The 50,685-nt window shown below is 45.6% G+C and overlaps 5 protein-coding genes across 7 annotated transcripts; 1 reads left to right on the top strand and 4 right to left on the bottom strand.

Annotated features, from left to right (window-relative positions):
• Positions 1–2,321: 2,321 nt before the first annotated feature.
• On the bottom strand, positions 2,322–17,779 carry pip5k1ca (phosphatidylinositol-4-phosphate 5-kinase, type I, gamma a). The gene is made up of 18 exons (XM_068743500.1): positions 17,647–17,779; positions 12,500–12,531; positions 11,885–11,974; positions 11,623–11,753; positions 11,336–11,453; positions 10,270–10,422; positions 9,178–9,477; positions 8,425–8,633; positions 8,135–8,218; positions 7,926–7,974; positions 7,064–7,148; positions 6,549–6,710; positions 6,196–6,334; positions 5,977–6,009; positions 5,654–5,773; positions 4,595–4,856; positions 3,170–3,259; positions 2,322–2,396 (listed from the first exon to the last, which is right to left on the bottom strand). The coding sequence occupies exons 1-18, from the start codon at positions 17,777–17,779 to the stop codon at positions 2,322–2,324; spliced, it is 2,265 nt and encodes a 754-aa protein (XP_068599601.1).
• Positions 17,780–18,689: 910 nt separating this feature from the next.
• Positions 18,690–21,896, bottom strand: gpx4a (glutathione peroxidase 4a). Of its 3 annotated transcripts, none has more exons than XM_068743883.1 (7): positions 21,730–21,896; positions 20,293–20,387; positions 20,062–20,206; positions 19,586–19,737; positions 19,407–19,431; positions 19,198–19,257; positions 18,690–19,029 (listed from the first exon to the last, which is right to left on the bottom strand). In XM_068743883.1, the coding sequence occupies exons 1-7, from the start codon at positions 21,859–21,861 to the stop codon at positions 18,997–18,999; spliced, it is 642 nt and encodes a 213-aa protein (XP_068599984.1). In that variant the 5' UTR covers positions 21,862–21,896; the 3' UTR covers positions 18,690–18,996. The 3 variants fall into 3 exon arrangements, with proteins under 3 accessions (XP_068599984.1, XP_068599985.1, XP_068599986.1); XM_068743884.1 differs by having other exon boundaries at positions 21,757–21,822; XM_068743885.1 differs by lacking the exon at positions 21,730–21,896 and adding an exon at positions 20,657–20,799.
• Positions 21,897–21,927: 31 nt separating this feature from the next.
• On the top strand, positions 21,928–24,018 carry polr2eb (RNA polymerase II, I and III subunit E, b). Its single transcript, XM_068743886.1, has 8 exons — positions 21,928–22,096; positions 22,239–22,413; positions 22,530–22,645; positions 22,817–22,897; positions 23,027–23,085; positions 23,317–23,395; positions 23,468–23,540; positions 23,907–24,018. Exons 1-7 carry the CDS (start codon positions 22,040–22,042, stop codon positions 23,531–23,533), a joined length of 633 nt encoding a protein of 210 aa, XP_068599987.1. The 5' UTR covers positions 21,928–22,039; the 3' UTR covers positions 23,534–23,540; positions 23,907–24,018.
• Positions 24,019–24,287: 269 nt separating this feature from the next.
• arhgap45b (Rho GTPase activating protein 45b) lies at positions 24,288–33,735 on the bottom strand. The gene is made up of 24 exons (XM_068743501.1): positions 33,454–33,735; positions 32,397–32,649; positions 31,983–32,165; positions 31,300–31,440; positions 31,090–31,174; positions 29,930–30,002; positions 29,607–29,682; positions 29,205–29,330; positions 29,060–29,121; positions 28,832–28,942; positions 28,662–28,742; positions 28,420–28,587; positions 28,135–28,272; positions 27,844–28,040; positions 27,356–27,477; positions 27,075–27,161; positions 26,857–26,958; positions 26,562–26,725; positions 26,263–26,451; positions 26,049–26,186; positions 25,677–25,948; positions 25,352–25,592; positions 25,119–25,194; positions 24,288–25,040 (listed from the first exon to the last, which is right to left on the bottom strand). Exons 1-24 carry the CDS (start codon positions 33,733–33,735, stop codon positions 24,601–24,603), a joined length of 3,807 nt encoding a protein of 1,268 aa, XP_068599602.1. The 3' UTR covers positions 24,288–24,600.
• A 953-nt stretch (positions 33,736–34,688) lies between these two features.
• tjp3 (tight junction protein 3) lies at positions 34,689–44,097 on the bottom strand. Its single transcript, XM_068743933.1, has 29 exons — positions 44,041–44,097; positions 43,418–43,542; positions 43,239–43,341; positions 42,850–43,144; positions 42,656–42,759; positions 42,381–42,570; positions 42,219–42,294; positions 41,978–42,078; positions 41,797–41,896; positions 41,467–41,649; positions 41,266–41,369; positions 40,885–40,969; positions 40,100–40,176; positions 39,845–39,941; positions 39,252–39,343; positions 39,085–39,160; positions 38,577–38,650; positions 38,419–38,482; positions 38,179–38,335; positions 37,792–37,900; positions 37,483–37,702; positions 37,192–37,397; positions 37,020–37,115; positions 36,846–36,922; positions 36,544–36,754; positions 36,272–36,372; positions 35,593–36,171; positions 35,255–35,319; positions 34,689–35,166 (listed from the first exon to the last, which is right to left on the bottom strand). The coding sequence occupies exons 1-29, from the start codon at positions 44,086–44,088 to the stop codon at positions 35,037–35,039; spliced, it is 3,945 nt and encodes a 1,314-aa protein (XP_068600034.1). The 5' UTR covers positions 44,089–44,097; the 3' UTR covers positions 34,689–35,036.
• Between the last annotated feature and the right edge of the window lie 6,588 nt (positions 44,098–50,685).

Raw genomic sequence — 50,685 nt, forward strand, 5'->3', positions numbered from 1 at the left:
CTATATGAACAACAAACCTTTGTACATGCTACTTGCTTCAAAAAAATGCCACAGTAGATAATCAGTAAGAAGTGATAGCAGTAAATACTGATCCATCGCTGATACTCAATGATCAATAATTTGTTTCCTTTTCAGAGTAGATGTTGGATAACTTGAAGGAATCATTCAAGACATCATCTCATGGACAATTCATAGAACTGCTTTATTTTGTCTTCATTCAGATTGAGTCCAAACACACAAACATACAGCCATCTATTTATCCACGAGTATAAATAGATGTATATACACAGATATACATAAATACACATTTCTGATGTGCATATTCATATTGAAATCATGCTTTGTCTCTGTAAAGGAATCTCCCTATAGGACGAGGGAACACAGCGATTTGAAAACACGTACACAACACAGCTGAACAATTGGGAGAATCTCTACTCATTTGCATTTACGGCAAACCCCACCAATCTGTCAATTTTTAATATCATACAAAGAAACAGCTGTGATTTATGACCATATATCTATATATACACACACTGCATTTCAATAAACACACTAAAGAATAAGGGGTTGCAATCATTTCTTGCCTAGCAGCAAAAATAAAACCAAATAAAAATAATATTCTCCAATTCAAATGGAAAATATATTTGTATATCTTTATATATGTATTTATAAATTTATGTACACATTCTCAGGAACACGACAACGAGAAAGAAAAATAAATACAACAACATGAGTGGGAAAAATATAAACAAAAAAAGGCCTAGAGGTAAAATGTCTCAATAAGGCAATAAAAACTTAATAGCTTGACTGTACAAAAATATTGCTGCTATGGTCTCCATGGGATGAACAGCAAACCGATTACAACTGATTTCTATTTTACAAGGACTGACATCGATGTGTCCTCCCTCACACGCAACCACACACAGAAACACAGCATCCAACTGACATTAAAACCTCTTCAGATTGCTAAAAAATAAAATGCCAACCACAGAGAGGCTACAGTAAACACTACAATGACTGATTGACTTCATTCGATATTCGTTAACATGAACGGATAACCGGTGGGAGACTAAAAAGATGATAACATGTTATGTTTGTTTGGCCTCTGTCACAAATTCCTCTGCAGCTCGTATTGATAATTCACACCACATTCACTCCCATTCACAAACCGATGTGTCTCAGTAAAGCGAAACTGCAACAAATTGTGTTCATTCACAAAATATAGACAACAGGTACGATATTGACCTCAAATACTACAACCAATGTTCTACATCTAAAAAACATCTGAAATGCCCAGTCAGTAGATTTCTTATTGTGAAGAGGTGAGCTGATTGGCTGACTTTTTTTTTTTTTAGTTAAAGAAATTAAGATGTGAAATGTCATTGTCATAAATGAATGTGTCCAAAACAGGGTAACACCGGAAGACACTGTAATGATGTGACTCTTTAAGATTTTAAACTATAAATCAACAAACATTATGTATGTCGTGACAAAAAGTAGAAACACTGAATTTACGAAAATGATCACAGAATGTGAAAAGCTACTACAAAAGTTAGTGATGTGAAATAATTTAAACAAAATTAAAAATTATTTTGATGTAAAAAGAGTTTTGAAAAAAAGTGCAAATAAGAGCCAGTAAGTAGAATAGTGAATTACAAGAGACATTACAAAGAAAAGTTCACAGTAAAAGAGCAGCTGAAGAAAAGGATCAAAATAAAAAAAACACAGCTGCCATAATAAATAAATATGAATGAAACGAGTGCTGATGACTGTAAGTACTCACTAAAGGAATTGATTAATTGCTCTATGTCACACAGACACATTGGCTTTAAGTTGATGTATTTTCTCAGAGGTGAAAGACGGGTGTGGTCGTATCAGTGATGTCATCACTGCCTAGGTGATTTTGCCCCTCGGTGTGTTCAGTTTTCGTATGCGTGTTGAAAATCCCGCTTCACACAGCGATCCTGTCGCTACCGCCAAGGTCTGGCCTTCAGAAACGACGAGTCCTCTCCACTGAGATGTCTCCTCTCTGCCGCACAACTGGTTTTACTGTTGGAGACAGACATGCAGACAGACGGGCGTGAATGTGTGAAGAGGGTAAACAGAATCCACATTGACATCCCACCCCCACCCCCCCAGGTTAAGAAATGTGCTTCTGTCATACATTGATTGCCGCCAGTAGTAAAAGTGAGACAGAGAACCAAGCTAATAGAAATGGCTTCTAATAAAATACAGACAGAAGAAAACAGAGTAGAAAAGGCAAGCAGCAATCTCACGCCAATAATCATGTAACAGTAAAACAATGTAGATGTATTCACGCGTCACACACCAAAGTGCGAGGAAAGGGTGTAAACATTTGACACAACCAGTCTGACTGGTGTGAGTTTTGCCATCATCTGTGGATTTAGTGGAATATTGAATCAACGGAAAGCTTTCAACAACAAATTTCCTGATCCATTATGAAATATTGTCGTGAATCAGGATCAGGTCTAGTCAAATCCTGGTCGCTGGGGTGTTGAGGCTTCCTTTGTTGACTCTTCTGCAGCTGCCATGTGAACAGATGTCATTTACAACTTGTCACAGAGGGGGGGGGGCTTCTAAATGTCAGCAGTATAGAATTACTTTAACCCAGAAAACGAGGGAACAGACACTTTACTCCAGTCAGGGATCACGTGAACTTGCATCGAGTTAAAATACTTTTCTCTGACATCCTGCGAATCTATTAAAATACAAAAATCTTTAATGAACTTAAAAAATAATAATATCGGCATACAACCTGCTTCGGAACATCCTCGCTGTAAAATGCGCGGGCGAATTGAAATAACGAACCAGAAAAAATATTCAGACACAAGTGATATCGATATCGTTCACACAATTCTCTCTATCTTAACATTTTAACCTATAAACTCTTAAAGCAAATTCATATTGTTGCATTAGAGATACACATTGTTGGAGATAAATTAAAACTATGTCCCCTGCTCTGTGAACTGTGACGCCCCTGTGAGTCGTGGACCACTTTCACCCGTTTATCTAGGAGGAATGGATGCTGTAATGCTGGGATGGGCTTCTGGATGCAAAGCAACGATGACCTGTGGAAGCTGAGAAGCTTTGTTTTACAGACCCCCCCCCCCCCCCCCCCCTCATTCTTAATATGTTGCTTCTCACTTACTGTCTCTTTTTCCCAATCCCCTTCTGGCAGGGCCTTAGACTCTGAGCCATAGTGTAGCGGAGAGTACACCCAGGTCTTGTCCTCTGGAGGCTGTTTTTACACACCCACCACAGCAGAGGGAGACAGAGGAAAAGGCCAAAGAGACAAGCAGCAGGGGCAGGCAGGAGCAAGATACGGGAGGTCGCGGCAGAAGAAAAGACAAGACAGGAAATGAAAATTAGGGATGCATATAGGAGGAAATGTTGCTGAGAGACCAAGCAAAGTGGGAATTTGACAAGTGATTGCATAAATGTTAAAAAAGATGTGTTAATCTTGGAACACAGAGATGAGCATTCTGGTAAATAAGTTCAAACAGTGTGGAGGAGTGCAAACAAGCAGGTCAATATTACGATAAGTCTATTCTAAACTCCTGGGATGCAAATTGAAGATTACAGACTGAGGTATGAGTCGCTGCATCGGTGCAAACGGGAGGATGAGGCGTGGGATCGAGGAAGTGGGAATGGGAAGAAAGCCAGGATGCCAGGACAGTCAGACAGAGAATGCGTCCTCGGTCAAAGCAATGCACAAAAACAGGATGTTTTTGCCTAATGTGTGTGAACGCTTCAGTAGGTTCTTCTGTTTCAGACATGGAAACAGCCGCAGGACGAAGACGGAGGTGGCGTGGGTTGATGTTAAACAAACACACACACACACACACACAGCTCAGAATATTGGAGCAAACATGCCATTCAGACCGGTACAATGGGGGATGAGGCAGGCTGTCAGTGAGTGCGAGAAGAGACCACCCGGGTCCTCCCATCAGGAAACCGACAACAACAACAGGGGGAATGTAGAGCCGAGATCAACACACGGAGAAATGAAAAGTGACAGAAAGAAAGAAAGAAAGAATGACAGAAAGGTGGAGGGACAGAAGCAAAGATGAAAACACACACACACACACACACACACATCTAATCCATTTTGTTTCTCTCCTGCAAACCTCCAGGTAGCAGGCCTTCATTGTCTTGTAATTGTGTACAATAGTAAACAAGAATAATCAAGAACACAAAATGTTTTTATTTATTTTCTTTCTTCCAAATAAATAATAATTCAGGTTTTCGAAGCACTGATTCAATTTGAGTTTTTTTTTTTGCATCTTGCTTACGACCAGAATAGGCTTGAAGTCTCATGCAGATCCACAGACCCACTGCTGCTTGTGTGAAAGGTGAGCGTCCCCTCCGTTTGAAGCATCGGCCAGAGACTTATATAACGGAACCGACTCGTCAACAACCCATTCGGATTTCTCATGCCACATAGGAAGGTCATCCAGTTTGAATTGTGCCTAATTTTTTTGTTTGTAGCAGGGACATCAGCTAAAACTATTTAAAACAGATCTGCACATGTACGTGTGTGTGTGTGTGTGTGTGCGCGCAAGGCTCTACTTACAAAGCAGATATCTGTGATTGGTACGTCATCGTCATCGTCAACTGAAGCCTGGCTGACGCACCCTGAGCCTGACATCAGGCTGGCCCTGTCTGCCTCCACCACCACCACCCCCCTGGGACTAGACGGGCCTTCCTTGGCTGCCCCGGGGGAGGCGGGAGCAGCTGCGGCAGAAGAGGAGGCCACTTCGGGCGTCGATGAAGAGCCGCAAGGTGCGGCTGCATCGGCATCAGGAGTCTCGACGCCAGTTGCTTCCTGAAGCTCGCTGAGGGGAAGATGGAAATGGGTTTGAGAGCAGGACGGTGCAGAGTCGTTACCTGGTTTAGAAAGCCCCCTCCCTGACACACACACACACACACACACAGCAACCGCTATTGATTGAGCCACTCGCGATAAAGCCACCTGCCTGTCTCGAGGTGTTAGATAAAACAGGGTCCAGCTTAAACCCAGCAGCTGTTTGGGGTGTTATCTGTTTCAGCTCTAAGATTTGCCAGCTGGCAGCAAGCCTTTATTGCTCCCGCCCAGCTCGTAAACCCTCAAGGAGGATTTCAGCCCGGCCACGTTGCTTCCTCAGCTCCTGTGTTTGAGCTTTGCTCTGCCAGATGAAAAGCCCAGCGGAGCGTTGATCGGCTGAAATCAGGGCTGCCCTGCGAAAGGTCTCTCCATCACCCAATTTCATTATTATAATTAATTTAGCTGTATTTTTTTTTTTTTTTACAATACTGTACTCATGCCGCACTATATCTCGGTGCGAGTGTGAGAGATAAATTCATACGGGCAAAGCAGGATGTCAGATATGATGGTATATCAGACTCCCAGTTGTTTGCAAACGTAATTAACTTCACAGAACCGTGTGTGCATAATATATATTATGGTGCGTGTGTGTGTGTGTGTGTGTGTGTGTGCTCGCCTGTATGAATCAATTCATCTTTCATAGCATGCAAGTATTTGTTTGCAAATACATGACATCTGCATAAAGTGCAATCATCATCCCGACGCTTCATTTGATTTAATGGATTACATGACGTTTTAAAAGACGTTACTATGACAGCACTGCTGTACCTGGATTCAAGTAAAGGCGGTGGGACAGAGACGGTGGGCTCGCTGTCGTGCCTCTTCAGCTCCACCTCCACTCTGATGGTTTGCTGATCCTCCTCACACACACGCAGCTCCTCCTGGGTCCTGCACACAAACACATCACATGCGTGAAATAAGAAGAATGAGTCGACTCATTAAAGCACCAGCCTACAGGATTACCTCACATTTCCTCTTCTACAAAACCCACCACACCCAGAAAGCCCGGAGGCTGTGAAAACCCCTCGAAAATGCTATAAAAACAAGTCGGTGAGACCTGCTGGAAAGTAGCATTCATGTTCCAGACTCACCTCACATCATGGCTGAGGGACTGGGTGTGCCTCCTGGAGACAGAGGACACAGTGTCAGTACGAGCTGTGTAGGAGAGCTGAATAAAACACTGTGAATACTAAGGACTTCAGCCCAAACAAGGGAATAAAGTACTCTGATGGATACAAGACAGACACAATACGGCTCAGATTGCAGCAGATGGTGTGTGTGTGTGTGTGTGTGTGTGTGTGCTTTGGCACCTGTAGCGGGGATGCTCGGCGGTATCAGAGGGGGAGCGCTCGGGGATAGATAGAGAGGTGGTGGAAGAGAGCGTGGTGGCAATAGATGCTGTGGTGGCCTCCTCAAACGATGGAGGAGTGCATGGAAGGTCTGTTCTCCCTGGAGGACACGCACACACACACACACACACACACACAAAAGGAGACGGTGAAACTTTTTCACAGTACGTAGGCAGTGCCTGCATTTAAAGCAAAAAAAAAACAACAACCCATCCTCATAATCTGAAATGACCCAGCGATGTTTCATTTTGGATATATCTTGCTCTCTTCCTGTCATCCGTGTTTGCTGTGCCGCACACACGTATGCTACTTACCCTCATCCTCCAGCGTCGGGAAACTGCGAGCTCCTCTAAGGTCGTAGATGTTTTCATCTTTCTCAGAGGGCAGCTGGCTGGCTGACCAGGCTGAACAAGGACCGGCACACTTAGACACCGTCAATGACACGCGACCCTTCTTGGATGGAGACGACTTCAGGGCTGAAGGGAGATTAACATTAACATATCAAAGAGGACACGGGTGTGTAATATGGCATATAGCGGCGTCAAAGTAAAAGATTATGTACACTCAAATAAAAAAATACGTTTTTTAAATTATTTGTCCTCGTGCATTGCAAAACATTCTCCCTCCTGGAGAGGGACGATAAAGAAAGCGGCAAGTTGATGTTTAGAGCGACATGAAGCAGCACCTAATAAGGCAGTTAGATACTGTATCTGAGTTTCCTTTCAAGGCTTAGCAGTTAAAAGGGACAAAGGCCTGGCATTGGATATCCGTGCACGTGTCCGTTGTAGCGCGGCCCCGTCTGACTATGTAAGGCGTGAACTGAACTCACAAGAGCTCTTCTTGAAAACCGTGTTGCTCATGAACTTGAAGAACCTTTCAGCGTAGAAGCCCGGCCGGTGGACAGAGACAGTGTCCTGGGGGAGAGATGAGAAAGATTAAGAAAACAAAATGACCAATCCAGCTATTACTGCAGATGAAACTGTCCATTAGTGCCGCTATTGCACCCAATTCAATTAGTAGTTTATTCTGGGTCAAACCACCAGAGAGAAAATACACACACAAAAAAAAAAAACAAAAGTCAAAGCCACAGACACGTCTCTTCATTATTGATGTTGCAGCAGAGTCGCATCACTCTGCCAGAAGGCTGACAGATGACACTTAGTGTTTGGTGTAGACAGATCGGCGGAGGAAGAGGCTGAATAAGCAGCCGGGCCATTATTAGATTTTTAGGAGTCTTATCAGCGGATTTCACTATGACTGCACCGACTGTGTGTGTAAAGAGCGTCTACTATGATCAGCAACAGCGATGCACAGGAGGCTGTTGGAGAATTGTGAGCGAGTGAGTGAGTGTCCCCATCAGACAGTGGCCTGATGGGACTGATCTTATCTGTTGATGATGTTAAGAGCTGTGAGAGATGCTATCTCCATGTATTGTCTGACCAAAATAGCAAAAACATAAACGACACATTCGTTAGCATGTGAAATATACAAGAAGAAATAATTACAACGTATTTTATTATGACACGTTTCCTCAACACATCACATCACAGGGTCTTCTGAAATGTTTTGCAGGATTTAGTTCCATTTACGGGACAAAGACTACGATCTTAAATAATGATGTCAGATCTGATATCATACAATCTACGAGACAATCTTCAACAACAATAATAAATAAAAAATTAAAATCTCACCCCATCATGGACCAAAGCCTTCCATGTGTGCTCCAGTTTCTTGATAAGCCTTCAGAAACAAAGACAAGAACAGTTTAACACAGCGATACCAAACGTGTCTTACGTATTAGAGTTGTGTACAAATAAATGCAAACAACATCCGGACCTGATATAAGCCCTCTGGTGACTGCACTGGGTTAATAATAGTCTGTACAAAGAGTGGCGAGCACCTGTACGACTGAAGGATGTCAATGATTCCAATGTAGAGGAGGAGTCGCTCTCCTTTTCCATTCACAGCGGGGATACCGCCCATCCTGCAGACGAGAATGAAAAGCGTAAAGTAAAGAAAATTTACTCCAAAATCACAATCTGGATCTGATCTGGTCGCTCAGATCACCTGACATGACAGTTATGACTGTTTTATGGAGTAGGAATATTTTTTTTTTTGCACAATATATTTACAGACGTCCAGACTGTGTAAAGATTGAATGTTGGTTCTTCTCTCTGTGGCTGAACCCACGTTTCGTCAGCGTCGATGGACCCCCCGCAGGCAGCCCCTCCCTGGATGGACTCCATGGCTGTGGAGTACAGGGCCTTCTGCTGGGCTACAGGCCTTTTCTCGTCGCTGTCCCCCTGCGAGCCCTCCATCTGCTTCTCCCTCTCTGCCTGGTCCATGTTGTGAACACCAAGCAGCAGACTGTAGTCCATGATCTTAAAGCTTTCCAGCACCTGAGCAACAGGACGGCGTGCGTGACGAGCAGGCGGAGCATGCATGAATAAACATTGTATAAGTTGCCTAGTGTGTGCACATAAAGAGCGTGCATAATGAACGTAAACTGGAGGTGATTTACAAGAAGAGACACCTTGCTAAGCCTCCGGCTCACAGCGAAGCTCTCATTTATAGTGAGGGAAAGCCAGACACTCTCATGAATAGCCTTTTCTTTCACTGCCTCCACGACCCCCGTCTCCCTGTCCCTTAATAATCAGTGAACTGTAAGCATCATGGAGTTTTCATTTCTCCCCCCCCCCCACCCCCCCACCCCTAGAAACAACATAATTTTATCCTCCCTCACATCATCAACCTTAATCCTTCCTTCTCACTCTTCCTGCCTCTCTCTCTATTTCTCTGAGGGCTTTTGATGAGGGTGTTACCGCTGCACCCCGAGGTGATTTTCCTTTCTTGCCATCTCACATGCCTGTTTATCTCAACATAATATGTCAGTGGGCCTTTGCGTAGCGGCAGAAATGTGTCCCGTCGCTCCATCGAGCTCACCAGGCAGTCTCTCTGCAGAGTCTTGACCAGCGCATTGTAAGTGTCCTGGTCCAACATCAGTCCGTCCTGCAGGTCTTGCATGAAGTCCAGGTCTTTGAAAGTGGGCCTGGCCTTCTCCCTTTCCTTCTTGGATGCTCTTCTTTTGTAGGTGGAGCCCTTCATGTCGTATTTGAGGTGCATGCGAACTACACGGGGAAGGACGTTGTTCATCACAACCACGCGGATGTTCTTTCCGCCCGACTGCACGCAGTAGAGGCCAAAAAACTTGGGCAGCAATGTACGTGGATTCTGATTCAAGTTCTGGCAAGGAGAGAAAGCAAGCGACAAATGTCAGACACGAAAGCAACAACAGATTCACAGTATTTATATTATTAATCTGAGGTGGAGAGAGAAGAAGGATGGAGCGCAGATATGAGAATGAAAGGAAGGCAGAAGGATTCAAAGACGGGGCAGAACAAGACATAGAAGAAAATAAACTGCGTGTCCCCAGCAGCTGTGGCAGTGATATATGAGGCAGGATGGGAAGGCGAGGCGTTACTAGACAGAGAACACACAGAGGGAGAGAGGCGGCAGCAGTCGAGTTGGGGACATCATTGTAATTTGTATGCTGCCCAGAGGCAGACTCCTCATCCAGCCTCATTTTGCTTCAGAGCCTTGCTGATTATTGCTTATTTTCTTATAACGGGTAAACACTCAACATTTCACAAACGACTTGTTGTGTGATGAATCCCTCTGTTTATCGTCCTCAGTCCTCCTGCTCTCCCTCCGGCTGCAGACGTCTCTTAATGAGCCCGCATCTCTCCGCCGTACTTCCTTTGTAGACCAATTATACCCACGGAAATGTTCCAGCGCACAACCGAGGTCTTTAAAGCCCCTGAATGATTAAGCCAGATTCCTGCAGTGATCTTGGGCCTTGGCTGCCGACACAGTGAACCTTAAAGAAGCTGAAAGGGTAGCATGGACATACATGGAGCTGTTGCTGCTTGTGTTCATTCATCAGGAGCCTGCTGACTGAGAGGGGGGGGGGGGTGGGGGGGTACTGCTGAAATGCAGCCTCTAATGAAATGGCCCCAGCTTAAGGTTTTCACTTGCCATGTAGTATCCAGGCAGCAGCTTCTGCAGGAATTCAGCCTCCTTGTGCATCACGGTCTTGATGATGAACTCGTCGTCCCTTGTAAGGTAGAAGACAGAGCCGCTCGCTCCGGGATTGGACAGCTCGATCAGAGGCTCGTTACACAGGGAGTACTGTGGAGAAGGAAAACGCACAAACAGGCAAAGAAATGTGAACAAAGCACAACTTCTACTTGGCAGCGGATCTGAGAAAATGCTCGATTTAAACCAATTACATGCATGAATGGATAAATGCACTAAAATACCAAAAAGCCCATCTTGATTCCTCCATAGCTTTTGAAGACACAACAAATCTGTTGCCATGGTACTGATTCCATGGTGTTTGGGTACATTTAGATGTTTTTTGCGTGATTATACCTTAATTTGTTCCCTTGCAGTGACGAAAATTCAAAAGAAAATCTAATGGTTTCGGTGTTTTTTTTTTAAATGTTTCCAACATTCCTTTTCAAATATTTCCTGATCATTTCAAACTATTTTTTTTTTTGTAATTCTAGCGTGGATCATTCTCTGTAACCTTTAACCGGATTCTCATCCATTACAGATAATTCATGCTACTGCCCACTGAAAGGCTTTTAAAGCCGTTATTTTGGTTTTTGCCCACAAAAGGCTTAAAATGAGTCTCCTTGCATGTTTGTGGTGGGCTCAGGTGACCCGCGGGGACAATATAGTGATACGTGAGCAAAGGACAAAAAAGCAGAAACAAGGACAAATGGAGAGTTTGAATTTAGTCAGTGCCGTTGTGTTAAAGATTCATGCAGAAGGAATATGCAGCAGTGTGTGTGTGCTGTGTTAGACTACCCAGGGCAGGGTGGTGAATCATGCAGCCTCCAGGCCCCTCAACCCTGATGAGGAATGACAAGCTGCAGACCACCCTCCTCTTCCTCATCCTTCCCATCTCAGTTCCGCTTCTCATCCACATTTCTCAGCCTATTAAACCTTTCCGACTTTGGCCTCCATTTGTTTCTTGCACCTCTCAAACTCTTTTCATGCCATAAACAGATGCAGTTATCAGCGACTCAAATCTTACCAGGTAGTCATCCGGCCTGATGCCGAACAGTTCTCTGAAGTAGCGGAAGGCCACAGGAGCGTACGTCTTGAAGCGGAAGTCTGGGAAATGGTGTGCCGGGGTGAGATTACTGCCTTCACTAAGACGCAGAAACGATATGACAGGAAAAACAAAATTCAGATTAACTTTCTCAAACAGAAAAGGTTAATAAATATCACTAAAATGAAGATCCACTGCAGCAGCATATGTTCACTGGTAATATAATACATGTGTACAGAGCGGTTTATGTGTTTGGTTGGAGTAGAGACCTCGGGAAGAAGATGCTCTCCACCACGTAGAAGTCCTGCATCAACACATCTCTCTCGGGCTTGGAGCTCAGGTTGCCCACAGTGTAACCGATGCCCAGCTGGATGGCGCCTTTCAAGGCTGAGGATGTGGTCTGCGAGGGAGGAAGGGCGAGAGATGCAGGGAGAAACATAACTCTCAATGCCAGTGCAAGCTTTACTCTGGAGTCTGATAAATTCATCAGTGTTGAAATGCTTAGAACCAAAGGGGCGACGTCGACAGCACCTTCTTGTAAGTCGTCTCCCCTGATGCATCCACCCCTCTGTGGCCAATCTTCTTCCCCTGACCCGGCTGGCCTGAGGATGAGGACGGCATCTGACCGGGGTTAGAGCAAGAGAGACTTCAGAGCAGCATGGGAGCAGATGCATCTGCTCATTACTATTGATTATCTGAATGATAAAGACTCAGTGGCATCAGAACGGATGCCAAGCAGTGACATCCAGAGCGCAGCACAGCATGAGGTCTGGACAGATGGTCCTGTGATCTGACGCAGAATCCGTTTAAATGCTACTTGTGATCTAATGCACCGTTGCAAGCGATGTCCTTTGAGATTTCTAGTGTAAACCGGCATTTAAGAGGACTTGACGGTCATCAGTAGCCTGAAATTAAACACCTCGCAGTACTTTTGAATCTTTGCTAGATAGGAGGATCAACATAATGTGAGCCGAGTTTCCACACTGATAGGAAAGTGAGGTTTGAATATTTCTGTCTAATGTTCTCGTTCTCTGTAGTCTTCATGTGAGCAGCATTCAGTAGTAAAAACCAAAGCCAAGGTAGCGATTTATATGGAGAATCAAAAATGAGCAAACAGAAGTGTGAAAGCGACGGATGTTCACTCACCTCTGTGATGAAGGCTTTCTTAGCAGCCGCATCTGAAAGAGGAAGAGGAAGTCTCCATTACACTCTGAATTATTAGTTTCCTCAGTGGCAATGATGGAACACCAAAAGGCAGACACAGCAGTCCAACATCATGCGATAACAATGTCAAACAGCGGAGGGGCCTGTCAGAACTGCTACATGGACAACAAGTCCTTGTCAAAGTCCTACCCACTGATTGTGTAACCTCCTTCTGAGCCACGCTAGCAGCCGTCCATCACTCTGATCCAAACTGAAATGCCTCAGATTCTACTGGATTGACCGGCTGCGAACTTTTATCCAAACATTTGTGGATCCAAAAGGATGAATCCAGTGGACATTGTGGATTTCCAGTCTTTTCTTAGAGTTATTAAAACACAGAAAGATGGAAGTTCTTATCCATGCAGCTATTATTTGTGACTCATATCCGGCCTGGAATGTAACTCACCAAAAAATAAATAAGTTCATGTTATTACAAGGCAGCTTTCTGACGTGTTGCTGTGTCTAAGAACAGGCTGTAGGCAGAACAGAAAATACATTTAAGAGTGGAAAGACGCAGGGAGAAGGGACGAGGCAGTGTGAAGCTGATTGAGCTCGGCACGATAATCATCGTAAACCGCATCACACCCAAATCTACAGCGAGGCTGCAGACACGCTGCGTTTGTAACAACACAGTCCGACTGCTGTGAATTAGCACAATGCAAAATGTCAACGATTAAACAATTCAAAGCAATGTTCTTACGTCTGTAGCAATTGTTCTTTCCCTTTTCGGTGCATGCTCAGACAGATCAAACAGATTTACTGCTGTTGTGGAAATGTGAATAATTTTATGCAAACATTCTCCCAGTGCTCCTAATTACTTACTTCAATTCATTGTCAGTTTTTCCAAACTTGTATAACTACGTTTTCCTGCTATGACTGAAGGTTTACAGCGAAATGTGTCTGTTGGTGCTACATTCCCTTTTCAATGCAGACGTAGCGTCTTTTAACTCTTTACGCCAAGCCCATAGCGCGTTTGGCCAAATGGGTTTTTGAACTATTAAAGCACGATAAGGAAGACCGGGAGGATTTTTCCGGTTCCAACCTCTAACTGGCTTTAAATGACTCGGCCTGCAGCAGCAAGGACAGTCCGACATTGAGACACTACATCACCCCGTGCCACTCAGGAGTGGGATTGCATCTTCCCAGGCTGAGTCTGTGTGCAGCTGAATTAATAGCTCGGCTTTTGCTGCCTGCCTCTCGTGGGCATTCATGTGACTGAGCCACAGAATAGCAGTCCTGCACGCTCTCTCTCTCTCTCTCTCTCTCTCTCTCTCTCAATCCTTCTGTTCTTCTGCTACACATCAGCAGAAATTCACACCAGGATGAGAAATCCAAGGGGTGCCAATGCAATTCCAGCAATGTTCCATGCAAGCTGGAACAATACATGGAAGAAATGTTGCTGGTGAAGGAATGTTTGCGATGAAAATTAAAGAGGAGGCTCTTCTTGGTGGGGTTGCCGTTTAATCTGTATTTGTATTTACCAGCGTGTGAATGCATGCCATTTGTGCAGATCTTTCACATCCATTCTGTCCTTCTCAAATGCCGGTCTCCTATGTAGTACATATTTGTGTTTCTGTATGTCAAGCTCACTGCAGCGCGATCTCTTTTCTGCACGCCTGCACCGGTTAAGGCTGCGCTCAAGAGTGTGTATGCGTGTGTAGGTGCGTGCGAGTGCGTGAGGCCGCACATTTTAAGTCTGTGTGCATCGAAGTGAGCCCGACTCAGGCTGTGCATCCGATCATGTGCTCCGTCGCTCCCGCTCTGAGCGAACCGCCACAGAAACAACATCAGATCCGTGCAGTGCTATTAGATGCTGCAAAACCACAACGGAGTATTTTTTCCCAGCACATAAATCATTCTAATTGATCAGAAATTTCAACCTCAAATTCCGAGCTTCCCTTTGACCATTTGCATGACGCGTTTTAATATTAGCCGTTATCTCTGTCCTCCAGTACAACGTAAAGAGCAAACACCGTCGCATGTTAATCACGGGGAGCAGAGACGTCAGAAAGCTTTGACTGCATTAACATTTCTCGCCATTTATATTTATGTCAGCTGGAATAATATAAACAGGATTACACCGCAACAATAAGCAGCCACTTGCAAGCGCAAGGCAAGTAAGTATCTCCGACAGACACCTGGCTCATTCCATCAATAAGAATGCTAATGCTAATGCAAAGTGGCTTCAGAATAACGTGACATGGGGTGAAATGGGTCTTCCTGCGCCGTCACACCGCAGCAGCGGCGGTCTGCACACTTCTGAAGAGGCTGGAGCAACAAATAGACTCCAGTTTAGGCCGTTGCCAGGTCAGGCTGCTATGTGTGTGTGTGTGTGTGTGTGTGTCCTTACAACCCTTAAGCGAGTGATCCTTTATCGGCTAGTGACAGCCAGGGGAGCCGAGGCGAGACGGGCAGGCTTATTTGCATTATCACAGAAACCACTGAATTTATTTCAGGATATATGATTAGCACAGCCACACAGCCGAAGTGATGCAGCTCGCCTCACGCAGACGCCACATGTACATGCAACCAACACACATGAAGTCAAATCAACATAACTATTCACAATAGGAAAAACAAAGGGGCCCGTTGCACCCGAGACAAGTACAGACATGAACGTGCATAACGTAATAGCTCAGATTGAATTGAGAGGGCAGCAATAACGGGGAAGTCCGGGATCAATGCTGTCACTTCCTGAGGAAGAGATCAGGAAGGCAATCTTTGAGCTGCTGGTTTGTTATCTTGGTCTTGGATAAATCCAGCTATCGATTGGGTATTCATTTTTCATGCCATTGTAAAGCCTAAAGCAGAAATCCAAAAATCGGAGTCAACTCTCGAGTCGGTGACATTTTCTCTGACAACATTGTGAGGATGAGGTGAGCGTTAGAAAACTATTTATTCTCTCGTCAAGGATGCTGCACAGAGCAAAAATGAGAACGCCTTTTTTTAGTTTAAGTGTTAAATTGCGGTTCACCTCCACCCAGTTTGTTTCGCAGAGGAGCGCTAGGCAACAGCGATGGCTGCTGTTTAGACAGCGGGAAGGCAAACTGATCTTAAATCAGCGCCACCAGGTTATTCCACCTTTGAGCTCTTCATCGCAGCCGCTGTGTATTTTTCCATGAGCGAATTAGACAGTCAGTCCGGTCTTCATTCGCCGTTTGTCTCCAGGAAATAAGATGCTAAAATTAAAGCGCCAATCTTTATTATCTCTATGATATTTACTTGGGACAGACATGAATTATCTACCGCTCTCTCTGTTTTCAGACGTCTACTAATTGTAATCATGAGTAATAAACAAACAGCATTCATTTCACTCTTTAACCTTTAAATTGTTTATACCAAGTCTATCATACCTTTACACATTTTTGAGTCCTGTACAAAGTACATTTTTTCCTGTATACTATTTTCATTTTGCACACACAAAAATGTTGGATGTAGCAAAATATTTATGCAAATAAAACTTAAATGTATATATATTTTTTACACACTAGTTTCAAAAAAAATATTTGTGATTCATGCTTTACAGGTTTAAAACAAAATCACAATTTTGTCATCATCGTGAGACTGCTAGGCAACAGCCACCCGGTTAGCAATAACAAAACCATCAAAAACACGGCTAACGTGTTTACGCGTCTACTGAAAAACACAGTCCTGAAAGGGGATGGCGGCATCAAATTAAGGAGTCATCAACTTCCTGCTGCTCAGCTTTTCAAAGAGGCTTTCTGCATTCCTCCCTTACGGCAGAATAACACCCTTGTGGTTTGACCAAACGGCCCTCAGCATGAAAACACAAACGCGCAGTAGCAGACACAAGCAGAGACACATACGGACACCGCACACAGAGAGCTTGGCAAGTGGATGACTTTACTCGAACACATCTTAAACTAGCTTGATGTTGACCTTCCGTCCTTCAGATGCATTTCCCCTCTGCTTCCTCCGATTTACTCTGCAAAGCTGCACTCCGAGGAGGGAGAGCTGCTACATCTTCAGAAACATCACTTTGGGGGCATTTAGCTCTGAGCTCCATGATGAGAAGAAAGAGACCGTCTGCTTTTTGTTTTTCCTAATCTGTTTCTTAACACTCCTAGAGGATTTCAGCAGTCTAGCAGACTCCCCCAGCAGTTTTCCCACATTTCTCTGCTGATAAAGTGTCAAAACCTGTCCAATATTAAAACGCCACACCTGCCACGTCTCTACTTCACCATCCAAATGCGTCTCCTCGATGACTGCCTCTGCAGCCGAGGACTCCAGTCTAAAGACCCCTATTGTTGAGGAGCGCCTGTGACTGTCACTGCTTTATTTCACACTGTGGATGGAACAGCTGGATATGGAAGTGTCACCCCCCCCCCCTTCAAAGCTCAGCGGACTTCAAAATGGAAAATCCAAGTGAGAAGATGCATAAAGAGGAAGCATTCACCCTCTCGGCGGAGGCCCGAGAGAATATGAAGAGAGCAGTGATAATGGCTCTTGTGCAGGCACAGAGGCGCAGCTGACCCCGCCGACAGTATTGTGATGTCTTTAGGATGCTGAGAACCTTCACACAACTTCCCAACAGTATATTAAACTGAAAATGTGTTTTAGAGTGAATGTGACTGAAAATGTTCACTAATACGAGTCCCAAATAGTAAAACGTTCACATGTATTTTACCAGTTTTGAATAAATGATAAAATAAAAGGCAACCCCATTTTTGTATTGCTTAATTATAACATATATCTTACAAGCTTGTTAAAACAATGCTGCTTTTTTTTTTTTTTAATAAAAATAATACAATTAATATTATGCAGAATTGAGTTCACCCCTCCAGAATATTTATGTCAAACATCTGTTCATTTCCTAACCCTAAACTAAACCAATGTTAAACAATATCACACAAACTAGTCCCGTAACTTTACCTGTTTACCTCTTCCAGTCGGCCAAGTTAGCTACTAGCATAGCTTTACCAAATGCCTTGCTAGCTAAGATGAGTCGGGACTTTCTGGTAAACAGAACGAATACGCTATAAATGATTTTTTTTTTTTTATGTCGGGGTAATGAAACAAAACATTCCATACAGCAGTAAAAAAAAAAACGAAAAAAAACGACAAGGTACCCATGTCTGCGGCGTCCATTCCGTAGCTAACTCCAACGACCGTGTCCCCATCATCGGATGCTGCGGCCAGGGATAGCGGACTCCCGTCCCTGGCCTCCGACAGCCCGACCGCTCCCTCCGCTGCAGCCTCCATTCAGCCTCCTGGAGGGGGGGAAACAGCCAAGCTCCGAATGAAAGACCCTCCGGGGCGGTGGGAGGAAGCGGGGAGGCGTTCGATCTAAAAACAGTAATCAAACGGAGGAATGTGTGACTGCTTTCACCGACGGTCCCTTCATCTGTGCGGTATCTCCTCACTACTGCACCGCACTTGCTGCCGCTGCCAGGGTTTACTTTGTGTGGTGTAGCACCCCCTTCAGGACACTGGCGGCACTGCTGCCTGCTTAAGAGCGTACCGGATGCCCTGAAACAGGACTGCACTGAAGTTGGATGATTTTTAAGTTTGCTTCCAAATCCATAAACGGAAATGTAGACTAATCGTCACTCAGAGATAATTAACTATATCCAATTATGTAAAAATAAATAAAAATTCTCTTAAGTTCTCTCTGATCTAGCTGAACCTTTGACATCTATATTTCAGTCACTTTGTGCTGTATGTATATCTCATGCACATTCGCCTTGGTTAAAATATAGCTCCATTGTAATTGCTCTATTTTTATTGGGTTTATAATCTGATAGTGCTGTCCATATGACCCTATGACCTATGGACACAATTACAATTCATGCACGGGCTACTGCCGGATCAATAAATATTTATACACACTGATGTCACAGCTTCCCAAAACTGAGCGACAGTTCCTCTAAACCATAACCCGTTCAAAGTTTCATTTTGAAAAGTGGGGTCACTCATGCACACACTTGCACTGTGGCAAACTTGATTTTCTACCATTTTGACCAATTTCCATTACAGAATGAATGATTATTATTACATAACGACAGCCGGGAGAAACAACATCTACTCATATCTATTCTATTAGTCACGCCAATAGAATGATATATAACAATGTATTGACATACAATAAACATCTCAGTCATGAATATGATTCAAACAAAGTCGGTTTTATTGCGATGCCACAGATTGTTTTATCCATATTAAGAGTCACATTAAAATAATATTTCTCTTTCTCTCCAGAGAAAAAAAAAGGAATGCAAGCTTGGTTCACCCAGGAGGTTTGCACGCCAATTTCATCAGGTCTGCTCCAGCCGCCGTGCGGATTTATGAACAGGCCGTCACTGGTCTGGGGTAGAACCAAACTAAATCCTCTAAGGTCTGGAGCTCCAGAGAAAGGTTATTAACAGGCGACAAAGTGGACAAAGCATCGGTAAGTGAGTCATCAATCATCCATTGATCATTTACAAGTATAGAGGAAGATCCCTCTCCACCACCTGGGAAGAAGGCAAGAGAAAGATTTTTCATTAGTTGGCATAACAGTACCCATGTAGTATATTCTATTCTTTAAGGGAATAAAACCTGGACTGCTTTTGTAAATTATGAGCTGCAGCCAATTTTATTGATTTGAAAGTTCAATTCTATGTTAAAAGCAAAAAGCATACACTTGGATCATCCAGGATTCCATATCTCTTCACCACCTGACCTTCTCTGTTGATCAAAAACTACAGGAAGAAAAAAGAGAAAAAAGATTGTAATACAGCAAACACAAAATTCATGAACAAATTTTCCATTTCTGTTTGACTTTTATAATAAGAGTTTTCTGAAATGAATTATTCTATTCTACACACATAAACAATAAAAAAAACATTACCTTGGTGAAATTCCACTTGATGCGACTGCAGGAATGAGAATGAGAACAAACATGTTAGAAAATAATCACTGGGGGAAACACTGCAAAGATCAATTATTGATGCTGAGGTTGTACAGTATTTCTAATTCAACCACAAGGCCATCCTGTCATTATAGAATCAACATTTTTTCACCACTTACTTTCCCAGGAAGCCTGCTCCGTTGGGCTGCTCTTTCAACCACTTCCATAAAGGATGAGCATCTTCCCCATTCACGTCGATTTTACTGAACATGTCAAACTGAGCATTGTAGGAATGTGCAAACTGCTTGATTTGAGCTTCAGTGCCAGGTTCCTGCAGAGTAACACAAAATGAGAGAAATAATACAGGTGGTCAGTATTATTCGAGCCTTGAACCGGTTAAGAATAAGAAAACTATAAATCCGATGCTTATGAAACTAAATTTGGCATAATTTATAACAGCATGATGCTTTTATTTTTCCATAGAAAGAATAATACTGTGGTGATTTTTTTTATTATTATTAACCTTAAGGCCTCATCGACATCAATTTACAGTTTGATTTTGTCTCTCATTGTTCTGGATTAAAATGATTCAGATTACATTCTGGGCCTGTTCAGACCTTGTGTGTTAATAAAACATTTTTTTTTTTTTACTCACCTGGTTCCCAAATTGGTTGGAGGGGAAGGCAAGGATGCGTAAACCTCTCTCAAAGTAAGTGGCGTGCATTTCCGCAAACTGAGAGTAGTTTACTGGGGTTTTACCTCATTTGGAGGCAACGTTGGTGATGATGACAACATACCCCCTGAAAATGTTTAAGACACATCCATAATTCTGTAGTGAGGAGGTTTGCATAGAGATACTAAATGAAGGAATGTCAGATTGGTTTACCTGTATTTTTCTAGGGAGACCAAATTGCCATCAATATCTGTTGCTGAGAAATTATAAATAGACGTAGCTGCCTGCCAGTCCTCTCCCGGAGCAGACTGTAAGGAAGAAAGAAGGGTTAAAAGCAGGCTGGAGGAAGATGAGCGTAGTTTCAAAATGCTTCTTTATCCCACTTATATATGTTCCTGCTTGTTAAAGCACTGATATACTGTACTACCAAATACATAAATATGAAAATACATATTAATGACAATAAACATTAAATAAAAACAAAAACAAAGAGCACATAACTTTTCTTATTAAAAGCTCAATCCAACCAAACCTGCCACTAAAAAATACATAAACCAGTGTCTAATCTACTTCTCACCATAGCCTGCAGCAGGACGGAGAAAAGGACCGTGGACCCTATCAAGCGCATGACTGCCCTTCAGTAAGGTCCACTGAAGGCTGACAGTGATTCAATGTGTAAGCTAGCTGAGAGGCTTCAGCTACACCCCAACGCACACTGATTACCAAAGTACCCGGTCCTCCTTCATTATGTAAAAGGAAAAGGTAATAATTATCAAAAAATGAAAGGCTATTTTCCCCCGTAATAGAACTCTCTGTTAATAAATCCGCATCAGAGATGCCTGTATGCTGCAGTCCACAGTCCACAAACCCATAAAGAAAGAGGACTATTTAGGATTTAAGACTTGAGGGATTGAGCTCCACGCACTGGGGCAAAGAGCAACAGTCCAAACAAACACATTATTAACTCGTTATGCAATGATCTTAACATGAGAATGAACCCTTTCATCAGTGAGCCAGTCTGATTAGCAGCACATATGACCCCCCCAGAACCAGCATCATGACATTAAAAGCACTTTCAGGTTTATGCCTGAATGGTGTGTGTTAAATTAATTCATTTCTTTTCACAACAACACTCCTGCTAATCGGACCTAACAACCTTTAGAATGCCAACACCGCTCTCAGACAGATAACACAATCGCCCAGCTGACTGCGATGCTTGAATGAAGCCCCTGCGTCATTTCCGGTTTGAAGGGTGTAGGTTGGAGAAGGTTCATTTGCTGTAGCGACCTCTAGCGGAACAAGCCGAAAGTACAGTCGCAGTAGTAGGGTCCATAGGGGTTGTGTCCTGCTTATTTAATTACAATTTACACCGCAGGTAAACAGTACAACAACGGATCAGTCAGTAGAAAAATATAAAATCACTTTAAACGGCGCAGTTTGTCCCGATGTGTTATCTACACCCCCCAAGAGTAGAATATATTATTTTACTCGAATAGATCCTATCTTATAAGAGGGAGCATGAGGCCTATTACAACACTCATAATGTAAAAATATTTTCCGAATGATTAGTAAAACATCTTACTATCATCACAATAATACCAGGAACAAATACTACACACGTCAGACAGGGATGGTACAGAAATACGCTACCGTTGAGAACAAAGCAAAATACAGTGCTGACGTCACTAGTAGTCCACAGCTCGCCACTGCGCCAAATGTCAAAACGACATAAAGCGGCTTCATTCTACCAAGAGAACGCCATTTTCCTTTTGAATCCGCCATGCACTTTGTTATTAAACGACAGAAGAAGCGTAACGACGTCAGAATGACGCGGCGCAATGGTCACGTCATCACTCTGCGTCGGTAGTCTGGAGCGTGTGTTGTGCTCGCTCGCGGATGTTGTTTGAATTGGCGACGGTTTAGACTTTAATCCAGGGATATTGTCATAGTTCCCGCAGGCATGGATGATGAAGAAGAGACCTACAGATTGTGGAAGATTCGCAAAACCATCATGCAGGTGCGTTAGAGCGGAAAGTGATTAATCTCGCTAGTTTAGCATGTAAACTAGCGAGATTTGCTAAAACAGCGGTTCCTCCCTCTCAACCGAGTTGAGTTAATAGTTTTGTCCCGGGCACCGACTCTAACCTTTCCACCCTCAGCTGTGCCACGACAGAGGCTACCTGGTGACGCAGGATGAGTTGGACCAGACACTGGATGAATTCAAGAGTCAGTTCGGGGACAAGCCGAGTGAGGGTCGCCCCAGGCGCACAGACCTCACTGTACTGGTGGCGCATAATGATGATCCCACAGACCAAATGTTCGTTTTCTTTCCAGGTAGATTCTTTTACTGATTCTTTTACTTGGGAGCCAGCTTTATCCTTCAAATACACATGTCATAAATGGCCCATTGAGCTAAACGTGAGGTCAATATGGAATATAATACATTTCAGAGGAACCCAAGGTGGGAATCAAGACGATTAAGATGTACTGTCAGAGGATGCAGGAGGAGAACATCACACGGGCCATCATTGTTGTTCAGATGGGCATGACGCCATCAGCCAAACAGGTAAATAACTAACTTAGTTCTATTCTGGATGTTGACCAAACCAAAACAGAAGCTCATTATGAGGATAAGTCTTGTGATTTCTGAACAACTCTTGTGAATATGCTCTGATTGTCTTGTTGTTGTTGATCTTTCTGTCATATCACACTCATTCATTGATATGTCTCTTTACAGTCTCTAGTAGATATGGCACCCAAATACATATTGGAACATTTTCTACAACAGGAGCTGCTGATTAACATCACAGAACACGAGGTATACCCCAAATCGTTGTCCATTAGATTGAAATGCCTTTGTATATAATGCTATATTTCAAAGTTATCGCTGTATCTTAGCTATACAATGAAATCTGTGTTTTTAATACATTTAAATTTTGTCTTGTAGCTTGTTCCAGAGCACATTGTCATGACAAAAGAGGAAGTGACAGAACTTCTGGCAAGATAGTATCCTTTCACACTCTGAGAGATTTAGATTGAGCGACTACAAGTCTTTTTAAATCTGAATTGCCTGTTTAGCTTACACTCGGTTATCTTGAAACTTGAGTACAGTGTTGTAAAACATAAAATAGTTGCTTTAGCCCAAGACCAGCATCTTGTTTTATGAAATGTTTTAATGAAACACAATAGTGTGAAAATATGTATGCATAAATACTCCCTTAACATTTTCTATCTCAGTAAATTAAAGGAAAGTCAGTTGCCGCGGATACAGGCTGGGGACCCTGTGGCTCGCTATTTTGGGTTGAAACGAGGACAGGTAATGCTTAATTGAAGACTCATTACAGGAGAATTCATCCTAAAATGGGCCACTTTTCTTCAACCCTTCCAGGTAGTGAAGATCATCCGACCCAGTGAAACAGCTGGGAGGTACATCACTTACAGACTGGTGCAGTGAGACACAGGTCAGTGTGCTGTGGATAAATTTGTCCTTTTCAGGAAGAGTCTAGCCTGTCAGACATAAATAAATCAGCATATATATAGCAACATCCGTATTTTCCTCCAGAAGCTCTGTGGTTTCGCTGACACTGAGCTATTAAGGGGTTATCGGCGTGCCATGTGATGAAGCTCATTCTCCTCTATGAATTATGGATGTAAAATGCAGTTTGGATGTAGACATTTAAAGATACCAATTTCTTTATTTCAGCTACTTGGGTAGATAAGATCTGTTTCTAGAGGATGCTTGAGTGATCTTGTGATTTAGGTCTTTAGTAATCTACGCGTGCTGAGTCTGTTGTTGCTTTGAATAAACCTTTTGTTTTATTTTACAGGTGCCTTCCCTCCCAATGTTTAGGACCAGTGAAGGAAATGAAAATACTCAGTCTTTCATGTATGACCCCACATTTGTGTAATTAATGATTTAGTAAATAAACATTTGCAAAATGATTGTCAGACTTTTTCCAATCACGAGTAGACTTAACCTATCACTTTGTAATGGTTTAAGCTTTTGCATCTTCCCTAGTTATTTTCTTTAGTATTACTTACTCCCCCAGTATATCCACTGATAATTCTGTGACAGAACCAGGTACACGTATTTTATTCCTGCACATTAAGTTAGTCGTTACCTATTTTATCTGAAACAGAATTCGAGTCAAGACTAATTTTAAAATGTTTATTAAAAGTGAACAAACAACAATGCAATCGAAGCAACATAAAAATAAAAACGTTTTTAAATGTTAGTGCTGAAACAAGCAGCACATTCTAATGTGACTTACCTTTAAGCTTCAAAGAGCAAAAAGAGTCTTCTGAAAATCTGGCAGAAAGATATGTTTAATAATTTGAGTCAGAAATGTTGACATGAGTAAATGCATCAACCAGCAGGAATAGTGCAAAGGACGGAAGAATAAAAATGCACTGATTAAAAACTAAGATGTACACAATACAATAACCCTGGACTTCAATGAACACAGAACGGATCCCTGTTATCGAACTCTTAACCGTCATCACATAAAATGACGGATAATATCAGACAAATTCGGGCTCGCTGTCCCTGTTCCTGGTCAGGGGTAACTTCTTTCCACACAGGCATACCAGTGGAATCCCTGACAGTCTCAGTGTGGGGGAACAGGGGTAGTTATTATTGGATTGGTTCACGTTGAGCTCAGCCAGAGAGATGCTCAGGTCCGGTTCCGCCCCCACCTCATCTGGAGGCCCGCTGTCTGGCAGCTCTGGCGGCGGCGATCCATCTGGGTTCTCTTGGTCCTGATCTGCCTCTTGTTCTGGGTCAGTGTGGGTTTCAGACGGGCCCAGATTGTCCTTGTTGCCGAGCTGGTCATCATCCAGACTCGCTTCGCTCTCTTCCTTCTCCAGTTTGCTAGAGTGTGTGGTCCTCTGGCCACCGTCATCCAGCTCTGAGTCGGAGTCGGGGAGCTGCTCACTGGACGCAAGTGACCCTAATGAACTCTCTGATCGGAGTGGAAAAATGATTAAAGTCATGTCTGTATTTTACTTACGCAACAAAACATGTTTGTTTTTAATCTTACCACATCCCTCCTCCATCTTTTGCTCCTCCTTGCCTCCTCCAGCAGAATTCACCACCTCATCATCTCCAACGTTGCTCTGAACCAAGAGGGTGCGGAATTGACGGCAATGTTTAAAGCAAAACTTGCATTTATTTTGATCGTTACGCTCAACATTTCAAAACAGGAAATTCAGGAGGAAAGAGTTGATTTCAATAAATCAGGATATGGAGAAAAGGCTGGACGGCCCGTCTTACCTGCTGTGTGGAGGTGGAAGCAGTGCGGGAGGTTTTGCGGGACTGAGACTGAACTTTGGACTGGAAGATGGATGAATAGAATACTATGAGGGCCTCCAAAATGCGTGCCTGGTGGGGGTAATCAACCAGGGAGGAGAGGGATATTGTGGCCCCCGTAGGACGGGGACGCATCAGCGAGGGCCCAAACACAATACCCAAGTTACTGGGACTCATCTTGTTATCTTCCTCCAGCTCGGCGATCCTGGTGAGGAACAGCGGAGGGATGAAGCATCAGTGGTGTGAGCGGACCCAGCACAATTACACAGGGTCTTATTATCCAACTGACCTCCGCAGATGGCGCATAATGTAGCGCAGCGTAGCAATGTTCGCCTTGGGCAGGTCATTCAGAAGCTCCTTCAGCTTGTCCACCAGGGTCAGCACCTCCGGGTCCGTGTCGGGACCCAGATCCGCCAGTTCTTGGCCCTTACCCATCACCGGGTGAACACGGTTTGGCTCGGCCGCCTCTCCCTCGGGCGTTTCTGCTTCGCTTTGCAAACTCTCCTTGGCCAAGCCCATTAGACTGTTGTACAAGCGGAATGGTATAATGGGCTCTGGCAGCTGGTGGCGTCGGAGAAAGACATCGGGATCAGGTAAATGCTGGCGAGCCTCACAGCACGGGGCAGCAGAGGAGGAGGCGCCGTATGTCGCCCGCATGTACCTGTCTGAGGTAAAGCTTGAGGACGTTGCTAATATCATGGGGAGAACATTGGGACAGCTCCACCAGCTCCTTGCCGTTCTCAAATGCCTGACACAGCTTCTCCACCCGGGTCTTCACCCCATTCACTCTATAGATGCCCTGCAAGGAGGAAGTGGACCGTTTCCCGACATCCTGCACTCACTGCAGCACACGCAGCGTGAATCCACCGCCTTACCTTCATCTTCAGCGCCCGTCTCTCGATCTCGGAGATGCACTTGGTGATGATGAAGGGGATGCCGTCGCTAGCGCAGCTCGCAACCTGAGAGAACTCCCGGCCAAACAGCTGCAGGCGGCCCTGCAGCTTTTTATGACCACACTGGATGGCCAGGGTCTCCAGACAGCGCTTGTGACAAGCCAGGGAACACTGAGGACAGAGAATTAAAAAAAGGCACCGGCCTCATCAACTTGAAGTCGTATCTGCAGGGACTCGTAGTCGGAGTCTATCCTCCGCAGGCTGGACGGGTTAGGACTCACCTCTTCACACTCGGCCCCTTGGAAGTACACGTAGCTGTCGCACTCGCGGCATTTAGCCGGAGTCCGCAGCTTCCTCATCCGATGCGTCTGGGCCGCTTTGGACAGGCCGATATTACGGAAAGGCCTGGCGGACACCGCAGCATCAGGATCCATGCCGTTGATGTCTGAAGACAAAGATTTAGAAAAAGCAAACAATAATAATACATGTGTTCATTTTTGTGTGTGCAATATGCCGTTCTGTCCATATTATATATAGACATGTCAACGGTTGACAAACATAAAAAAAAAATCTTACTTGGTGTCTCAAAGGAGGCTACATTCCCGTCTTTTTCATCTGCGTCCTCATTGGACGACATTGTTCCAGTGGACGACGTCCGAGCACTTTTACTGATGTCCCCTAGGATTACACACAAATACCGCATGTTCACCGTCGGCCTTCTACATTACACAAGGAGAAACAGTGACATTCTCCTTTACGGTAATTCTTAAATGGAAGCGGCAGTTTTGACTCACCTGTGCTGGCAGTCGGAGACTCGAGGGCTCCCTCTCCTCCAACACTGTCATCACTCACTGTTGAACCCCAGGACTTGTGGCCCTGCCCTAAGTAAAACGGCACAAGTATAAAGGAATGAATCAGTACAGTGTGCTTTAAAACCTGCTAAGACGTATCCAGTTGAAAAATGGCTTTTAAATATACAATGAAATGAACTCAGGACCGACGGGATGGAAGGAAACCCTGCACGTTTGACCCGATGATCATTAGAGGGGGACATTCAGCAGCAAGTGTCACTCACTCTTGCGCTGGATCTCAGCCTCTCGGTTGTCTCCACACGCTGCGTCCACAATGATGGATGGACTGTCGGCGTGGCTCATGTGTTCCGTGTTGAAACTGTCATTCCTTGGTCTGTGGCCAAAGCTGCAACACGTGGAAATGGGTTTTTCTTGTGTCTCCTCTGGAAATGTCCAAACCATCAAAGTCTGTCCTCTCTGACCTTGTCTCCAAAACAGCTAACCTTCACTGTCCCCTCTCATTAGTCCTCTACCTTCTTTACATCTATTCCTTGTAACCTCACTGTTCCCCCTGAGACCTCCTCATTTACACACACACAGACTCGGTTTTACTCCTGCTCACCTTCATTCCTCTCTTTTCTAGAGCAGACCTCAACTTCTCCAAATTCCCCTCTAACTGCTCCCATTTAACTTTCAGCAATAAAGCAACTTAAAACGCCGTTTGCCATCAACATTTCAACGGAATCCCAGGTCATTTCATTGAAGCTCTTACTGTGAAGATGAACTGGAGGGACAGTAGTTCTCATAAGCGTAATAAGCGGTCGGCTGCTCCGGCAGCTGCAGGTCTCGCACATGGGCCGCGTACTGCTGTCCTGGGTCGTACAGCTTACTGCTCTCACACAGAGTCTGGTAGTGGACCGGCAAGGCCACCGTCTGCATGTGCATGAGCTGGTAGTACGAGATGGTCGCCTGGTGGGGGTGGGGGACAGAGGATTAGGGGACAGCTTTTATTTAGCGCCACCTGGAGTACATGGATTGTTGTAGTTAGTTTGCGTCCTCTGACCGAGCGGAGGGTCTGGTCGCTCTGTTTGATGATGTCCTGCAGCTGTCGCAGCACCGTGACCTTCGTGTGCTCCAGCTCCAGCTGCTGAGTGGTGGCGTCTGCTATGCACGTCCGGTAAGTGGCCTCCGCCTCATCTGCCTGAGCAAAAAAAAAAAAAAAAAGAAGGTTTCATTTTCAATTTACTTTATGTAGTTTCTTCTGGATTAGAACATAGAAGTGTTCAGCCAGAGGAATGCATATTCACATCCACGTTACTGCGAAGTGATGAAGAAAAAGAACCCGAACCTTGTAACGAGCCTCTTCCTCCAACCGTTTTTTCTTCTCAACCTGCTTCGCCGTAGATCCTCCTCCTTCTTCCTCGGCTCGGCAGGCCGCCGTTTTGGCCTTATCGTATTCCTCGCAGCGGCCCATATAGGCTTGCTTTGCTTTTCGCAGGTTCACCTCACACTCCATCTTAAGATCAATAATTTCTCGTTACGAACAGACAAATTAAATGGGCACCCACGTGGATCAGTAGGAGATCACACCAGTTTTCTCTTGGCTCTAATCCACCGTTCCTTGATCTCCTTCCGTCTCTTTTCATGCTCGTGTCGACGCTGCAGCAGAGGCTGCAACACAGACGCACGAACACAAATCATTACAGCCCGAACAGCAGCGTTGACCCGGTTCAAGTTTTGCGTCGCGTTTGCACGTTTACCTGGATGAAGGTCTGGGTGTGCAGCGTGATGTTGGCCTGCTGCAGCCCGACGCTCTGCTCCTGGTCCTGCTCCAGAGCCAGGGAGTAGATGGAGAAGAGGGGCATGTGGGGCTGGAGGGAGAAAAGAGACATCCGGCAGAAACACAGAGATGAAAAGCCGTCGTTAACATTCGGCACCGCAGAGCAATCAGAGAGAAACATTCAGAAAGGGGAACCAATGAGGTTTACATGCGTTATGCTGTGTTTGCAGGAGTGGTATAATCTCTGGAGGCCTTTGGCGAACTCAGTCTCTGGTACAACAAAAGAATTAGAATTAGCTTCATCCCTAACAAGAGCATTGCATGAATCCACTAAATGGATAAGCCCCACTTACCCAGCGAAGTCCTCTTCTCCACGTAGTTCATCAGGTCCTTCATGTACCTGGAAATGGTTTTGGCATAGAGCAGAGCAGAGTCCACCCCTCCCTCGCTGCGCTGCAGGATCACATCCACAACTCTGCCTGCGTGTCGACACACAAACACAGCCCATTGAGACGCCGGCGAACGCCGTTTCCACCGGTCGTGGGTGTTTGAAAGATAAACGTCGGTAGCTGAGGGAGACCGAAGGTTTTGTTTCTGCAGCTGGCAGCAGGTTGCTGCACTGATCAGGCGCCAATGATGCAGTGGATGTCAGTAGATGACAGAGGGAGACGAAGCGAGAGTGAACGGAGGAACAGAAGGACAAGCGGCAGCCACAAGTGACTGAAACGGTAGTAGATGCTGAAGCGACCGCCTACCCATGTCCTGCAGGTCTCTCCTGAACCCGCCTCCGTCTCCTCCCTGGCCTCCCGCCGTGTAAAGGTTCTCCATGGACTGCAGAGCATAAAGAAAAAGACAGATCAACGTTCGGTATCAGCGGAAATATTAGTTCCTTCATCCATTGCAACGTCGGGAGGAGATCTTTATTTGGCGTTTGACAGTGAATGAGAACCTGTGGGACTAATAAAGGAACATCGGATTTGGACAAGTCATGCGCGACCCTCCGTCTCGCACCGTTGCCGCCTGCGATAGACAGACATGACATTTGCTAAAGTGGCAGCTCTGAACAGCGTTCACTCACTTTGCTCTTCTCAGTGGGCAGCAGGGAGAGCAGCGTGCTACTGTCCACCTCTCCCATCAGCAGTTCAGACACACTGAGGAGAAGCGACAGACATCCTTATGCAAATGTCATGAAGGCAAAAATATAATGCAGCATATGAAGAACATGGTAGTAATGATCATTACTCTGCATGAACAGCAACTGATCAGGGACGCAGCTTTAATTTAGATTCAAACTATGGAGCTTCTCTTTCTAGTTTTGTGTTGTAAAAAGAAATGGACTTTTTTTTTTTGCCTGAGCGGGGCATTGACCTTTAAAATAAAAAAAATAAAGAGGAAGAAGCCTTTTTAGGAAATAGCAAGAGGTACGACAGTCAAATTGTACGTCATAGCACGTACATATCCCTCACTTATTTTTTTATACTGAGTCTTATGTGAATAGAGTAAAAAAAGAAGACAAAAGTAGCATCATATCTTGTTGTTTTTCTGCTCATGATAGAAAAGGAGCCAAGCAGAGGAAGAGTAGTGAGAGAATGAGGAAGCAGGCTCGTCAGGCAGACCTCAACTGCCAGCTCACTTCCTCCAGCGCTCTAGGGCAGATGTCTAAACCCTGAAGTGGCTTCAACCAACATGTGATAAACAATTGGTGCCAAATTATTAACCCGAACCCAAAGTCTCAAGAAAATAAATCACCTCCGTGAGCTTCGGCTTTATTTATCAGTGATTTTTAGGATGAAAAAATGTCCAAATTCATGTAAAAAAATCCAAATAAAATGATATTATTAAAATGGATCGGATGATTTCAGATTTGTCAATATTTAGTCGATCGGTTTGGTCCCAATTCCTCTACAGTCCGTGTCAAAAGGAACACACTCCTTTGGGATTAGCAGCACGTAGTCGACATAATTTCCAAGTTTCTGCTTCGTGTCATGCGCCAGAAAAAAACGAAACGCAAAAACCACTTCCTGTTTTCAGCTCTGCCTCATGCAAATGTGTCACCATCGCTGCACTTCTCTCTCTAATTCCCAACAACAGAATACATCGAAGGCATTAACACACACACTCACAGCAGCTCAATCACAAAGCTAAAGTTGTGATTGTAATCCCCATAAAGTCACCCGAGGAAGAAACAGGCTGCAAGTGAATAATCAGACGTGTCGTGAGGCTGCATCAAACACTCACTTGCCGCTAAAAGCAACAGCGATGGTTTCAATCGCCCTCTCAAAGTCCATTTTATCAGCCTCGTTGCAAACCTCGTAGTGGAAGCCTGAAAACGCACGAGCGTAACTGTTTGTGTTACATTACTACAAGCGTTAGTGACAAATAGTCCCAAATAACTTGAGATTGAATGCAGGATTATCGAAAAGAAAATTCCATTTTGGCACGACTGACCTTTGACCTTGGATATGAGCTTGCCGGCAGCAGTGAGGATCTCCACAGTGTTGAGCAGAGGGTAGGTGTTGATGACCTGACGGAGCACTCGGAGCACTTCCCCCAGACACTCGTGAGCCACGGGTCGCTGACTCTCCTTGCCTGCGAGGGAGACGAGGAGATGCGTGTTGAGGAGAAGAGGGGACACTCGTCAGCGATAAAACGACCACCGCTCCTAAACAAGCGATCAATAAACTACATATCTACACTTTGATGGCTTTTATAGCGAGCGTGTTTTCAGATAGGTAATCCATCTTCAGACACAACCAGCTGTTTTGCTTCTTCAAACTAAGCCTAGAGGCTACACGGCTTCTCCCATACAGATATTAATTAGAGTATAAATATTCTCATCCAACCGCTGCATATACGCTCTTTACCCACAGACAGGACAGTGCTAATGGGACACCAGTCTCAGGTTGAGGTCAAGTGGAGAGGCCACTGGTGACACACCTGCAACCAGCACCTTCATTTTCTAATAAACACTCACGAACAATGACCCGTGTTGTAGCCTCTGCAGGATATCTTAAATTTCGCACCTGCAGCACAGAGGGAGCGTTTTAAAACCTAAATCCAACTGGAAAACGCGCTAAAAGGTTAAATATTCCAGTGACTTGCGCTGGGTGGAGGTTTGCCTCTGCGCTGACCTTCCGCCAGCACCACATCCTTAAGTTTCTCCACAGCCTCAGCGAAGCGCGCCACATCCCTCAGCAGGGCTGGGATGTCCTCGACCTCAATGGCTGTGCTTTCCGGGCTCTCGGAGGGAGGGGTTGGGGTCAACGCCCCTTTCCCCTGACCCTTAGTGAACACCCACGACTGGAGGGGGAACCCTGAGGAGACGGAGAACAAATGAATCATTTTAAGACATTCACCAAACGATTAGAACATTTGTAGTCCGATAGACCCCTGCTTGAAGCCGGGATCGATTCCAGTTAAACCTCTTATATAATTCAACATAATTCATATTTTCTTGGGTCAGACATCTTTTAAAAACATAAACTATAATCTGCAGATTATTTTAGCAAATGAAAGTGACGGATGGATGGATGCTGCAACCACACCTGCGGCGCTCGCATGTCTGATCAGCGCCGTCGGCCTCTTCAGGGTGGCCACGGGGGACGGGCAGCCCAACCCTTGCATCGCCGCCAGCTTGTTGTGATGGGAGCTGGGGGTGCTCGGGCAGGACAAGGAGGGGTCCGGAAAACCAGCAGAGGTCGGCGTGAGGGTCGACGTGGAGGACGACGATGCCGGCGAAGAGGAGGAGGCGGCGGCGTCAGCTGCGTCCTTCCGCGGCTGCTCCTGCAAGATGGCCAGCTGAGACGGAAGGGCGGGAGGAGAGAGAAGGTCAAGGCGATCAACCTGAACGGCTTGATGAGACTCCTCCTCTTCGCCATAGCGGCCTTAAAGCTCTGCTGCGCTGTTGGTAAACACTTGAGACTTACACAAGACCCCCCCCCCCCCTGTTGCGTTGAGCAACGCTTCCTGACTCCGAGCTGCTGACGGGTGTGGCAAACGACAGCAGTGTGTCGAAGCACAGAAAAAGCCATTTATTGTTTAGGGACAGGAAAAGCGATATTTACAGAGATGGAAACGTCTCACTCAGCCGCCAACAGAAAGCACACACACGCATGCAAAGACAAAAGCACCCCTGCATGTCACACGCACACACACACACACACATGCACGCACACACGCACGCACACACACACACCTACACACCTGCTTGAGCCATATGCTGCTCTTGTTGGGCAGAATGTCCAGCCTGTCCTTGGCTCTCTTTAATCTCTCACTCGTGGAGTAACGGTTGGAGCCACTTTTGGCACCACGTTTCAGCATGACCCCCCTGACCCCCCCCCCTCTACAGCTTTGACCCCATTTTAACTTTAAACAAGTCACGCTTTCACGCACAGAGCAACCCGACAATGCTCTGAAATGAGACTAAATAAGAGTCAGCGACACATCTGGACATTTCTCACGCACGCGCCATTCACACAGAAGTTAGAGAAATACATCTGGAGTCACACGCGTGGACGGCACACAATCCGGAGCCCCGTCCCCTCTGGATGAAGATCATCCGGCACCAGGCGCGCTGCGCACCGGACGCGCTGCGCTACTCACAGACTGCACGCAGCTCTGCGCCGCCGGACTTCCTGCGCGGCTCTTCTTCGAGATGGATGGCGTTTTGATCAGTTCCCGTTTCTTCCGGGCGAACATCTTCAGGGTGCCTTTGCCGTCCATGCCGACTCCTTTGAGTCTTACGCACAGACCCCCGACCCACCCGGCGACGCGCCACTTGTGCGCTCTGTCGCTCGCGCTCAGCAGGAGCTCGGTGCCATCCGGGCCGACCTTCAGCCACGGTAACTGCGCGTCTGTCTTCCTCCTCCCGCCGCTGTCGCACATCGGAGCCGCGCAGACTCACTGGCGGAACAACGCGCAGCTCACCGCAAACTGCCGGTGCGCCACCGGCATCCGCTCTGCGCGTCCGCTCAGTTTCCTCAAGTGTGTGTGTGGGGGGGAGGAGGAGGAGGAGGGACACACGGGTCAAACACGACTTAGAAAAAATAATTCTATGTGAAGAAAGATTTGGAAAATAATATTCACTTTAAGATCAGACATAAGAAACTTAACTCAAACATGAATCTAAACTCGTCTCGGGAGTGAAACGCGTCCTTCCGGACCGAAACAAACTGCGGCCTGACAGGAACTCACAGTAATCAGTTCATTTACGCACACGTGCGTTTCATCGAACACGTGACCCCAGCTTGAACCCCCAAACGCCCTGGTTCGATTTAAAGGAGTCCGGCAGATACATTAATAGATCCAGAGATGTATAGATACTTTAAGCTTAGACGGTATATATATTATATAAAAACAACCTTTCAATATAAGTACATCCAGCAGTTCCGATCTCATCAACCTGTTTTCTTTTTTCTGCTTGCAGGAGTAAACAAAAGCTTCAGAAAGTCCATCTAACCGAGACGGAATTTATTCAGTTAAACTCATTCCTGACCAATAATCAATAAAATACTGTCAGACTGACAAACTTATATAAAAGAGGCCTTCGGGTCACATCCTGGTCTCACTTCAGTTTTGATGTCCATCTCATCTTTTTCCACTTTGACCACCAGAGGACTCCGTTAATGTTAAAGTTTAATGAGATTAAATGAAACAAGCCTTCATCGACCTGCCTGATTTACTGGAGGAACCACGGCTGAGATCAGCAGATATAGTCATTAGAGATTTGTCGATAACGATTATTCACATCAATAACTATCATCGGTTGTTATCAATGATCGTACGTGCATGACTGAAACATATTTTTGAAATCAGTTTAATACAGAAAAAGAGGCACACAACGTGGTATATCATGTTCTTGGATTTTGTTTAATGGAGACTAATTTATGATGTTTTCTAATAAAACTAGAACATATTTAAAAAGGTAGCGGAACCAAAGCGCAGACTGATGTTTGACACGGGACATTTACAGAACGAATAGGGAAAGACATTAGACGCTGTGATCCTTTCCTGTTGGAAGTTTAGGGCCTCATCCGGCACCCGGATGAGGCCCTAAATGAGGGCCGACTAACATCTTCATACATAAGTTTGCTTCTCCATTTAAAAATGTTCAAAAACATCCAAGAAACAAGAATATTTTGTTTCCTCATTAGAACGGTAGTTTCTGTTCGTTAATCCTCTAAACTCTAGAGCTCCGTTGCCGGTCCCCATTCAATGTCGTCCGTCTCATCATCCTCCTCCTCATCATCCTCAGAGCTGTTGCTGCCTCGGATCTGTGTGCGTCTGAACTGGACTGCTTGGTGATGGTGTGCCAGCCTGTCAAAGAGCAGAGCAGAGGAGTCCGGATCAGAACATAACCTCAGCCGGTCCCACCGAAAGCCGAAGACGGCAAAGGAGCGCTTACACAATGAACTGGGGGCCCTTCTTCACCCCAGACGAAGCTTCTGCCTGTGAATCTTCAGAACGAGCCTAAAGAGAGGACAACATGGGTTTCAAACAGAGACGAGGGTTTCAAGGGGAAAGGATATTTTGGTTTTATATTTAAGAGGATAAATTAAAAGTTAAATACAAGAAGGGTGCTGCCACCAACTACCGTTTGATTTATTGATCAATTAACTATCCAAGTGTAAATTTCCATATGAAATATTGAAGGAGTTCAGACCAGATCCTGTTTGTAGAAAGATAAATCAGATAAATGGCCTTTAAGAAACAAAATCTGAGGAGGAGCACCGTTTTATTCACCAGCTGCAACTTCTCCTCAATAGAGGACAGGCTGGCGTGTGGCGGTCTCTCAGACTGCGCCTCAGCGTGCGAGCGTTCGCTCCCAGAGTGCCGGGTGGAGGGGTCAGGGGCTATGAAGTCCGGGGGCCCTTCGGATACGGCGGTGGACGCGATTGCATCAAGGGCACTGAAATCGGAGTCCGTAAAACTGCGTTGAGAGGGGTCTTCCTCCTCAGCAGCGCTGTTAGCCGGGCTGTAACTGTCACGGCGGCGGGGGGCACTGGGCTTGGGTATGTGCATCAACGGCGGGATCTCTCTTGGCGAGTCCGTGTTGGCGTGCGGCTCAGGGTCAATAGCGGGGCTGCCGAGCTCAGAGGCAGGCTCAGATGACCGCGCCAAAGCCGCTCCAGCTAGCCTGGAGCTTCTGGAGGGATTGGTCGGGTTCTGCCCGTGGTAGGACTCCTCCAGGTCCTCGTTGTCGGTGTAGGCCTCGTCGGTGTAGGCCTCCCCATCGGTGTCCTCCAGGTCACTGGCAGCACTGAGGTAGTCCGACTGGGTTTGGTCCAGAGCATCCAAGTCCTGTTCCCCACCGCTCTCCAACTGGACGGAGGGACAAATGTTAAAATAGTGAAAAAAATGAATCTTGCAAACGTCGAATAGTTCGGTTTGTGTGTGGATCAGAAGGAGCTGCGCGTCGCACCGTGACTTCAGACACCCAGACAGGTTTGGACTGTTGGTGGCGGATCTTATTCTTTAGACTCTCATACCAAGCATTGGTTCCGGGCTGCAGGTCAATCATTGCTGTGGGGGTCGGGAGGGGGTCAGAGGAAAAACAGAGTGATCAGTGAGAGGTACATAATTTAAATTGGTACAAGTACAACTTCAGGGAATACATTACAAAGAAAAATGAAGACACTGTCTCTACACAGTTAATGTAATTTATAATTCAAGATGCTGTTCGTGCGTCTTTACCTGAAAAAAGGTGGCTGCAGTGTTTCTTCAGTTTAACGGCCTGCGAGTAGAGCCGTCTGGAACTCTTGTTGGAGTTGGGGCTATACCTCTGCCTCATGGCCTTCACGTCCTTGCGGCTGTGCGGGTCTAAAAACAGGACCATTGGGTGGTACTGGATGTAGTTCAGTCTTTCCACTGCAGTAGGAGTGATGTCCAGTAGAGGGTGCTTGTCCTGGAAAAGGTCAGCAAAAATAAGGCATTATAAAATGCAAACAGCAAGGTGTGATCGGCGTGATGCCAAATTTTTTCTGCCTCCGTCTCACCTGCTCTGCAATTCTCCTCACGGTGTCCAGCTTAATAACTGTGGAGCTGCTCTCCCCGCCGCTGCGAGGAACCATTTCTGCAAAACGTCAACGTCAGATCGGGAGCGATTAAAAACCGTACGAGAGGTTTCTGATGCTAAACGTCAGGTGACGTGTGAAAAGGACGAAACTAACCCGCTACTTCATATTTTTCAGGCATCTCTCTGGTCAGCTTCTCCATGGCGATATCATTAAGAGGACCCATGATGACAATGGGCCGTTGGAAATTCGCTGCAGACGCAAACACTTCAGGGTTACTGAAACTCCTCTATAACTGGAGGACATAAAAATCACTTCAGCTACCAACCTTCTCTGAGCAGGACTCTCTCGTAGGCGGGGAACTTCCCCTGAATGGTGAGCTGCAGCAGGTCATCGCGAGTCCGGCGGGTGGTCTTGTCGTTCTTTTTGTTCCCTCTGAGCCCCCGAAGTTTCCAGAACTCCGCCCTCTGCCCCGACGCCTGCTTCTCTCCGGATGCCCGTTGTGACTGCTCCAGACTGGCCAGGGAGTCCGCCCTGCAGGTTGGGGGGGAGGCAGACATGAAGGCTGCCTTACGAGTTCTTCACTAAACTAGAAATCCAGATTCTGCGTCTCGCTGACCTCGACTGGTTGGGGATGGTGCCTTTATCCTTCTCGTGGAGGTCGTTCCCCATGCGGACGGCCAGCCAGTTTCCCAGCTTCCCGTGGTACATGGTGTCCAACACCCTGAACACCTCTCCTCTGGTGAAGCTCAGACCGATGGGGGCTCCGGCCTCGTGGTCAAAATGGGTGCGGACGTAGAAGTTGTCTGCGAGATTGGACTTGATGATCTTCCTATAAACTGAGGAGAGGGAAAAGTGAAAAACATCACTTTCACGACAAAATGTTTTAGTGGTAAATATCCTGCGAGTGGTTTCGTGGGAAACTTACTATCCATCTTGTGCTGAGTGCTGATTTGGACCTCCTCTCCGCTCTTAATGTTCAGGAGGAAGTTAGCCGCATCCTCTCGTGTGAAATGACCAAAATCCACTTTATTCACCTAAGTTGGAAGGAGTGAGACATTTCATGTGTGGAGAGATCCTACAGTGAGGTAGAGCAGGGCAATCTCTAAAGACCCCCCCCTAAAAAAAGCATTTCTAAGCATTTGCAATGCCTGCGAGAATTTTGTCGTCATGGAAACATACACCTGGAACTCAGATCGATCCATACATTTAAAAACATGTTCCCTCCTATGAAGCTCAACTGGTGGGGAGATTTGACATGACATATGGAGACTAACGAAACTTTCCATGCTTGAAAACCAATCAACAGTCTCACCTGCATGATCTGGTCTCCCTCTTTCATCCCCTCCTCGTACGCAGGGCTTTGCGGCTGAACCCCACCCACAAATATTCCAACATCGTTTCCTCCCACGAGCCTCAGACCAACGCTGCCCTCTTTCACAAACTGCACCGTGCGGACATCTGAACTGTACCTGGGAAAGAGTTCGGAATACGTTCATCTCTGCAGACATGAATTAAACGCCCATGCTCCTCGTCCCCTAGCGGGCTTACTCACCCTGGGTTAGGTGATGGGTAGGAATCTGGAGGTAGGGAGTAGATGGGCTCTTCCACAGGCTTCGCTAGAAGAGATAAAGAAAGCAAACAATCAAACAATGAAAAGTTCAGAAATCACAAATGGGATTTTTGATTCAAACAATGATAAAAGTGCCTTACAGTACATGGGTGGGTTGCTCTTCACTGAAATCCCTGACACGAGCGTACCACTTCCATTAGCCGGATGAGGGACGCTGAGGTGGACAGACAGAACATACACATCAATGTCTTACAACACATTTATCTGCCCTCCTTCAACTGTTCTAGATATGGGGGAAAAAAAATCCATACCTTCTTAAGGATTTGCCTGTTTAAGATTTAAAGACCTCCCAGTCAATACCTGAATAGGAATTCTCCTTCTCAGGCGTATTCCAAAACTGGCCAAATAATTTACTGACCTCTTTTTAAAAAACATCTAATTTATGCTCAAGCAATTTCCAGTATCAGGATATGAAATGTGTAAAATCACATTCTGCATTGATACACGCCTCCCTGTGGTCAGTAATGGCACCGATTGTAACATGACGTTTATCAATGGAACTGGATATAGTGGGATTGTCTCCTCCAGGTTGATGATTTGTACATTGGTGTATTTTTCTCGGCGTAATTTTGATTTGATCAGTCGTACCGGCGGGGGGTGTCGTCCCGCTCAGAGCTCCCGGATCTCCTGAGGTGGGACAGCTGGTCTGAATCGGAGGAAGAATCTGAAGGAAGTAAAAGAAGGCGGTGGTCAGGATTAACAATCGTCTTTCAGAACTAAGATTTTAGACGAGGAGTGTGTGACATGGGACTGACCAGCCGGAGGTGGTTTCTTTGGTGATGGGGCACGTTGAGGAGGCTCCTGCCTTGGATGAAGTGAAGCGGACTTGAGCTCCGGACTCAGAACTCTGGGAAAGCAGTGAATAAGATGAATAAATGTACCAAACTGCAACATATTATTTAACTTTTTCCATCAGCAGTAATTAACAAATGTTAGCTGTTATGAGTGCATGGAGCACTTTAGAGGGCAGATCTGAACTCAGTGATCGAGTTCCTGTGACAGCAGCCCACACACGGACTCTCCCCAGGATGTCTAAGACAAGTCAGAATTTTCCGTTGACTATGAACAAAAGTTTAGGTCAAAGTTTGCCATATGAACACATTCTGATACTTTGCATTCGGTCACCATCATTAAACTGCTGCTTTATTGTCAGGGGGGTTAGTTGGGGTTAACGTCAGAACACAGAGGTTTAGATTTAGGGTTGTGCTTCCTCCTAAAACACATTTTTAAACAACATGGAGGCATTCTTGGGCACTTGGGATCAGATCGAATGTTAGTGACTTAGTGAGCAAACACCTGACACGAGCGAGTCCACCTCTGCATGAATGTCTTTGTGCATTCCTCTCACCTGTATCGGTTTTTAGCCGTGTTGGAATTTGTGCTGTTCGTAGATTCCCTGCGAGGAGCCGATGCGTAACTCGCCTCTGAATCAGAGTCTGATCGGGCTGCAGAGGTCAATAAATACAATCTAAGGTTATGAAAACAGTCGTCATTTTGGACGCATGTCCACAGATAAACCATGTTATTAAAAATAGAATTAAGAACGCATCTAAAAATATCCAAACAAATTATGCCTCACAAGCAGGTGAGACGTTAGACGCACCTTTCTGTGGTGGATTACCCGCAGTCACATTGACAGCGCTCCATCGTGGCGTCTCCACGGCAACATCTGGTAGGACTCTGCAAGAAAAGACAGGGAGGTGGGAATAAGAGAGGAGGAAGATCTCAGTCACGTTTAGAGAGGGGGGGCCCGTGGCTAACATGATTATTGATGAATGATGAATATTCACCTTTGAATCTCTGTGGGGGGGAGGGGGCAGCGCTCTGTCGCTCTGCTGTTTAACCACTTAGTAATTGATCAAGATTAATTATTGAGGAGAATTCACCCATTGATGTTTGCCACACATTTATAACATGCTCAATAGAAACATGCATATCTGCAGGAACCAATCAAGAAAATTGTTGTTGTTGTTGACTGTTCTGCTGATGTTTGATCGCTGCCGATAGAAGTGAGACGTGTCTTTGCTTTGATCAGTGCTTAGCCACATACACGAGAGGGATACGCTCTGGGAAAGTCACTTTTATTTAATTGATTGACATGTCAGAACAAACAAACACACTTACAGGATCAAAAACAAAAATCCACTAAAGTCAACTCTGATATTTATGAATGAATATGATGAAGCATAATATTCAAAACAAGAATAATAATTAAAAAAAATGACAGCAAGGTCAAAGTAAAGAAAACACGCATTTAACTTGTTTCTAATTAGGGGAGGTGTACACAGCCTGCTCAGTGTCCCCCCCCAGTCCACGACATCTTGTTGGGACTTTGGGAGGGGAAAGGGTGGGTTGGAGGTTGGGGGTCGGGCAGACCTTCATCTGTACCTGTATCTGCTGAGGGAGTCCTGGCTGTGGGTGGTGCTCCGCCTCTGAGGAGGCGACGCGCTGCCATCCGATTCAGAATCAGAGTCTGAAATTAAAGCGTCAAACAGTTGTAAACAGCGGTGGAAGGAAAACGCACAGGCATTGGCTTTTACTGCATCTTATGAATAGATGGCTTTAAGGCTACTTTCGTATTTTATCATTAAATTCTATTGAATGAATCCTATTAAATATAAGAGGCCTTTTAGAGTTGCTGCACAGACTGTGGCTATGAATTGACTTTTGACGCCAAACAAGAACAGATTAATTAGGGGAAGGGGAAGTCCACCATCACCAATACCATCGCGTGTGTGTGTGTGTGTGTGTGTGCGCGCGCGCACTGACCAGGACGTGGGATACGGACAGGAGAGTTGACCCTCCTTGGCGGCTCATTGCGAATTGTGATGGGGGAGCTTCTCAACCCTCCATGGGACAGATCAGGAAGAACTCTGCGTGGGAGAAGAGTGACAGTTGGGACGAGTCTGGTGGAAGATAATGGATTTCGGCTTCTCAAGCTGTCGCCGTTTGATTGATCTTTGTCCTTACTTGTATCTGCTGTTTGGCCGGGGGCTCCCTCTTCGCGGCGGAGGGGAGGCGCTGCGGTCGGAGTCCGACTCGGACACCGGCTTACGGGGCCTTGAGGGGGACGAGGCGGGGCGAGAGGTGGCGAAGTTGGGGAACACAGGAGAAGACCGGGCGTTCGAGAGGGTGGACACGCCGGAGAGAGTTCTGGAGAAATGAAAAAAAAAAAACTATTTAAATGAATCAATGAAACCATTAAATCAATCTGGATCGTCTTGCTTTTCTTTTTGTATTTTTGGATGCAGATTTGTGTCACCGAACATGGAGCTGAATTAAAGGCAACGAGGAACTGACTTGTATTTGCTGGAGTGATCCCTCATCTCTGGGCTGTGCCCCCTAAAAGGAGGAGGCGGCGGAGGAGATGCGCTGCGGTCCGATCCGGACCCGAATGGAGCTGAAGGAGCAATAATTAACAGAGTCGATGAGAAGCCTGGAGTGTGCAGCTCCAGTAAGGGTGATCGTCAGCAGGACTGACCTCTGCGAGGGGCATGGGTTCTAGCAGGAGGCCGAGTCAGGGTGGATCGCACTGGGGAGGAATCCCGAGACTTGGCAGGAGGAGGAGGATCAGCTCTTGTTCTGGTTTAAAAAAAAAAACAACAACAACAATGTCTTTATTCTTCAAATGGAACAAAGCAGCCATTTATAAAGTAATTTATTTTCCATCAATTCATTCATGTCTATTCATCAGTTCTGGCGCTGCCTCTGCCGTCGCCTACCTGCGTGTCCGTTTCTCTCTCACGGGTTGACGGGATGTTCTGTGAGTGTAGAAGTCTTCCTCAATGTCCGATATGTCTGAATGGGAAAAGAAGACAATCTAAATAAGGCCTTACAGACCCTCTTCCATTGGAGGCTCCCCCCCCTCCATCTCCATCACTCACCCTCCAGTTCAGAGCTGCTGTTTCGGCGCTGGTCATTCTCACTGTTGGGGGCGCTGTCTTCCACCTCTGGGATGCTGATCAGAAACTTGCGGTCGTCCCTGAGGACCGTCATGGTCAGTTTGCCCCTGCTCTTCTCCACCAGGTGCTTGGTCTCCAACAGGGATAGATTCTCTGTCGTCATGCCATTGATCTGTGAAAAGAGAAAAATCATCTCTCTGTGCCGACTGAGGACAATAATGTGTATCGATTTTCACTGATCAGATCTTCCTGTTGACCTTGAGAATAAGGTCTCCCTCCTGCAGAGTCCCTTCCTTGGCAGCCAGGCCGGTTTCGGTCATGTGCTTGATGAAGATCTGACTCCCCAGCTTTAATCCATACTCTGCAGAAAGAAGAAAACGGCATGAATCCAACTGGAAATCCGTCGTTCCCCAACGAGAAGAGGGGATGTTTCTTCTCCCTTAAGACGTACCGTCTGTAATTTTCTTTTTAACTAATATAGTCTTCAGGGGTTTCTCCGGAACATCGCGATGTGGAAGCCGCTTGTACCCCGACGACATCAACGGCAGAGCGCTCGCATGCCCGTTGCGGTCGGGCGAGGTGCTGCGGGCGCGATAGTGATACCGGTTGCTTTCCCGAGCATCGCTGCCGTCGGAATAGCGCCGCGTCCGTCTGGGGGGATCCGGGTCCAGTAGGTTGGAATGGGAAGCGGCCCGCGACGGCCGGGTGGTCGCTGGGATCTGGATCCTGCGAGGGCGTTTCACCGTCTGCGGGCAGAAAGTCGCAGCAGGCCAGGGATTTAGACACGACCGGGCAGCCACTCCCGACAGATCGGAAGTTCTAAGTTACGCTCCGACTCACGATATTTGCCGTCTTGCCACACGACTTCAGGATCTGAATGGTGTGGTTGGAGTGGACGTTGTCCATAGACACTCCGTTGACCATGACAATTTGATCTTTGGTGCTGCAGAACACAACACACATTTTGTCAGTATCTGCTGTCGGCCTTCCAAACCTCTAACATCCAGTGTTGGACTCACAACAGGCGCCCCATGGCCGGCCCATTTGGCAGCACGTCCGACACCACGACGGCGGTATCACCATTGTCCGAGTTGGGCTTTTCCCTGCCTCCAGATAAGGCGAAACCAAACCCCAGTTTGGAATCCTTGTGAGAGGACGATATTCAATCAGACAAACGGGAAACGACAGCGAAGTATACGAGCGACATGAATGAAGAGAAAAGAACGCAGAGAGCGCGAGAATGTGTCGGAGATCCAGTAGAGCGATAGGGGGAGAGAGAACACATTCCGGCAGCCTTCAGTCTGAGGCGGGACCGTGAAGCGCTGGCAGGGTGTGCCGCTATGCATTCCTGCAGGAGTGTGCACGGTGAAACCGAGAGGTCTGAACCAATGTCCAGCTCAGCCCTGATAAGCCCTTCAGCAATGCAGAAACCGCCTCTGTGCGAAACCTCGAGGCTCCACTTTCATGTCTGTGTCTGAGCAGCCATTGAGCGACGCCCAAACAGCACAGATGAACCACAGATCAATACTCTAAACTCACTTTGATCTGCAATTCCATGTAACCATCTAACGCGGGGAGAAGGAGAACAATAACTCATTTGAAATGCACAGAAACCCAAAGCGTAACAACAACAGCAGCTTGCCTTGTTCAGTGTTATTGTATGCTGCTCCCATATCGTCAGCTCCTCCATGCCTGGTCTCTGCAGAGACACAAAGACGCAACAAAGATGAGAATAAACGCAGGAAACGAGTCAACTCACACACAACAAATAAATAAAGACATTACGGTGAGCACAACCTGAACGGAGCGGGATCTAACCTGATCTCAGCGTGCTCTCACCTGCCTGGATCCTGCCTGACCGGTATGGAGGAGGGGCTACCTGCCGTGTGTGTGTGTGTGTGTGTGTGTGTTACACTACTTGTGTTGTTGACAATGTGTAACTCTAGTCTTGTTCAGCGAGCGGAACCACACAAAAAACATTGTTTTAAGAAGGTAAAGCTGAAGTTGTTTCATTTCTTTTGCTGAACACTGAAAAATTGGACCCCCCCACCCACTTTTTTTAAGAATTCGTAAAATATCTGAAAACAATTACTCGAAACAGCTGAATTACTTTTGACTGATCAGTGGAATAATCAAAGCACCCAATGGGGTGATCCAGTTACACGTTCCTACATTCCTAAACAGTCCGACAAATCGCAAGATTTACAGTCACATTCCGAGATGACGTTTCCTAATCCAGCAGGTTGTTCCTACGGAAACCGGTTAATGCGATCGATGGAAATAAAATCCAGAATCAAATCAGAAAGCTGGAATTCAATGAACCTCTGTGGGCCGTTCAAATAAACGGTCCTCTTCCGTTGGTCGTCATCAAATTTCTGTCCATCCTGTCACTCATTTTGAAGAAAGGCTTTAATCATTGATTTACTTGCTGCACCAATGAAAAACTGCCTTCTGCGTTTGTCGCCAACAAGAATAGACAAGGAGGGTTGGGCATGGATTTCAAAGTGAGCCGAAGACAGCCACTGACTAACAATGAGAACAGGTAAAGCCAGCTACTCTAGTTAGGTAGTTAGTTAGCTAGTTAGTCAGCCCTAGATGCTCTGATGTAAAACATGAAGCACATATGTTATCTGGGCTGCACAGGAAACTCAAGTGAAAACACTCAAACTCATACAACAGCCAAGCGACTGAAGTCCCATCTCACCCACACACATCAATGGAAAGTACAACATGAATTCAAGAAGCTAAAAGAAACTTGGATTTAAAAAAAAAACATCTCAGAAGACCACAAAGACCTGAAACCCGCTGGTGGCGGTGGCCACGACCTGCGAACAGTAGTCTGTCTGTGTGACCAAGTTAATCATAAACCTGAAGGCCAAAAAACAACTGATTTGATTGGTCAAATAAAAGCTGGCCGTGAATTCCCCCCCCCCCCCCCATCTGTATGTTGAGGCATAATTTTACGCCATACTGATGTCGAAACTTCATAACAACTAAGAAGTTGTAAAGCGCAATAAACCAGAGGGAGGAAATGACAGAATGAAACGAGCAAAGAGCAAACATGACCGTAAAAGGGTTTTTATCAGAAGGGAACTTTGTGAAAATGCTGTTGCAACACTCAGTGGACTTTTATTCAGAAAGATTATCTGAGCGGATAACCTTTAACTTCGGCTGCCAATGTTAAAACACGTAATCCGTCATCCGCCACTAGTCAGAGTCAATACGCAATAATAAGCTCCAATAAGCATTGCTTCTGCCTATTCCTTTTTTGATTGTACAGTAATATATATTTTGTTTTGTTTAAATTGTATTTTTTTGTCTTAATCTGACAACCAAAATAAAACTCATCTTCACCATCATCATCATCATAATGGCTTGTTTTAGCTACTTCCAGGCAGCAGTTCACTGGGAGCCCATTGCTGCTCCTCCTTTTCCACTTACCGCTCGGTCTCTGAACCTTACTTCCATTTCCTACCGGGATCTCGGAGCTGAACCAAACACCTGCTGCCACCGGCGCTCAATGAACAGCAGGCTCTTTGGATTCCACATGAAGCAAACGCGAAACATTCACAGGTTTCTCAGTTCCTTCCTTCCTCAGATTAGCTACGTACGGGATGAGAGAAATCGGATTCCCTCTTGCTGAAATTATTCCCAGTGTGAATAACTGTTGTGTTTCTCTCTCTCAGCGGGGAGAAAGGAAAAAAAAAACACACCTCACCTGGAGCACGCCTCCCCCACAGTGTTTGCCTACTACAGTCACCCGCTATTGCCTCCAATAAACGTGGATTTAAGGTGGAGCGGCTCGATTTAACTAGTCCCTGCACACCGACATCAGAGGAGAGAAGCATCTTAAATACAGGAGGACCGTAATGACACACGGATGCAATCCGACAAATTCCAGATACAAGTAAATAATCACAAGCTGAGTAGAAGAACAGCTTAGCCTTAAATTACGAGCATGCATGATGTAGAACTGTAATTCTTGGGCATATTTTGACCTTTAAGCCTGAATATACTTAACGTTTAACAATATCTCTCTTGCATTTATATTTAAAATATAAACTTCACTTTCAGTTAATAAAATCTGCAATGTCGAGACCGAATTTTACAAGGATTTGACGTAAAAAGAATGACACACTTATTTCATAATCTACAACCATAGGTCATTTTGTTTATATAAACTACTACGCCACAACTGTGCCGTACATCAGCGTAATATTTTGGATCCCTAAATTTACATCTGTGGACAGCAAACAGAAGTCTGGTGTTGAACCTGCCCCTAGATCCTGTGTGTGGGAGGTTGAAATGCTCAAAATGAAAGATGATGATAAACAAATAAATGCAGATGCACAAACAACATACAAATCCCTGGGCAGGAACGAGAGGTTGAACACAGGCAGCACTCGCCATCCACTTACAGGCACCACCAGCAGCGGAGGTGGAGGCTCCGGCGGCAAAGAGCCAAAGTGCTTCAGCAGTTTAAGCCGCCGAGTCAGATTCATGATGCTAAAAAACAAAGCAAGCCCGTCAGCATTCAGGCACAATAGAGTCCAGGTGGGTCGGTGCAGGGCTCAAAATGCTCAGCCACAAGCGATCCACTGACGCACGACTCCAAGAACACAACGGCCCACAGAAAGAGGCCGCGGCCTGGTCGCCCCCCCCCCCCCCTTCAGCGTTCAAAATGTCGAAAACTAAAACGGAAGCATCACACGGACGCTCCCCTGCTCCCCATGCGTGGTCGGCGAGGCCATCGCTCCAGAGCAACGATGGATATTATTCCTTTCATCTCATTGCTCCGTGAAGTCGAGCAGGTCTTCTGTGCGTCTGGTCGGCCTCACGTCTTTGACACAAAGTTAAAGCCGTGGCTCCCAGGCTGCTGGGCGCTATGGTTACCTCGGGGGAATGAGAGCACTGGGCTGTAAATAATTGAAGGGGTGTTTGCTGAACTACATCTGCTTGTCCCGAGTAAAGTTTTCTGGGTTCCTCCACACGCCCTCAGTCTTTCACCCGTTAGCGTCTTACGCACCCGGGCGGCCACGAGATATTAGATTATAAATCCTTTTTCAGCAATACTTGAAATAGCCCACCCCGACACCCCCAAAACACAGTACAGGAAGTTCATCGGTGCATACATCCATTATTCCTTGCGTGAACCTGAACTATTGAATATTATTTTAGATGCTACGGAGGAGACGATCAACCTAAAGAGTCACTTTAAGATCCCCTATCTAGGGATTTGGAGGAAAATCCAAATATTAAAAGGCACAGTTAATTATGATGTGCGCTGCCACAACTCCAGACAGAGTTGTAATCACACGGCATGACTTTCCTTACCCGAAAGGTGATAAAAGGTAGCAAACGTCTGATCAAACAACCCTCAATCACAGCATGCCCAGTGCAGATTGAAGTTCGGATTTCTGTCTATTTGAAGAAAACTATAAATTAAGCCATGCTTGACCCCCCCCCCCCCCCCCCCCAGATGCTTTACTTTGGTTCAGCCAAGCCTCTGGTTAATTATTAACAGGTCAGAAAACACTAATCTCTAATGGCCAGCAACCACTACTGTAACTAAAACAAACACTCCCCCCCCGGTAGGTAAACAAGCACTCCATGTCACCAGGATCAACACCTGTTCAGCAGCAGAGCCACCTGTCGGCTGCTCCTTCCTGTTCCACACAGGACATTTAGTGCAACCCACTTATTGTACACTTATCAGGGCGTGATGCAAACAAACAGCACGAACCAAGATGGACGAGCGGCGCTTCGTGGTTAACGGGGAAAAGCAAAGCTTTCTTGTGCAAGTAGTGCAGATCCCCAAGACAAATACCCCGCCCCAGAGGTTTACGGAGCTCGGAGAGTGGCTGTAATTACACAGACCGGAGTCACGATACCGCAAACACACAACTCGCCACAACGCCTACTCGGAGGCCCTCGCTGCACCTGGAAAACATTATTCATTTACAATTCAAAAGAAATGCAAAATAGGAAAGGGTCTCTTCTAGGGAGAGATCAAAATAAAGCAAGCAAGTCAGTTCATTGGGCCCGGTGACCATTTCTGAGTAGAGGAATGGGTCTCTGAAACAACACAACGTCAGCCCGTTGGAAAAGGATTGTTAAATAATCAATAACACTTACCTATCAGCTTTCGTTCGTACGGTAATTACGTTTCAGTGTGAATCGAAAAAAAACTGAGAACTCTTTTGACAGCCCATCAGTGACGTCACCAGAGGGAATGCAAAGATGAAACTATGTGAAACTGTCAGGCAGGCACAAACTTGTATTTGTGGCAGAACCAGAAAGAGGGGGGGGGGGGAGAGAGCTCACATTGAACCATTTAAATAAGCTCGAACATTCTGAGCAATGTTCCCTCGAATCTTTCATGCGTCTGAGCAAACACAACACGTTGTGCGCAACGTAGATTTTCGCTGCGCGTAATTACGCACGAGCGCACCTGAGAGGGAACGTTGATTCTGAGAACCACAAAAAAGAACAAACACATAAAACAACAACAAGCAACAGCTGAAAGTTCAAGTTCAAACCAAAGAATGAAGAATAATTAATTGTTTTTTTTACCAACTGGCTCGATACGTAACTAAAAGTTACCTCATATTAAAAGGTACACAAAATATATTTCCTTTAAGTTCCACCGGTCAAAGGTGCAGGTTGTTTAATAAAATGCCCCCCCCATCCACCCCCCCGTCCCATCCACCCCCCCGTCGCCGTTGAAGCGACACCAGGAAGCAGCAGCGAGCCTGACGCACCTGGAAACGTGTTTCTCTGCGCGTCTTCGCTCTCCGGCGAAGCGTCCGGCTTTAAAAACAAATCCACGCAACGAGCCCCTCGTCAATATCAGAACTCCTCTTCACGTTCACTTCAGCGCGTCTTCCTCCCGAACACAGGTGCACTGCGCGGAGGCGTGACGGCGAAAGAATCACCGCGCACAGGTGAGTTTCGCGACGTCATCACGTGGCCGCCAACAGGAAGTCGGTCTTTCCCGTCGACTGCTCCTTTTGTAAGGTGTTTTTTTTTTTCTACTGTTTTTTTTTTAACTCTTTGTTTCCTGTTTTCTTGTATTTTTTGCAGCACAAGAAATTTAAAATGGCAGAGAATATTATACAACAAAAGGTATCTTCTTACGGGTCCCTGTAACCGCCCGGTACTGGTTTCGGCTTCGAGATGCTCCTAATGTCATTCAAGCTAACAAACACTGACATAAATCTGAATATATGAATTATTAATATACGAATTATCATTAAAGTGATTGGTCTGGTTGTTCTGACCCACAGAAAGCTTTGGGGGGAAATGTCCAGGAATGTTGTCACCTGATCCCGATTACAACGAGGAGCATGTCCGATCTGATCATCGTCAGATCTTCAGAACAAAGAAGCAGAGAAAGTTCTTTCCGAATCCCAAGCAAAGAGATCTGTGAAGCCGAACCACCCGCCCAACCCATGTGGGTCCCGGGTTCCAAGCACTTTGTAAACTCTCTGCTCAATCTGGAGAACGTATTCCTGCAGGATCCAGAGTCTCTGACTGCAGGATGGACCGGGTTCGGGAGCTGCGGTGAAACCGGACCATCGGTTCTGAACCAGAGGCAAAAGGCACTTTTCCGTTGTTCATGAGACACGAGTGGGGACCAGCAGTCACACAAGAAAGTGTGGTACTCTGTTAGTTCTAGTTTTAACCTCTGCAGTCCAAAAGAACCTGGAGGAATCAGTGTTGCATCGATTCAATCCAATCAAGACTCTGATTCAGCAATCTTCAAGTTTTATTTGCTTACAAAGTTAAGATTGCAATTTCATATAGTCCTTCCTTAAATGAGTAGAAAACCTTTTTAAAGAATTAGTCGAAAGGCACAAATCTTACAATATATACACATTTGGATCTAAATTATAAATATATAGAAAACAAAAGCACAACCCAGAATAAAAGTGCTCAACACATTTTCTTTTTGTTTGTTTTTTTTACAGAAAAAATAGGCTTTGTTTAAAAATACATACAATCAGTAGCATGTTTTTTGTTTAATTTTTTTTTGTTAGCAATAAATTATGTGATAACATCGATAAAAGCATAATATGCGGATGATGGAGAAACGAGAAAGATGGTAACAGTATACACAGAAGCTATTCATCAAAGATCCGAAACACGACAAGCCTGCACTGTCCAATCCAAACCAACAACAGGAACATTATTATGCCATTCTTAGTGCAAAATGATGATGCAACGATGAAAGGCCTAAGAATTTGTTTGGAGACAAAAGGTTTTCTTCTTCCTAAAAATGCCGTCC

The sequence above is a fragment of the Brachionichthys hirsutus genome, chromosome 9, assembly GCF_040956055.1.
Source record: "Brachionichthys hirsutus isolate HB-005 chromosome 9, CSIRO-AGI_Bhir_v1, whole genome shotgun sequence".
Lineage (NCBI taxonomy): Eukaryota > Metazoa > Chordata > Actinopteri > Lophiiformes > Brachionichthyidae > Brachionichthys > Brachionichthys hirsutus.

Bases quoted from the DNA above. Each gene is read 5' to 3' on its own strand.
- polr2eb (XM_068743886.1), top strand. From the start codon at position 22,040: ATGGATGATGAAGAAGAGACCTACAGATTGTGGAAGATTCGCAAAACC. The intron at 22,898-23,026 runs GTATACCCCAAA...TTTGTCTTGTAG, and splicing joins TTAACATCACAGAACACGAG to CTTGTTCCAGAGCACATTGT. The intron at 23,396-23,467 runs GTAATGCTTAAT...CAACCCTTCCAG, and splicing joins TTGGGTTGAAACGAGGACAG to GTAGTGAAGATCATCCGACC.
- tjp3 (XM_068743933.1), bottom strand. From the start codon at position 44,088: ATGGAGGAGCTGACGATATGGGAGCAGCATACAATAACACTGAACAAG. The intron at 43,342-43,417 runs GTGAGTCCAACA...TGTGTTCTGCAG, and splicing joins CCGGCCATGGGGCGCCTGTT to CACCAAAGATCAAATTGTCA. The intron at 37,703-37,791 runs GTAAGTTTCCCA...CCCTCTCCTCAG, and splicing joins CACTCAGCACAAGATGGATA to TTTATAGGAAGATCATCAAG.
- arhgap45b (XM_068743501.1), bottom strand. From the start codon at position 33,735: ATGTGCGACAGCGGCGGGAGGAGGAAGACAGACGCGCAGTTACCGTGG. The intron at 26,726-26,856 runs GTAAGATTTTTT...CTTTGTCTTCAG, and splicing joins AGCCTCCTTTGAGACACCAA to ACATCAACGGCATGGATCCT. The intron at 26,452-26,561 runs GTGAGTCCTAAC...CTCTGTCCTCAG, and splicing joins AAGGGGCCGAGTGTGAAGAG to TGTTCCCTGGCTTGTCACAA.
- pip5k1ca (XM_068743500.1), bottom strand. From the start codon at position 17,779: ATGGAGGCTGCAGCGGAGGGAGCGGTCGGGCTGTCGGAGGCCAGGGAC. The intron at 12,532-17,646 runs GTACCTTGTCGT...TTCCTCTTTCAG, and splicing joins AATGGACGCCGCAGACATGG to ATGCGGCTGCTAAGAAAGCC. The intron at 9,478-10,269 runs GCAAGTGAAAAC...TCTCCTTGCCAG, and splicing joins TGCTGCCTGGATACTACATG to AACTTGAATCAGAATCCACG.